General features: G+C 41.0%; 1 long non-coding RNA gene and 10 other non-coding genes across 11 annotated transcripts; 2 read left to right on the forward strand and 9 right to left on the reverse strand.

Annotated features, from left to right (window-relative positions):
* Positions 1–15,158: 15,158 nt before the first annotated feature.
* Positions 15,159–15,230, reverse strand: trnaa-ugc (transfer RNA alanine (anticodon UGC)). The gene has a single exon. It is a non-coding gene; the product is annotated as a tRNA-Ala (tRNA).
* Positions 15,231–15,326: 96 nt separating this feature from the next.
* On the reverse strand, positions 15,327–15,398 carry trnaa-cgc (transfer RNA alanine (anticodon CGC)). The gene has a single exon. It is a non-coding gene; the product is annotated as a tRNA-Ala (tRNA).
* A 422-nt stretch (positions 15,399–15,820) lies between these two features.
* trnat-cgu (transfer RNA threonine (anticodon CGU)) lies at positions 15,821–15,892 on the reverse strand. The gene has a single exon. It is a non-coding gene; the product is annotated as a tRNA-Thr (tRNA).
* Positions 15,893–19,593: 3,701 nt separating this feature from the next.
* Positions 19,594–19,665, reverse strand: trnat-ugu (transfer RNA threonine (anticodon UGU)). Its single transcript has one exon. It is a non-coding gene; the product is annotated as a tRNA-Thr (tRNA).
* A 95-nt stretch (positions 19,666–19,760) lies between these two features.
* trnaa-cgc (transfer RNA alanine (anticodon CGC)) lies at positions 19,761–19,832 on the reverse strand. Its single transcript has one exon. It is a non-coding gene; the product is annotated as a tRNA-Ala (tRNA).
* A 6,926-nt stretch (positions 19,833–26,758) lies between these two features.
* Positions 26,759–26,830, reverse strand: trnat-cgu (transfer RNA threonine (anticodon CGU)). The gene has a single exon. It is a non-coding gene; the product is annotated as a tRNA-Thr (tRNA).
* Positions 26,831–27,016: 186 nt separating this feature from the next.
* trnaa-ugc (transfer RNA alanine (anticodon UGC)) lies at positions 27,017–27,088 on the reverse strand. Its single transcript has one exon. It is a non-coding gene; the product is annotated as a tRNA-Ala (tRNA).
* Positions 27,089–31,295: 4,207 nt separating this feature from the next.
* Positions 31,296–31,367, reverse strand: trnaa-ugc (transfer RNA alanine (anticodon UGC)). Its single transcript has one exon. It is a non-coding gene; the product is annotated as a tRNA-Ala (tRNA).
* Positions 31,368–35,127: 3,760 nt separating this feature from the next.
* trnai-aau (transfer RNA isoleucine (anticodon AAU)) lies at positions 35,128–35,201 on the forward strand. Its single transcript has one exon. It is a non-coding gene; the product is annotated as a tRNA-Ile (tRNA).
* A 2,445-nt stretch (positions 35,202–37,646) lies between these two features.
* On the forward strand, positions 37,647–37,718 carry trnaq-cug (transfer RNA glutamine (anticodon CUG)). Its single transcript has one exon. It is a non-coding gene; the product is annotated as a tRNA-Gln (tRNA).
* Positions 37,719–50,569: 12,851 nt separating this feature from the next.
* Positions 50,570–51,163, reverse strand: LOC134326561 (uncharacterized). The gene is made up of 3 exons (XR_010014531.1): positions 51,080–51,163; positions 50,899–50,997; positions 50,570–50,743 (listed from the first exon to the last, which is right to left on the reverse strand). It is a non-coding gene; the product is annotated as an uncharacterized LOC134326561 (long non-coding RNA).
* Between the last annotated feature and the right edge of the window lie 20,926 nt (positions 51,164–72,089).

Consider the following 72,089-nt stretch of genomic DNA (forward strand, 5'->3'; position numbering starts at 1 on the left):
AGCGCAACCGGACTTAATATACAGTCAGCCAACAGCAATCCATTAAAATCTGCCTCAAGACTTCAATATGATTCACAGAAACCCTGAAAAGATGTTAATAAATAAATCACTATAAGCAGGTCCGCCGTTAGCGTTAGCATTAGCACGCGCGAATTAGCGTTAGCATTTTTAAACAAATAAAGCATGCACAACAATAAAACTTGAATATTATTCAACTAAAGAGCTATATTAAACAATATAATAAGATAAACATCATGATTAGCATGCAATTAGACATATGGAAAAAGACGCCATTGAAACACAATGTGCCTTCACGATGTATCGCGTAATCCCCGGTGCGTCATATCCGGTTTCACCTGATAAACTCATTGCATTAAGTAGTTCCAAGAAAATAAAGCAACTAAGTAAAGTTGAGTCCATGAATGGTTCATTTATTTGAGTTAAATAAACACAATGCAATCATGTTTAAATCTAAAATGTAATTGATTTGTGTCACATGTTAGGATTTTTGGAACATAACATCATTATTAAACATAAAATTCAATATGGGAAGTTTTACGGCATTTTCCAAGTTTTACGACATGCATGCCGCATGGTCTATTGTTCAAAATGGCGGCTGCCATGATCTCTTGGCAGAGGGCGGAGCCTAGGCCTCTTTAGCACATTTCATTGGCTCCAACAGCAGCGGCGGAGGAGGAGCCTAGACTAGTTTAAAAAAGGACGGCGGGCTCAGAGGAGCCCTCTTTCTTACGTGGTTGTTTTCTATACTGCAGGAGAAAGGAGCGTCGGTCGGCTTAGCTCTGATATATATTCACAGATCATTTTTACACTTAATAAAGTGTTTTAAAGAGTACTTTCTGGACTTCCCGACTGCTTTCTTCAGGACCTTTTGAACAAAAGATTTATCCTAACAAATGGTAGCCAGAGGATGGTTCAAGAGACCTGAAATAGCAGCAAAATCGATTCAGCTGATCAAGGTAAGACCTGGAATTCTGAAAATCTTTTGTACTCAGTACAAGGCGCGCGCCTACTTAAGGTAAACAGACGTTCTCTGTATATATATTAGCTGCATTTATTATTTAGCGTACTGAGTGTGAAAGTGAATCTCGGAATCCGTAAGTGTCTGATTAAATTACTAAAGTATCATTAGATAGTTTAAAACTGTGAATATATGTTGGAGCTAAAAATGTATGTTTCCTGATTGCTGAGTTCGAACCAAACCGGTTAAAATAAATGGTAAAGGGCGCCATGTGTTCGGCAGCGGCTGGGCCCGGGACACAATTGAAGGGAAAGGACGCTTGTCTGTTTTGGTAACGAAGCGAACCTAGTTCGAGTGTAATAAATTCTAACGAATCTGTCTGTTTGGGCAACGGGATTCGGTTAATTCGATTGTTACAAATCTTAGAAGGAGAGCCTGTCGGTTCTAGTAGCGGGGCTTGAATAATAAGATTGTAATAAAAACGGGCTTGTCTGTTTGGGCAACGGAGCGCCGTTTAATCTTGAAAGAATCTTTTGGTTCTGGGAACGGGATTCGATCTATAAGATTATGCTAAATTCGGGCTCGTCTGTTTTGGCAACGGGGCTCGAGTAATTTGTTTATTCTAAATTCTAAATTCGGTTCGATAAATAGTACATCAGGAGTTTGCTTGTCAGTGTTTCTGTGTGTATTTGTATGTAACCTTTTGTTTGTCCGCCATCTTGCACACGTGTGCTTTTCTGTCTATCCGCCATTTTAGCTCTGGGAGCACCACGTGGTTTCTTTTGTTCGTCGGTGCCATTTTGGTTCTGGGAGCGCAGTGTGTTCTTTTGTTCGTCCGCCATTTTGGCTCTTTCTGTCCACCATTTTGGCTCTGGAAGAGCTGCGCGTGCTTTTCTGTCTATCCGCCATTTTGGCTCTATGTGCGTTATGTTTGTCCAACGGCCGTTTTGTCTTTGTATGCCTGGATTGGGTAAATGCTGCAGTTAATTTTATAATCTAATTTAATTTTATAATCTTAAGATAACTGAGTTAAGATGAAGTATTTATGGTACCTTATTAAGTGTGTTTTAAGGTAGATAGCGTTCTCAAACTTTAAGGTTCTTAAACCAGGAAAGGGGGTACTTAGAGTGGAATTCATCCATGTGTGACATAGGACATTTTCACACATAATTAAGGAAAATCTCCTTAATCAGAGTTGTTATAGTGAATAAGATTAAAATTATGTGAGTAACACAGCGCTTGTTAGTCGTGATAGGAGATTTGCTGGGTGTATTTGTGCATGTATTATTGAGAGATTGCTATATTGTTTCTTTGTTTAATGTATGGGGTAGTGCTGGACAGTGATTTGATGTCGATGTATGTCGCGATGGAAAATGTTTCAATAACGGTGATATGATTTTTGGGCAAATTCGATCGGTGCGCATGCGTCGGTGAATGATGACGTACGCCGCATACACGAATCCAGTGCTTAGTGTTACCGCTCTGATCACACTGGTTACAGTAACAAAGTAGTTTTTAAAGCACATTTCACAGACTGTAATTTTGCTTTTGCTTAAGTATGTTTTGTATTAGCAATTGTTACATTTTGAATAGCATCTGTTACCGAGAAAAAAAAAAAAAAAAACGCTAAAGAAATCGCGACTGGAAAACTAATTCAGTGAGTTTTGCGACAGAGAATCGAGTCTTTTGTCTCGGTTCCTTATGAAGAGCCGCGTATTTACATGGCGACTCCCGGAAGAGTTGGTTCCTTTGTTTCGGTTAGAAGAGCCGATTCATGGATTCGAATCATTTTGCGACACATCACTAGTGGTTATACAGTTTGAAAAAGTTTTATGTTATTTGAAATGACACTTTACACATCCCTAACTGTTTTAAATGTTGCATCAACATGTTTCTTCTATTGCATTTGAATTGAAGACTACGGCTGTGAGTAAGTAGTGAATTGGAGGAATCCCACCAGGAAGCCCTGGACGACCCTCAAGAGGCAGAGCTAAAGTGACGTTACGAGTGACTAACATCATCGGCGACTCCCCACCTCTGAGTAAGACCATTTCCTCCTCAGGTGAATAACTTGGTGTGTATTGCCTTTTAGCTTGACACTTTATTCAGTCCATCACACTTGTGTTTTACTTTAACTGCTCTGATAGCAAAATATAACAGTAGTGTAACCTAAAATGGGAGATCTAACAGCAGGACAATTGCAGCAGGTAGTTATTAATAGGATTAAAGACACCACTCCAGTAAAAGGTAGAGACAAGGAAGGGGAGAAATATAAAAAATTATTTCGTAGTTGGGTAACTAGGGGATTGTATCCAATTTCAAGTGAGTCTGTTCCTCCAGCTGCACAAAGATTAAAAATTTTGGAATACCAGCAGGGAGAAGTTGGGGTACAACAGGAGAAATTAGATCAAGGAGGGCTACTGAAGTCATTAGCATACAGGCGACAGTTGATAAAACTGCAAGACCAATTAGCTAGAACTAAGGTATGTTTGCAACATATGAAAATTGTAATAAGCAAAGCAGATAGAGAAATGAACAAAGGACTTCAGACTTCAGACGTTGACGCACCTCAGCCTAAGTTACCAGTCCCTGATCCATCAGTTTTGAATTCTGGTGCAGTGCCCCTACCTAAGGCCCCTCCTCCATATGAAAATGCAAATAATACAGTGTATCACAAAAGTGAGTACACCCCTCACATTTCTGCAGATATTTAAGTATATCTTTTCATGGGACAACACTGACAAAATGACACTTTGACACAATGAAAAGTAGTCTGTGTGCAGCTTATATAACAGTGTAAATTTATTCTTCCCTCAAAATAACTCAATATACAGCCATTAATGTCTAAACCACCGGCAACAAAAGTGAGTACACCCCTAAGTGAAAGTTCCTGAAGTGTCAATATTTTGTGTGGCCACCATTATTTCCCAGAACTGCCTTAACTCTCCTGGGCATGGAGTTTACCAGAGCTTCACAGGTTGTCACTGGAATGCTTTTCCACTCCTCCATGACGACATCACGGAGCTGGCGGATATTCGAGACTTTGCGCTCCTCCACCTTCCGCTTGAGGATGCCCCAAAGATGTTCTATTGGGTTTAGGTCTGGAGACATGCTTGGCCAGTCCATCACCTTTACCCTCAGCCTCTTCTATAAAGCAGTGGTCGTCTTAGAGGTGTGTTTGGGGTCATTATCATGCTGGAACACTGCCCTGCGACCCAGTTTCCGGAGGGAGGGGATCATGCTCTGCTTCAGTATTTCACAGTACATATTGGAGTTCATGTGTCCCTCAATGAAATGTAACTCCCCAACACCTGCTGCACTCATGCAGCCCCAGACCATGGCATTCCCACCACCATGCTTGACTGTAGGCATGACACACTTATCTTTGTACTTCTCACCTGATTGCCGCCACACATGCTTGAGACCATCTGAACCAAACAAATTAATCTTGGTCTCATCAGACCATAGGACATGGTTCCAGTAATCCATGTCCTTTGTTGACATGTCCTTCAGCAAACTGTTTGTGGGCTTTCTTGTGTAGAGACTTCAGAAGAGGCTTCCTTCTGGGGTGACAGCCATGCAGACCAATTTGATGTAGTGTGCGGCGTATGGTCTGAGCACTGACAGGCTGACGCCCCACCTTTTCAATCTCTGCAGCAATGCTGACAGCACTCCTGCGCCTATCTTTCAAAGACAGCAGTTGGATGTGACGCTGAGCACGTGCACTCAGCTTCTTTGGACGACCAACGCGAGGTCTGTTCTGAGTGGACCCTGCTCTTTTAAAACGCTGGATGATCTTGGCCACTGTGCTGCAGCTCAGTTTCAGGGTGTTGGCAATCTTCATGTAGCGCAACAATTTGTCTTTTAAGATCCTCAGAGAGTTCTTTGCCATGAGGTGCCATGTTGGAACTTTCAGTGACCAGTATGAGAGAGTGTGAGAGCTGTACTACTAAATTGAACACACCTGCTCCCTATGCACACCTGAGACCTAGTAACACTAACAAATCACATGACATTTTGGAGGGAAAATGACAAGCAGTGCTCAATTTGGACATTTAGGGGTGTAGTCTCTTAGGGGTGTACTCACTTTTGTTGCCGGTGGTTTAGACATTAATGGCTGTATATTGAGTTATTTTGAGGGAAGAATAAATTTACACTGTTATATAAGCTGCACACAGACTACTTTTCATTGTGTCAAAGTGTCATTTTGTCAGTGTTGTCCCATGAAAAGATATACTTAAATAACTGCAGAAATGTGAGGGGTGTACTCACTTTTGTGATACACTGTATGTTGAAAGCTCTCCAGCAGATGTCGCTGAGGGATGGGGAGCATTCAGATCCCACTAAGCAGGATGTTGTTTCACCCACACATCACCGTCCGGAAGTCCAAGAGACTACTATGGTAGTGACCGGAGGGCAGTTAAGTGTACACTTGACCATGTTGGACGACTTAAACGCCGAAATGATTAACCTAAGGAAAAACCACAAACAAACCGTAGATAAAATGACTGATTTGCAGCAGTCACCAGCTGGCACAAAACGACAGAGACCGGAAAATAACACGGTAAGATTCCCCGAACAGGTACCTACACACTCACCTCAAGGCAATCGTAGTGATTGTGGTGAGTCGGAACAAGATAGTGTAGGCTCTGACCAGACCAGATCCTCTTTTCGAGCTCTCCCAACCATATCCCCCACATCCAAGCCACCTGGACCCCCTGAACAGATAACAGTGACTGGTTATCATTTGACATCAACTGATCCCCACCCAATGACATACCCCCAGGTAAACCAGCAGGACTGTCACCCCACCACATTGACCATCACACGGACTCACCCGGTAGCCATACCCACTGCAACACGTAAATCCCCTAGTACAGACTATAGGGCGCTTCCCATGACTGTTACTCCACCACCTGCGAACCCCATTGATTCGTCAATCTCGGAACACCTAGAAGACGATTATATGTTAGACAAAATGCATCGACAGCCCATCAATCACCCTGACGACGGACTCAGACTAAGAAGCGGGAAACACCTGCAACTCCCACTGATCGAAACTGCCTCCGGAGGTCAGATTTTTGTCCCATGGTCTCACCGTGATATGCAATCATTAGTGAATAGTTTACCTCCCCTAATTAAAGGGGCCCAACCTTGGATAGAGGAGTTTGAACAAGTAACCGCAGCTGACAATTTATGTATGGGCGACCTTAGAGCCATAATGCTGAGGATGGATTACAAGGAACCCTTTGGGCGAATAGAAACACAGCTAGGAACTACTGCATTGTCCTCTCGTACCCCTTTTTCACGCCATAGAGGAGATGTCTGGGATGCATTACGCAGCATGTACCCCACACAAAAGAACCTATAGGCGTTAGAGGGCATGGCCATGAATAAGGGTGAAGAGGGAGGTGAATTCTTGAGGCGAGCTCAGAAAACCTGGAGACAGTGCACGGGAGAGCGACATGACCACAATTCAGTAAACTCATTGTTATTTAAGACGCAAGTTGTCAAAGCACTCCCAACTGCTATACAGGACAAACTAGACGATGTAGTAGGACTGTTAAATAAACCAGAGGACGAGTGGACAGCGATTGTGATGCATTGCATCACCAAACATAATAAAAAGGAGTCAGAGCAGGTGGACGTACTACAACATATGCAACAACGCCTGATTAAGTTAGAGCTGGCAGAAATGGATAACAAAAGTAAAAAGAAGCAATTGGTGGTAAGTGAGACGTTTACTAACAATAATGTACAGCCGACCCAAACCGCAACTCCCGCCCAGCCATTAACATCGCAGAGGCCACAGCAGTACATACAGCAATCTGCCCCTGTCCAATACCAGCACCAGTACCAGCCACAATATTGTCCCAACCCTCCTGTACAGCAATGGGCAACCCCACATAATAGGCGAAGTTATGAAGGTCCACGTAGGCCACATTCTCAGTACAAACGACCAGATAGGACAGGATGTTTTACCTGTGGTGAATCAAACCACTGGGCAAGACATTGTCCTTACCCCAGCCAGCCTGCGGGGACACCGCAACCGCGGTTTACACAGGGACCTACACCACAAGCACATCCCGAAATTCCAAATCAATCCCTAGCACCCGCCTACCAGCCCCAGGGCTCTGGAAACTCCGGAGGCCCTTACTGATGCTGCCCAGTGTCCTCCACAGGTCGTGACATTTTCCCAGAACCAATTGTCACCTGTGGTGTAGGTGGTGAGCAATTTGACTTTTTGATTGACACTGGAGCTACAGCTTCGGTCATCACTGGTAAGCCCAATTGGATTCCTCCGCTTACGTCAAACACAATCACCACCGTTGGATACTCGGGAACAACGCAGACCCAATACTTCACCACCCCAATGGTTCTGGAAATTGGAAAACTACGACTAACCCATTCTTTTTTATATTCCCCAAATTGTCCTATTTGTCTGTTGGGTAGAGATGTATTGTGCAAGTTGTCGGCCACTGTCTATTGTACCCCACAAGGTACAAAGTTAGTTTTACCAGGTCAGGAGCCTCCTCCAGAGGCCAGAATTTGTATAATGCAGCCTGTTTCTGAGCCAAAACCTCAGTCCTGCGACATCTATTGGGCTAGATTGACCGCACCCGACAAACAAGGTAACACATCCAATTTAATGTATGTATTTAACATGTGGAAACCCTGGTTGGTGGCCCAAGCCTGCTTGGTTCCCCCACAAGACCCATACCATTGTACCTTGTACTACACCAGAGACCCTGATGACCTTTACGATGACTTATGGAAACAAAACATGGAAGGATTAAATAACCAATTGTGTAGTGTAGCCATTTTCTTAGGACCAGAGGGAGTAGCAGCAGCGGTGCAGCTAAACCAGGAGCAGAAAGAATACTTCAGAATGGATCCGGACATCTCGCAGGCACCACATGTCTCCTTGATGTTGGCTAAAGGTTTTGAAGCTAGATCCCTTGGTCCTATGGTACGTCTTGCACAGACCCTGACATATACACCGACGGACATTCCATACCTGTCACGAACTCAGGACAGTAAGTATTGGAAAATTGACTGTAAGTGTGTGGACAATGTACTTTATGAACAGGTTTCCCTCCCACGTCACCATGGACGAGAACACACAGATCACCACCTGACTGATCAAATGCTAAGGACTGTCGCTACTTCTTTATGGACCACCTCCAAAATAGACGTAGGGCACGTAAAACATCATGTCGCCCCTATTTCTCTGAAACCTGAGGCGGAGGTCGTGTATAAAAGACAATACCCACTCTCCGCTGAGGCCGAGACTGGCATTGCTCCTACTATACAAGGCCTATTGGATACCGGGGTCTTAGTCCCAACCCGATCAAAATGGAACACACCCATACTTCCAGTTAAAAAGCCGGACAAGGACGAATACAGGATGGTACATGACTTGAGACTGATCAATCAGGTGACTGTCACTGAAAACATACCTGTCCCAGACCCCTACAGATCACTACAGAACTTGACCCCTGAACACAAGTTCTTCACAGTTATTGACTTAGCCAACGCTTTCTTCTGCATACCAGTACCATCACATTTAGCAAACATTTTTGCTTTCACATATCGGGGACAACAATACACCTACACTAGATTACCACAAGGTTACAAGGACAGTCCCGGTATTTTTAACAAGTGTCTGAAACAAGATCTTTCCCAGCTGCTGACTGACCAATTGCTGGACACTGACACAGCACTAATTCAGTATGTAGACGATCTACTTATTGCCTGCACTGACTCACGCACCTGCCTGACAGACACCCAGACGGTCCTTTGTAGGCTAGCACAAGCAGGATATAAAGTCAACAAATCCAAATTACAAGTTTGTCGACCCGTTGTCACCTTCTTAGGTCGTTGCATTTCTCCAAAGGGACACACATTGACTATGAAAGCTGTACAAACGATCCGAGCCTTCCCTAAACCTAAAACAGTCAGCCAGATGTTATCTTTTTTAGGTCTGACAGGCTATAGTAGAAATTACATCCCAAATTACACAGGCTTAACCTCACCACTGAGGGCTGAAGTGACCAGATTGGGTCAACGTAACCTCACTGCTCTAATTGAGTGGAGTACCAGCCTGGAAGCCAGTTTTGTAGAAGTAAAACAAGCACTCGCACTTGCAGAGCATCTGCAGTCCCCTGACTACACTAAACCTTTTTATCTGGATGTCTCTGAAAAAGAGGGCATTGTAAATGCTGTTCTTTTTCAGAGAGGGGGGAGCAATGGGGAAAGACAAATTCTCCAATACCATAGCTCAAAATTGGATCCCGTAGTACAGGGACAACCACAATGTACTAAACATTTGGCAGCATTAGCCACAGCAGTGGATAAAACAGCCCACATAGTAATGTGTCATCCTTTGGTAATCAACACATCGCATGGGGTGGTAGCATTCTTGACCTCAGCTGCGTTTACACTATCTAATGCTAGGCGTTCAAAGATTAGTGACACCCTGCTTCAGCCAAGTATCACCTTTGCACCTGCAAAAACTGTTAATATGACTAGCACACTTCCTGGTAGAGTAGACGAAGATGAGTTACACATCTGTGAATTAGTAGCTAGTAAAGCGCTAAGGGTTAGAGAGGAATTGAGCACCGAACCCCTAGGAGAAAGGGACATGGACCTGTACTGCGACGGATGCTGCTACAAGAGCAACGAGGGGTTGGTAGCCTCATATGCGGTGGTAAGTGAAAAACAGGGACAGTTTGAGACCTTAGAGGATGGAATCATACCACAACCGGCTTCCGCCCAACTGGCAGAAATCACTGCTGTAACTAAGGCACTGAAGCTGTCAGCTGGTAAAAGGGTTAACATCTACACTGATTCAGCATATGCACACTCAGCCATACATGTATATGGACCTCAGTGGCTCCGACGTGGCCTAGTCACCTCACAGGGCACCCCTATTAAACACATGACTGAGTTACAGGAACTGTTAACAGCAGTACACCTACCAAAGCATGTAGCCATAATAAAGTGTAAGGGACATTCCAATTTGAAAACCAAGGTAGCCCAGGGAAACAATGCAGCCGACTTAGCGGCTAAAGCAGCTGGGGGTTATGTAAGACAGCTGGTAGCACTGACGACACTGAGTCTGCCGGAACTTACAGACACTCATCTTAGACAGATGCAAGAGAGGGCAGGAGCGTATGAAAAGAATAGTTGGTTACAGAAAGGGGCGAAAGAGGTGGACGGAATCTGGAGAAATCACGAAGGTAAGATAGTGGCACCAGGAGCGGTACTAAAGCTACTCTTAATCGAAGCCCATGGTCCCACCCATGTAGGGACAAAAACCATGCTGCACCACCTTAGGGCCAATTGGTGGCATCCAAAGCTAGCAGACATGGTTCCGTTGCATGTGAGGGAATGCGGGGCGTGCCAGGAAAATAATCCGAAACCGACCTACAGATTACCTATCGGAAACTTTCCAGTACCAGACGCACCTTTTAAGGAAATTTGTATTGATTACACTGACATGGGTCCAGACAGAGTGTTGAAGGGTTATCGTTACCTACTGGTAATGATCGACAGATACACAAGGTGGGTGGAAGCCATACCGGCCAGGCGTGAAGATGCCAAAACTGTAGTGAAATGGCTTAAGACCGAATTGATTCCGAGGTATGGTGTACCTACCACAATCAGGTCGGATAATGGGACCCACTTCAGCAACAGGCAACTACAAGAAGTAGAAAAAGCCCTGGGAATAACCCATAAATTTGGCTCAGTGTATCATCCGAGTTCGCAGGGTATTGTAGAAAGAGCCAATCAAACAATCAAGACCAAATTGGCCAAAGCCTGCTATAAATCCAAGATGACTTGGGTTGAAGCATTGCCATTAGTGCTCATGTCCATGAGGAGCTCCCCTAGGGGGGACTCTCATTACTCACCTCACCAGCTGCTGACTGGTCGACCCATGTCAGGTCCGCCACGAGATAGAGCAGTAGGCAAAATGTTAGATTTGTGGGACGAAGAGTTGGACAATTACATGGAAGCTCTAACTAAGTTTGTTGTCAGTATCTCTCCCCAGAAACCGAAAGAAGGAGAGGAACGTGTACCATTGCTGTCTGAGGTGGAACCAGGACAGTGGGTCAGGATCAAGGTGCACAAAAGGAAGTGGGATCAGCCGAGGTGGACCGGACCTTGGGAAGTGACTGAAGCCACTTCACATGCAGTCAGAGTAAGAGGCAAGAAAGGTAACAACTGGTATCATCTGAGCCACTGCGTCCGTGCTGAACCTCCGACCAGAACCCTCGCAGGGACTGGACAGGATCTGCAGGCGCCCATCCTTGAGAGTGATTCCTGATTCTGCTTAAGGTAGGACAGACTGGTACGGAGAAGGGGAAAAGTGGTAGGCAAACCAAGGTGGGGAGTATAACACAAATTGAGATTTGACCTTAGATACGGGAGTAGCCCAGTAATAACCATGAGGTGTTTAACTTTCAGAGGACTGTGTCACCTGCTGGGACTTTTTAAATTGTGCGACTTTGCGAGTATAACTGCTCCGGGGTCGAGACCAAAAAGATCCCTTGAGCAAAACCATAGAATCCCCACCAAGTGCTTCGAGATTGAGATAGATTACAACCGATCCACCAATGTGGTGTTTGATGTGTGCAGAGTAGTGGATTGTGGTGAAGAAAATAGGTGGAGTGGTCATCATATTTATGGCTGCGCCTCCTATCCCTCACCAGAACCCTACTGTCCCACTTGGGGATCAGTGTTCACTCATTCGAACCCAAATTATAAAATTCATTATGACCCAACGGTCCGTTTATCAAGGGGGCATGCATTAGGTTTGGACGACAAGCCCCGAGCCTATCTCGGCACAAAACTTCAGTTGCGAGGAAAGACAGTTCTCCTAACCCTACCCAAGCTATCTAGCTTTGGGTGGGGTCCCCAACTTAATTACTATTTTACCTTAGGAGTAGATGTACAAGGCGAGGACCCATTGGGCATAGTGTGTGTAAAACCGAAGACAACCATAGTTACGAACAATATAACTGGCAAGATAGAGGAACTAAGGGAAGGTAGTCAGGGGCCACAGCTGGTTGCCATAGCGCCAACAGGAACAATGACCTGGCGCGATCAGTTGGCGGTGGAAACTGGAGATGAGGAGCCTAACATGTGGTTAGAATGGGTCAGATTTACAATAAAGAGCATAGATGTTAAAGATTGTTTTGTATGTGCAGCTGCAAAACCTAATTTGGCCACTCATCCAGTAATTTCAGGTAATTGGACATGCCTAATCTCATTGTTCAATGAGATTGCGCCAGTAGGGTGTGGGGACTTATCCATGACCCACCCAGTAACTCAGGAACCAACCCCAACTAACATCAAAGCCTATAAAGGCAATTACACCTGTTTCAGGAGCAACAAACCAGGACCGATAAACAGGGGACATTTTTCAGAAGGTTGGTGTAAGGAAACCATTATCCTGGATAGTGATGGGAATTATACAGGCAGCCAGCTGAATGCACAAAAATTCAGTAGGGCGGATTTAGTATGGTTGTGTGGAGATATGAGAATCCGGCGAAGATTGCATGGGAATTGGTCTGGGGAGTGTGCGTTGGTCTTTCTGATTATGCCTTTCAGAATTTACAAGCAGCACGGAGTGGAGGATGCCGCGGACGTCCTGACCAATCACCACAGCCATCGAAGAGACACCCGAGAGGTCAAACCTGGCGGATCCTTCGACAAGACCGTGTGGATTGATGGTATAGGGGTCCCAAGGGGGGTCCCAGATGAATTTAAGGCTAGGAACCAGATTGCTGCAGGGCTTGAAAGTGCACTCTTTTGGTGGGTAACTATCAATAAGAATGTAGACTGGATAAACTATCTCTATTACAATCAGCAGAGATTTGTTCATTTCAGTGTTCAGGCCATTGAGGGACTGAGAGACCAGCTAGACCAGACTTCACTTATGACCTTACAGAATAGAATGGCATTAGACATGTTGTTAGCAGAGAAAGGTGGAGTTTGCCAGATTGTGGGGTCATCGTGTTGCACCTTCATCCCTAATAATACTGCACCCGATGGTAGTGTGACACGAGCTTTGGAAGGATTGAGGGCTTTGTCACGAGAATGGAAGGAAAATTCAGGGATAAACAATGAATGGGTTAAGTGGCTAGAAGGGATATTTGGACCATGGGAGGGAGTTATTGCGAGTTTGGTGATGTCAGCATGCGTGGGAACGGCAATTTTAGTGGTATGTGGTTGTTGTGTCCCGTGTATCAGGGTGTTAATGGGAAGAATTGTATTAGATATAGTGAGTAGAGGAAGCAGAGGGGGGCAGGATCCACCAGTTATCCAGATGGTGTTGGCTGATTTGTCGAGATATCATGTAGATGATGATGAGGAGGATACCCTTGAAGGTGGGCCGGAAGACCCACTTCGAGCAGTATAAGTGCTACTAACTCTGCTTAATTAAAGGTAAAACCGACCAGACAAGATGAGGAGAGAGGACCAGCACTACTGATCACACACCGTGATGAAGGAAGGAGACTTGGAAGGACTGGCAGAGGCAGACACTGAGGGGACTGGAAGACCCACTCCAAGGGACAGAAGTGCCACTAACTGGACCTGCCTACAGGGAACAAAAACACAGCAAAAACGCCCAGTGAAACCAACCATGCGGAAGAAGAGTCCAGAGGAGCCACCGGAACAAGAAGAAGAGAAAGGATTTGGTTAGACTAGGAGGGAAAAGCATAAACATATAGTTCGCAGACACATAGTCCATCTTTGAAAACACTAGTTAAGTACAACACTCATAGTTTAGCTACAAAACGCAAGCGGTTAGCTCAGGATTGTGTATGATGTGTATATGTTTGGTACTCTGCTATTTTTAGAAAAGATATTCTCGGTGTTTCATCGTTTAAGTGTTTGTGCCGCTGCGGAAACAGGTAAGACCGACAGGGTAGAATCCATGGGACAGTAGGAGCCATGCAGAAAAACAGGAGCTATGGGCCCCTTCTGAATATCTGCAGCTCCGTCCGGTGGAGGACAACCTGAACGGACTTCCTGTGGAAGCTACGCACCCATTGTTTTATTTTTTCTTCTCTTTTTGATTTCCTATTTTTAAATTACTTTATTTTGATTTCCTGTTTTTATTATTTTTGTTGTTTGTTTGTTTGTTTGTTTGTTTGTTTGTTTTAGGGTTAGGAGCTGTTGCGATAGGTACGGTTCCTTTAGTTTAACTGGTAGTTTTTTTATTTTTTAGATACCTTTTATTGTAAAAATTCAGCCCAGTGGCCATGTAGTCAGAAGGGGTTAAATTGGGGGTTGCTGACGGCTATCCTATCTCCTGGAATCTAGAAACACCTAACCTATAGTTAAAAGTTGTTGTGAAAGCATTAAGATGCTTTCAAGGGCGGTTTGTTAGGATTTTTGGAACATAACATCATTATTAAACATAAAATTCAATATGGGAAGTTTTACGGCATTTTCCAAGTTTTACGACATGCATGCCGCATGGTCTATTGTTCAAAATGGCGGCTGCCATGATCTCTTGGCAGAGGGCGGAGCCTAGGCCTCTTTAGCACATTTCATTGGCTACAACAGCAGCGGCGGAGGAGGAGCCTAGACTAGTTTAAAAAAGGACGGCGGGCTCAGAGGAGCCCTCTTTCTTACGTGGTTGTTTTCTATACTGCAGGAGAAAGGAGCGTCGGTCGGCTTAGCTCTGATATATATTCACAGATCATTTTTACACTTAATAAAGTGTTTTAAAGAGTACTTTCTGGACTTCCCGACTGCTTTCTTCAGGACCTTTTGAACAAAAGATTTATCCTAACACACACCAGCACATATTATTTATGCAAAACCAATAGGCACTCAAAACCCTTTTTTTGAGTGTGTAACTGGTAGGTTAGAGCATCATTTTATATCTGTGGTGCTCTGGTTAGAATGTGCACCCAACATGTTGCACAGATGGACTGTAATACCTCTTTCTGTTTATTGGGGAATGTGGGGATGGGTAAATTATGCTTGATTTAAATATTATAAATGTGAGAATAAATGCACAGCAAAGGAAGGTCACACACTGAAAAATGTCCCTGTGCGCGAGTAAGCACTGGAATGTGTGCTTGAAAGTGCTGATTCTTAAAGCTATCGGGTGTGGAAGCAAACTTGCAGTTTGTTTCAAGTGAGTGAAACAACAAGCTGGAGATGCAGGAGATTGAACCCTGGACCTCATACATGCAAAGCATGCGCTCTACCACTGAGCTACATCCCCTTTTCTGACACAGCAGGATTGCTGTGGCTCTATAGCTCTATTGTAGAGAATAAGACCGACAGGCAAGACATGGTCCTTAATTAAAAAATTTTGGAATGGAGATGCTGGGGCATGAACCCAGAACCTCATACATGCGAAGCATGCGCTCTACCACTGAGCTACTTCCCCCACTTGCACTTCCCCCACTTGCACTTCCCCGGTTGGCTCCAAAAGACATTAAACACTCAGTTAACAAGCTCCATCATGTCATGCAAGCCAATAGAAAGTCCAATCCAAAATTAATCTAACTCCTGTACCTTTGCTCAGTCAGCTGGGTGAAGTTTAAAACAAGCTTGTGATTGAGTCTGACTAAGTACCTGGATATTTCAAGGGATTGTGACACTCTGGAGCTCATACAGGCACGACATGCAGTACCTCTAAGCTGCCATCCCTATGTAGAGGAAATGTGCTGGTGTGGAAGCACAGCATTAATGTGGTAAATAAGACCTGCAAGGGAAATTAGGAAAAGAGTTGTGTTTCTTAAATTAGCCTAGAGGGAATGTGAACTAGAGCATATTGGTCATGTTTTAAAATGAGAGCATGCATGTTAAAGGCACAAACGGGGATTGAACCCGTGATCTTCGGTTTACGAGACCGACGCCTTACCACTTGGCCACCGCAGCTCTCTAAGTAGCTGGCAGAAAGTTGAAAAAACGTTCTTGTGCAAAAGTAACACCTGGAAGCTGAGCACATTCTTAAAGTCCAAAAGCAACAAGCAGAACGGCAGCGATTATTCTTAAACTCATCGGCTTTAGAAGCACACTTGAAGCTTTTTTCTAGCAGAGTGAAATAAGCCACAGGAGAGGCAGTGGATTGAACTCTGGGCCTCATACATGCAAAGCAAGCGCTCTACCACTGAGCCACATCCCCCAGAACTGGCGCCAATGCAACAGGTACAGGACTCTTTGCAAAAACAAAAAGAGACCCATGACCAGGTATCTTTAGCATCTAGCAGGCAGAGGATTGCAAATTTAAAGGCACACTTGCAGAGTAATCTGTGGTAGCTGTTAAGAATTGGCTCTGCAAGCCAGTTGACTCCAAAACACATTAAACACTCAGTTAACAAGCTGCACCGTGTCAATAAAGCAAATGGAAAGGCTGGCCAAAAAGGACCAAACCCCTGGCCAATGTTCCTTCTAAGCTGCGCGCGTGCGCAATTGCTCACTGCTGACATGGTCTCTGCGCACAAAAAAATGCAACGGCGCACAAAAAAAAAACAAAAATAACGCGTTCCCACGCCTTAATAACGCGTCAGATTAGTTTTCTTTGTGTATCTTTTTTAGTTTGTTTGGCATTCTTTGTTTCGTTTTAGGCGCATACCTTAATAAGCGATTCAGATCACGCTTTCTTAAGTTCACTCTGTAGTGTAGTGGTTAGAGTGTCGGTCCCTTGAGCTAGCTGATGTGAGGGGTTCGAAACTGTACGTTTTATTTTTTTTCATTATCAAATTGCGGTTACCGCTAATGTCATTTTGTCCTTTCTGTTTTCCTTTTTTCAACACACCCACAGTTCCTTTATATACAGTGTATCACAAAAGTGAGTACACCCCTCACATTTCTGCAGATATTTAAGTATATCTTTTCATGGGACAACACTGACAAAATGACACTTTGACACAATGAAAAGTAGTCTGTGTGCAGCTTATATAACAGTGTAAATTTATTCTTCCCTCAAAATAACTCAATATACAGCCATTAATGTCTAAACCACCGGCAACAAAAGTGAGTACACCCCTAAGAGACTACACCCCTAAATGTCCAAATTGAGCACTGCTTGTCATTTTCCCTCCAAAATGTCATGTGATTTGTTAGTGTTACTAGGTCTCAGGTGTGCATAGGGAGCAGGTGTGTTCAATTTAGTAGTACAGCGCTCACACTCTCTCATACTGGTCACTGAAAGTTCCAACATGGCACCTCATGGCAAAGAACTCTCTGAGGATCTTAAAAGACGAATTGTTGCGCTACATGAAGATGGCCAAGGCTACAAGAAGATTGCCAACACCCTGAAACTGAGCTGCAGCACAGTGGCCAAGATCATCCAGCGTTTTAAAAGAGCAGGGTCCACTCAGAACAGACCTCGCGTTGGTCATCCAAAGAAGCTGAGTGCACGTGCTCAGCATCACATCCAACTGCTGTCTTTGAAAGATAGGCGCAGGAGTGCTGTCAGCATTGCTGCAGAGATTGAAAAGGTGGGGGGTCAGCCTGTCAGTGCTCAGACCATACGCCGCACACTACATTAAATTGGTCTGCATGGCTGTCACCCCAGAAGGAAGCCTCTTCTGAAGTCTCTACACAAGAAAGCCCGCAAACAGTTTGCTGAAGACATGTCAACAAAGGACATGGATTACTGGAACCATGTCCTATGGTCTGATGAGACCAAGATTAATTTGTTTGGTTCAGATGGTCTCAAGCATGTGTGGCGGCAATCAGGTGAGGAGTACAAAGATAAGTGTGTCATGCCTACAGTCAAGCATGGTGGTGGGAATGCCATGGTCTGGGGCTGCATGAGTGCAGCAGGTGTTGGGGAGTTACATTTCATTGAAGGACACATGAACTCCAATATGTACTGTGAAATACTGAGCAGAGCATGATCCCCTCCCTCCGGAAACTGGGTCGCAGGGCAGTGTTCCAGCATGATAATGACCCCAAACACACCTCTAAGACGACCACTGCTTTATTGAAGAGGCTGAGGGTAAAGGTGATGGACTGGCCAAGCATGTCTCCAGACCTAAACCCAATAGAACATCTTTGGGGCATCCTCAAGCGGAAGGTGGAGGAGCGCAAAGTCTCGAATATCCGCCAGCTCCGTGATGTCGTCATGGAGGAGTGGAAAAGCATTCCAGTGGCAACCTGTGAAGCTCTGGTAAACTCCATGCCCAGGAGAGTTAAGGCAGTTCTGGGAAATAATGGTGGCCACACAAAATATTGACACTTCAGGAACTTTCACTAAGGGGTGTACTCACTTTTGTTGCCAGTGGTTTAGACATTAATGGCTGTATATTGAGTTATTTTGAGGGAAGAATAAATTTACACTGTTATATAAGCTGCACACAGACTACTTTTCATTGTGTCAAAGTGTCATTTTGTCAGTGTTGTCCCATGAAAAGATATACTTAAATATCTGCAGAAATGTGAGGGGTGTACTCACTTTTGTGATACACTGTATGTTTATATAAATATATACGAATTTCTTCAGTTCTGAATTGCTCTTCTGTTCTTCTGTTGTTTATTTATATTAACGAATTGTTGAAACCTTTTAACAGTTCAGAGTCACAAACAATATAAACACCTTATAGAGTACAGGGTAGAGCATTGCTCCCGGTTCGATCCCGGTTCGATGTTCGCTTACTGCAACTTTTTTCCTATCTGCTTTTGGGTCTCACCAGACTGTTACTAAACATCTGCACAGCAGGAGCTTCACACACTGGAAGTCAGTGCCTTATAATAAAAATATTCATTGTGTTTTCAAAATTGGAGTTTATAGTTGGCTTGGTTTGGTCTGCAGTTCATGTTTTGCCATATTTAAAATTAAATATTTATTTACTTCCAATAGCGTTAACATACTACCCAGGTCATGAACAAGATTTTTGTAATTTTGTATTGTAAGTGGGCTAAAGCACTTCATGAAAAGTATTCTAACAGAAATGCAAATGCTGAAATTTGATTATTTTATTAAACCATGTAACTTGGATAGATGCGATGCTGGCGTGACCACAGTGCACACATCTGATGTTGCTCACAGTGGTCCAAGGGACCGCTCAGGGAGTTTGTGTGTTTGCTCAGACACATGAAAAATTAGAGGGAACATTGCCCCTGGCCCTTTTGCCCAATTAGTTAGGTAAAGATTAAAACTGATTTGTGAATGGGTCTGGAACAACTACCCGGATATTTGAACGGTTTAATCTAAGCTACAATCCCTGTGTAGCAGTAAGATGCTGCTGTGGAATTACAGCTTTGATGTGTTAGGTAAGTTCTCTTGTGCTGTCCTATAGCCGTTGATCTTTTTAGCCAGGTGAAGTTTACAAAAGAAAACACTTGTGATTGTGTGTTTAACGACCAAGTGTTTGTTTCAAGGAGCATTTTGTCTGTGACTTCAAAAACAAAGCACGAATAAGACACACTCTGGGAATGAGCCGTGAGCTTTGGTTTCCTAGAGCGACGCCTTAGCCCAAGGCCATGGTAGCACAGCAAAGAAAGGTCACACACTGAAAAATGTCCCTGTGCACGAGTAAACACTGGAATGTGTGCTTGAAAGTGCTCATTCTTAAAGCTATCGGGTGTGGAAGCAAACTTGAAGTTTGTTTAAAGTGAGTGAAACAACAAGCTGGAGATGCAGGAGATTGAACCCTGGACCTCATAAACACAAAGCATGCGCTCTACCACTGAGCTACATCCCCTTTTCTGATTCAGCAGGATTGCTGTGGCTCTATAGCTCTATTGTAGAGAATAAGAACGGCAGGCAAGACATGGTCCCTAATTAAAAGCTTCTGAATGGAGATGTTGGGGTTTGAACCAAGGACCTCAAACATGCGAAGCATGCGCTCTACCACTGAGCTACATCCCCAACTTGTGCTTCCCAGTGTAAACCTCCAGTGGTGTATAAAGTACCGGAAGGCCATACTTGAGTAAAAGTACAAGTATCTTACCAGAAATTTACTTAGATACAAGTAAAAGTCACCTTTTAAAATATTACTTGAGTAAAAGTCTAAAAGTATCTGATGTTTAATGTACTTAAGTATTAAAAGTATTTTGATATTAAATGTACTTAAGTATTAAAAGTAGAAGTAAAAGTAAATGCTGTTAGTATAAACTGAAGCGGTCATTTAGAAAAATATAAGATTGTTCTTTTAAGCCTGTAAACCAACTTAACAAGCTTTTTTTCCTTGCTTCCATCTGAACATGATCTGTGCCAATTTGTGATTATAATCAGCTGTTCACATCACCTATTTGAAATCACGTGATTATTTAGTTGTTTTTAACCTTATTACGAGGACTAAATTGCCCTGTTCCAACTTTTTTTAGAATGTGTTGTAGCTTAAAATGCACGTATGTGTATGTTAAGAATGAAGTTGACCAGACAAAACATGAAATATTTTGGGTTCATAAAAGATGGAATAAGAGTCGATGTAAATGTAAAAAACACTGCATCTATTTTATTTGCATTTTCTATACTGTTCCATTTTTTTTATTTGGGTAGTACATTCAAGTTATAGATACTGTATATATCCCAATAACCTAAAACAACTGAATTTTGGCAGAATTAATTTAAAAGCAAAAGCAAGTTTAACTAAACGTGTGGCACTTTTAACCCTTTAATGATCTGCTCAACCATTAGTATAATCTAAATAGCTGGGTAAAATAAGCTGTATTTAAATAATCTTGGGCTGTATCTACTCCCTGATTGGCGTGTGTTAAACGTAAAAAATATTGGTATTCTTACTTTAAGAAAACGCCATTTCTTTTTTTAAGATTTATACTTTATTGATTTTCTTCTCTCCGTTTCACAATACAAAACAAAGCAAATACTTCTGCAGATACATGACATATATACCGAAGAGTGAAAATTTAAATAAAAAAAAAAAAAATAAATAAATAAATAAATAAAAATAAATAAATAAAAACTGTCAACATAGAAAGAGTAAAACATCAAACGAAAAACACAGTCAGGTATCCTCATAAACTCACAAAAAAAAAAAAAAAAAAAAAAAAAAACTTATCATTTTAGAAAAACCTTAACATTTTTAATGCCATTCCTCATAGGTTGAAATACAATAAAATGAATAACTCCCCACTACATACATTTAATTATCTGATTCTATCTCTTCCTCTTCTTCTAAATAACTTAAATATCTTCCCCATTTTTTAGTAAATCCGTCCATCCTCTGCCAGAGCCTGAATGACATTCTCTCATAAGCTGCCACTTTTGCCAGTTAATTTTGCCATTCATGTGTAGATGGGATACCTGGTAATTTCCATTTCCTAAGAATTATTTGTCTTCCAATCATAATACAGGTATGGATCCAGTTGGCCAGAGATTCTGGCCACTGTATCAAAACTGTTTAGCCATATACTGGATGACAGATTTAGATATGGGTTGTTTTTGACTATATGACTCACCCTTTTCCAAATCTGTTGCATATTCACAAGAATGGGGTGTGATCTACCCTGTTCAGGTAGTCTAACAGATAGACAGTGAAGGAGAGGCAGTGGAGCTACCACTGACTGTTCAATACCATACCATGGTGGAGCTCTTTCAGGAGGTAGTGACCAGTGGGCTAAATGCCGCAGACCAAAAGCATAATAATAATATAGAAGTTTTGGAAGCCCAAGTCCCCCATCTCCAACCAGTTGCTGTAATTTCCCCAAATGTTGTGCATATTGTGTCAAATTGTTTGAAATATTTTAATGGGAATTCCAATGGTAAAGCTTGTAATAAGTAATTAATCTTAGGAACACTATTCAATTTAAGTGTGTTAACCTTGCCTGCAAAGGATAGATTTAAAGTTGACCATCTGCTTGTGTCAGATGCAATATTTTTCAATAGGGGATCTAGATTTTCTTTAACAATATCTTTAATATGCGGGGGGAACAATATACCTAAGTAACGTATCCCCTGTTTTGGCCATTGAAAATTTCCTGCCTGAAAAAGTGAAGCAGGACAATATTGTGTTAATGCGAGAGCTTCTGATTTTGCCCAGTTTATCTTGAAACCAGATACTTTAGAGAAAGAGTCAATATTATTAAGAACCGCCGGGACCGATTTCTCAGGTTCAGTAACAAATAACAAAATATCATCTGCATATAGCATTAACTTATGTATTCCACCTCCTAACATAACTCCTGGAAAATTTTGGTCCCTGCGTATTGTTATAGCCAAGGGTTCCAAAGCTAGACAAAACAATAATGGTGAGGGCGGTGAACCCTGGCGAGTTTCTCTACCAAGTTTGAAGTATTCTGAGCTAATACCATTTGTCCACACTGCTACTTCTGATGAATTATATAGCAGTTTGATCCAGTTAACAAAAGTTTTGCCAAATCTGAAAGTCTCAAGGGTAATAAATAGGTATTCCCATTCAACACGGTCAAACGCTTTTTCTGCGTCTAACGATATGGCTGCAGTAGGAGTATTATTATTGGATACCGCCCACATAATATTAATAAGACGTCTTATATTATCCGATGAGCTTCGGTTACGAATAAATCCCACCTGATCATTGTGTACTACAGAGGGGATCACCTCCTCAAGTCTGTTTGCAAACACCTTTGACAAAATCTTAATATCTAATGGAATTAATGAGATTGGACGATAATTTTTGCAATCACAAGGATCTTTACCTTTTTTCAAGATTAGTGTAATTAGTGCCTGTGAGATAGTAGGAGGTAACTGCCCCACCTCATACGCCTCATTGAACATATTGTGTAGTAGTGGAGTTAATTCATCAACATAGCATTTAAACAGTTCTGCTGTAAGCCCGTCCGGACCGGGTGTTTTGCCAGTGGGTAATTTGCGTATTACATTTGCAATCTCCTCACCCGTAATAGGGGAATCTATAAAATTTTTTTGCTCTTCTGTTAATTTGGGTAATTTTAAATCCTCCAAATATGCACGGATTTCCTCAACCTGAATATTTGTTTCTGACGTATATAACCTTTCATAAAACTCTCTAAAAGCCTTGTTAATTTCTAATGGTTCCACTTGGAGGATACCAGAAGAGTCCTGTATAGCAGGGATAATAGCTGTTGATTCTCTTTCTTTTATATAACTAGCAAGTAGTTTCCCTGCTTTGTCACCTGACTCAAAATATTTCTGTCTTAATCGGAACAACCCAAATTCTGCCTTTTGAGACAATATATTATTGTATTTATACTTCAATTGGGTCAGCATTCTCCTTTCAGGTAATGATACATTAGTTTTTGCTTTTGTTTCTAAGGCTTTTATTTCTTGTTCTAATTGTACAGTTTTGTCTCTCTGTTTTTTTCTTATATGATGCATGTTGGATGACATAGCCCCTAATTACTGCCTTAAGTGTTTCCCAGACCACCCCATCCGATGGCTTTGATGGAACATTGATCTCAATGAATGTACTTATATGTGTTCTTAAGTTTTCCCTAAATTTTTCATCCTGGAGTAAGGAAGAGTTAAGTATAAACCTAAATGATCGCTTTCTTTTGATATAAGGCTTTATATTAAGGTCAACATTCGCATGATCAGCGATTATAATATTTCCAATTGAGCAATTCAATATGGAGGGGAGAAGAAGTTTAGATACCAAAAACATATCGATTCTTGAGTATGTTCCATGAACTGCTGAGAAGAATGTATAATCCCTGCCTACCGGGTTTTCAATTCGCCATATGTCAACCAGGCCTAGCATAGCACACATATCTCTCATTGTTAATAGAGCTCTAGATGTTTTTAGCCCCCTCAGTTCACTGCGGTCTAACACTGGATCCATAACTAAATTGAAGTCTCCTGCCAATATTACTAGATAGTTTCCCAAACTAAGTATCTTATGCTCCAAATCCGAAAAAAAGTCGGGATTGTCTATGTTTGGTGCATATATATTTGCCAATATCATTTGTTGTCCCTGTACTTCTGCCAATAATAAAATCATTCTGCCATTTTCATCCTTAACCACTTTCAAATGTTTAAACTGTAAGTTTTTATTAATCAAAATGATCACCCCTTTGCTTTTACTATTTCCCACACTACTATATACTTGACCCACACAATCATTGCATAATTTTTTAGACTCTTCCACTGATAAATGTGTTTCTTGTAAAAAGATCACATCATATTTTTTGGGTTTTAGGTAAGATAATATTTTTTTCCTTTTTATTGGATGTCCTAAACCCTTAACATTCCATGTAGTGAAGGAGATTCTACCAGATTTAGCTGTTACCATAGCCATTACATAGTATCTGCAAATCTATCAACAGAGCCACGTGAGGAACGGCACAATCAGTCGAGTTTAAAGTAAACAAAAACACAAATGCAAAAAGATAACATATAACATCGTGTACATGCGCAATGCGCATCAAAACCGAACAAAAACCATCTACAGGGTCCATGAAACACCGACTACGGATCGCCCCACGAAGAGCCACTCACACGTCGCCATTATCTATAAACTTTTTGTCAGAACAAAAATAGACATTCCACTGAAGTTTACAACAGTAAACCTATCCGCATTTCCCGAATACTTCCTGATACGCTTTTAGTGCAAAATTCTAACATCGAGAGCAGAGAATTTCTTTACACAAACCACTCACCCGATCTGGTTCTAATTTACATGCATACTTATCCATAATTATTTGTTCATTTTGCGGATATATTCCAAAGCGTCTTTGGGATTATTGAAACGTTTATATCCACCGGCAACTTGAATCCTCAGAACCGCCGGATACATCATGGCGAATTGGATCTTTCGCTCTTTGAGCAATTTCTTGCACTCTTTAAATTGGTCTCGCTTCAGTTGTGTGTCTCTTGCGAAATCAGGGAAAATCATGATACGTTTATCATTCCAGTACAGCTCACCTTTCTCTCTTGCGAGCCGTAAGATGTAGTCTCTGTCCCCCGATCTCAGAAAACGGGCCAGGATGGTACGCGGTCTTTCACCTGGATTTGGACGTGGTATTGGGGCTCTATGTGCGCGCTCGATTTCCAACTGCCGCTCATTAGTGTCAATGCACAACATTTTCGGTATCGTTTCTTGTAAAAACTGCGTAGTATTTCCTTTTTCAATTCCTTCAGGAAACCCAACCAACCGAATGTTATTGCGTCTGCTGCGTTTTTTCTCGCAGAGAGCTTCTAATTCTGATCTAGCTGCTGGTGGGTTAATTGCGGCCTGATCATTTATCTCGCGATTTGTATCTTCAAGAAATTCCAGTCTTTTTTCCACGTCCGTTATCCTGGTTATTAGAGCTGATAATTTTCCCTCAATCGAAACAGTAGTCTTTTTAACCTCTGCCAAACCTTCAAGTGCACTCGCCATTTGTTTCAGAGTCTCATATATTTTGGCGATATCCTGGGCCATATCGGTCTGTTCATCCTCATATTCGCTCTCGTCATCTTGATTAGTCTTTGCTTCAGGGCCTTGCGAGCGTAATTGCCTCTTACATTCACCAAATGTATTAATTTTTGGTTGTTTTGACATCTTTAAATTATAATTCACTGTTGTGTGCAAAAAGAATTACTTCTGACAGTTTTCGGATAGTTTCAAAAGGATAAAAATAATGACGCGTCACGGAGCTCCCCGCTACACAGCTTTCACCTTCATCGCGTCACGTGACTCCCTCAGAAAACACCATTTCTAACTTATGTGTCAACCTGAAGCAGCAGCTGAAAAATCATCCATAAAATTTTGAAAGTTGAGTTCTTGTTGAGAGCATTAAAGGGTTAAAGACGTGCTGCATGTTCCTCAGCACCATGAAGGTTTCCTCTGTCAGTGTAATACAGAAGTTATCTGAGGAAATATTTGTCTGTAGGTGAGTTTGTCTGCACTGAATTAATTACAAACTAATGTAGTGAAACGTTTTATTTGTGGTTCGAATGTAATCGGTAGCTAGATATCTGAAAATGTTAATGCTAATAATAATAATAATAAAAACAATGGTGCTGTGGCTTTACTTTGTTAATCATTCCTAACTTACATCAGTGTGTTAGACGGGGAGATTCTGAAATGACGATTATTCTGTATCTTTGAGTGAACGATGCGCTTTTACAAAACGTTTGCATCTGCGCATTAATGTGTTTAACCACTGATGTAATTTACAAGCGCAGAATTCGCCAAACCTGCTGCAGTCTGTCACACATCTCACATTGTTTAGCTAAAAAATTCTTGTCGTTTTATTCTGTAGTAACGAGTAACGAATTCGCATACAGCAAATGTATCGGAGTAAAAGTACACAATTTCTTTAGGAAATGTAGTGGAGTAAAAGTGAAAGTTGCCGAATTTTTTTATACTCCAGTAAAGTACTGTAACGAAGTATTATTGCTTCGTTACTATACACCACTGTAAACCTCCAACGGGTACGAGAGTCTTTGCAAAAAGAGAAGCAGAACCAGGAGCAGGAATCTCTAGCCTCTGTCAAGTGAGGGATTGCAGATTTAACAGCACACTTGCATAGTCTTCTGTGGTAGCGGTTAAGAACTGGCTCTCTGAACCGGTTGGCTCCAAAAGACATTAAACACTCGGTTAACAAGCTCCATCATGTCATGCAAGCCAATAGAAAGTCCAATCCAAAATTAATCTAACTCCTGTACCTTTGCTCAGTCAGCTGTGTGAAGTTTAAAACTGGCTTGTGATTGAGTCTGACTAAGTACCTGGATATTTCAAGTGATTGTGACACTCTGGAGCTCATACAGGCACGACATGCAGTACCTCTAAGCTGCCATCCCTATGTAGAGTTGTGTTTCTTAAATTAGCCTAGGGGGAATGTGAACTAGAGCATATTGGTCATGTTTTAAAATGAGAGCATGCATGTTAAAGGCACAAAGGGGGATTGAACCCGTGATCTTCGGTTTACGAGACCGACGCCTTACCACTTGACCATCGCGCCTCTCTAGGTAACTGGCAGAAAGTTGAAAAAACGTTTTTGTGCAAAAGTAACAACTGGAAGCTGAGCACATTCTTAAAGTTCAAGAGCAACAAGCTGAACACCAGCTTGATAGTGATCGTTCTTAAAGCCATCGATTTTAGAAGCCCACTTGAAGCTTTTTTCTAGCAGAGTGAAACAACAAGCTACTGGAGATGCAGGGGATTGAATCCTGGGCCTCATACATGCAAAGCATGTGCTCTACCACTGAGCTACATCCCCCGGAACTGGCGCCAATGCAACAGGTACAGGACTCTTTGCAAAAACAAAAAGAGACCCATGACCAGGTATCTTTAGCCTCTAGCAGGCAGGGGATTGAAAATTTAAAGGCACACTTGCAGAGTAATCTGTGGTAGCTGTTAAGAATTGGCTCTGCAAGCCAGTTGGCTCCAAAAACCATTAAACACTCAGTTAACAAGCTGCACCGTGTCAATAAAGCAAATGGAAAGGCTGGCCAAAAATGACCAAACCCCTGGCCCTTTTGCCCAATTAGTTAGGTAAAGATTAAAACTGATTTGTGAATGGGTCTGGAACAACTACCCAGATATTTGAACGGTTTAATCTAAGCTACAATCCCTGTGTAGCAGTAAGATGCTGCTGTGGAATTACAGCTTTGATGTGTTAGGTAAGGTCTCTTGTGCTGTCCTATAGCCGTTGATCTTTTTAGCCAGGTGAAGTTTACAAAAGAAAACACTTGTGATTGGGTCTTTAACGGCCAAGTGTTTGTTTCAAGGAGCGTTTTGTCTGTGACTTTAAAAACAAAGCACGAATAAGACACACTCTGGGAATGAGCCGTGAGCTTTGGTTTCCTAGAGCGACGCCTTAGCCCAAGGCCATGGCAGCACAGCAAAGAAAGGTCACACACTGAAAAATGTCCCTGTGCACGAGTGTGGAAGCAAACTTGAAGTTTGTTTGAAGTGAGTGAAACAACAAGCTGGAGACACAGGGGATTGAACCCTGGACCTCAAACATGCAAAGCATGCTCTCCACCACTGAGCTACATCCCCTTTTCTGACACTTCAGGATTTCTGTGGCTCTATAGCTCTATTGTAGAGAATAAGAACGCCAGGCAAGACATGGTCCCTAATTAAAAGCTTCTGAATGGAGATGCAACCCAGGACCTCATACATGCGAAGCACACGCTCTACCACTGAGCTACATCCCCGACTTATGCTCTCCTGGATAAACCTCCAACGAGTACGAGAGTCTTTGCAAAAAGAGAAGCAGAACCAGGAGCAGGAATCTCTAGCCCAGGGGTCACCAACAAGGTGCCCACGGGCACCTGGTCGCCCGCAGGGACCACGTGAGTCGCCCGCAGGGCATGTTCCAAAATAGCACTAGTGACTGGAGCTCCGTCTAAACCAGACCTGGGCATTGAGACATCCCTAACCGGCCCGCATGAGGTTCGAGGCAATTAAAAATCAGACGTAAATAAATGTACATCAAACACGCAATATAACAGGATTGTTTTTGATGGGAGCGCTATGTCTTTAAATATCTGTAAGTTTCGTTTTATGTGTGCGAGTGTATCGGGCTTCACCGTGATGCGAACAGAACTGAGTGTGACTGACGGTGAAGTTTTTAACAAGACATGAACTTCTGAAGTATTTATTTACTGAAGTCAGGTGTAACGCTGGTTAAGGATCAGAATTTAGGCTCGAAATTGCGGTACTAAACAGAGAAATACAAGAACATGAACGATGCGGAGCGTCACACCTGAAGCTTCACTAACTAAACTGCAAAAGCAACAAATACTTTTTATAAGATTTAACACATACAGAACTGAAGCAGTCAGCACCAGCTTTGTGATTTCCAACATCCAACAATAACAAAGGACTGAAAAACAAATGTGGTAATTAGACTCAAAACAAAATAGTTTAAAAACCTGCACATTTGTTCACATTTGTTTTTTTTTATTTTTTATTTTTTGCTTTTTATTTGTTTAAAAAGTAAAATAATGTTGATGTTTTTTCTCTGCCTACTTCTAATTTTCTGATTGTAACATCTAAACATTAACAGCTTATTAGAACTGCACAATTTACTGCTTCTCATAAAGAGCAGTAGTAGTCTAGTGCTTAAGGTACTGGACTAGTAAATACAAGGTCGCTGGTTCAAGCTCCTCCACTGCCAGGTTGCTGCTTTTGGGCCCTTGAGCAAGGCCCTTAACCCTCAATTGCTTAGACTGTATAGTGTAACTGTAATTTAAGTCGCTTTGGATAAAGACGTCGACGCTAAATGCTGAAAATGTAATGTAAATGTAAATAAAGAGATAAAATTAATATTGAGCAGAAATAAGTTCACCTTATTGGTCCGGCCCTCCATAACAGTAACAGTTTCTTATGTGGCCCCTTGGAAAATTTAACTGCCCACCCCTGGTCTAAACATTTTATTTGTGTTGCTGCTCTTTTTGAATCAATAACACTTGCATTGATGTAGATTTAAAAATGACAAAATACTGAATATAACATTTAAAAAACAATAATGTTTGATGTTTATATGAGCGCTGATATGGTCTGGGTGCGGAGTTTTAAAACGTGCGCATAACGCTGAGACAAGCGAGCTACGCATGCGCAGCTGCGATACGGAGCAAGATGCGGGTTTTACCATGAAAAAATAATAACAAAAAAAACAGAAAAGCGAAAAAAAACTTAATATTTTCACAATGATTGGGAGGAATGTGGAGAGACACTTCAGTACGTGTTACAAAAACTTCCCTGTACATCGCAGATTTTGTTTAAAATAGTACATAACTGATAATAAACATGATTTGTTCTAAAATGTTGCAAAGTTAAGTACAGTAAGAGATAAGTACAAACAGGACAGTATTTGACTGCAGTAAAGTTAGTTTAATATTCAACATTTGACATTCGATCATTTTGATCTTTATAAATGGTTGAAAAAACACCTAACACTCACTTTATTTATGATTTCTTACACAGATAAAAGTAGGCAACATACTACAAAAACTATTTTATGGTAATTTTAGGATTACATTGTATTTATTTACAGAAAGGTTATAATGAAACCGTTTATCAAGCTCCCACTTCATCTAACGAGTTAGGGAGATGAAACACTTGCGTCATCAAACTAACAGAGAAACATAGGAGACGTTTACTCTGCACTTATTACAGAGAGATAAATACATTAAAGTCTTGTAATTATTTGATTAATTAATGTCAAACTATTTTTATACAAACACATTAAATACTACAAACCATATTTTTTCAAAATAACGTTTGTATTTATTTTCCATTAATTTTAAAGTATCAATAAAGTATGAAAAGGTTTGTCAAAAATTTTATAATGGAGATGAATAAATCTATAAAGATCTCAATAATTTTTATTTAGCATTTTTATATACAATCAATCTTCCTCACCTACTACAAACCTTGTTTTAAAATTAATTTTTATATTTATTTTATAATAATTGTATTGTGCAAATAAAAAAATCTATTAAAATCTTGTATAATTTCATGAATTAATGTCTAACTATTTTTTATATACAAAATTAACGTCCCTTACCTCCTACAAACCTTGTTTTTAAAAAAATCCTTTTATATTTATTTTATATTAAAATATAATAAAGATCAGTAAATCCATAATAAGTGTGATGATAATTTGTAAAAAAAAAAATTGTGTGATTTTGATCAAAATGCTACATATGTGCTCATTCATACAAAACTGTCAAGAAAGATATTTACAAAAATATCAAAGATGTGATAGCTCTGACAGATTTAGATTATTAGAGATAAATAATGTTACATGTTGAAATATGTTTCCTACCATGGTAAATCGTTGTTAATAATTATTCTGATGAATCATTAACATCAACATATGATCAGACAGTCTCTTCATATATATGAAAATTGATAATAATAATAATAATAATAATAATAATATAATTAAAGGTGAATCATGCAACTTTATGTTATTCAGGAAGTTTGTATCACCAAGTAGCCCTTCGCATTATTCAGTAGCCTTTAAGTAGCTCTCGGTCTCGAAAAGGTTGGTGACCCCTGCTCTAGCCTCTGTCAAGTGAGGGATTGCAGATTTAACAGAACACTTGCATAGTCTTCTGTGGTAGCGGTTAAGAACTGGCTCTCTCAACCGGTTGGCTCCAAAATACATTAAACACTCGGTTAACAAGCTCCATCATGTCATGCAAGCCAATAGAAAGTCCCATGCAAAATTCATCTAACTCCTGTACCTTTGCTCAGTCAGCTGGGTGAAGTTTAAAATGGGCTTGTGATTGAGTCTGACTAAGTACCTGGATATTTCAAGGGTAAAAGTAACAACTGGAAGCTGAGCACCTTCTAAAAGTTCAAGAGTAACAAGCAGAACGCCAGCTTGATAGTGACTGTTCTTAAAGCCATCGGCTTGATAAGCACACTTGAAGCTTTTTTTCTAGCAGAGTGAAACAGCAAGCTACTGGAGATGCAGGGGATTGAACTCTGGGCCTTATACATGCAAAGCATGCGCTCTACCGCTGAGCTACATTCCCCCGGAACTGGTGCCAGTGCAACAGGTACAGGACTCTTTGCAAAAACAAAAAGAGACCCATGACCAGGTATCTTTAGCCTCTAGCAGGCAGGGGATTGAAAATTTAAAGGCACACTTGCAGAGTAATCTGTGGTAGCTGTTAAGAATTGACTCTGCAAGCCAGTTGGCTCCAAAACACATTAAACACTCAGTTAACAAGCTGCACCGTGTCAATAAAGCAAATGGAAAGGCTGGCCAAAAGTGACCAAACCCCTGGCCCTTTTGCCCAATTAGTTAGGTAAAGATTAAAACTGATTTGTGAATGGGTCTGGAAAAACTACCCGAACTGAAAAATGTCCCTGTGCACGAGTAAGCACTGGAATGTGTGCTTGAAAGTGCTAATTCTTAAAGCTATCGGGTGTGGAAGCAAACTTGAAGTTTGTTGCAAGTGAGTGAAACAACAAGCTGGAGATGCAGGGGATTGAACCTTGGACCTCACACATGCAAAGCACACGCTCTACTACTGAGCTACATCCCTGACTTGTGCTTCCCAGGGTAAGCCTCCAGTGGTGTATAAAGTACCTGAAGGCCATACTTGAGTAAAAGTACAAGTATCTTACCAGAAATTTACTTAGATAGAAGTAAAAGTCACCTTTTAAAATATTACTTGAGTAAAAGTCTAAAAGTATCTGATGTTTAATGTACTTAAGTATTAAAAGTAATTTGATATTAAATGTACTTAAGTATTAGAAGTAGAAGTAAAAGTAAATGCTGTTAGTATAAACTGAAGCGGTCATTTAGAAAAATATAAGATTGTTCTTTTAAGCCTGTAAACCACCTTAACAAGCTTTTTTCTTCCTTCCATCTGAACATGATCTGTGCCAATTCATGATTATAATCAGCTGTTCACATCACCTATTTGAAATCACGTCATTATTTAGTTTTTTTTTAACCTTATTACGAGGACTAAATTGCCCTGTTCCAACTTTTTTTAGAATGTGTTGAAATGACAGTATCAATTTAATAGAGAAAAAAAGCTGTGGATACCTGCACATATCACACATTGGGCGTTTGCTTGGAGGAACCTCCCATTCCCATGAAACTGCCCCCTGCAGGTGCTGCATTTAACCTTGTACATAGATAAATAACACCAAAGAAAAAACAAAAGTAACATTAAATGAGTAATTTTTATGTGACTGAATTATATACAGTTGCAATCAGAAATTTAACCCCCTCACCCCAAAAAACATAGACAGTAAATGACAAACTTCATTAAACAAAAAAAACTATTTACTGATACAATATCCAGTGATTCCCCCTCTAGGTGAGCAGTCATAACTCTTTGTAGTTATGTAGTCTGTCATTCTTGAAAACAAATAAATAAAAGAAAATTATGTGTTTTATAAAATTTGAACCTGGTCATGTTTTGTTGAGATCACGTTGTTAATCATACCTTCATAAAGTATGTGCCCCCTGGCCTTTTGGGTCTGTGTACCTTTGGTAATTCGTTTTTCACTTTAAATCCCAAAGTTGAAAAACAAGAAAACGGGGCGTTATTCGTTTTTCGTTTTAAGATCAAAAATCAAAAATCAAATAACAAATAAACAGAAATTGAAAAATGGCTCGTATTTTAATTTTCCTAAATCAAAATTTTTTATCAGTTCAACCAGAAATAAAAGTGCGAGCGCGTGCACGTGCTGATGTGCGTATACATGCTTCATATAAAGTGTAAATCAGGTACAAGTGTTGAGAAGACGGTGCAAAAAGTCATAATAACGTTACACCTCGTTCTGACTTTTGTGTCTGCCGTACTTTTTCCTGCCCTTGTAATTCACACAGGAACTATTTATCCTAAAGAAATAGGGGGCTATTCTAAGAAAAAAGAATGCTGCATTATTTTTTACATTATTATTATTATTACCGTATAGGACTCAATTCTGTAATACAGGCATAACTGATCGTACATGTCACATAGTGGTGGTAAATTCGGTTCATTTTATGGACTCGGGTTAGTCTGAGTCACTCAGTGATGTGATTTGGTTCACTTGAGTATTGGTTTTTGAAACGAAAAACAAAAAACGACCAGTTTTCTTGTTTTTCAACTTTGGGATTTGAGATGAAAAACGAATTACCAAAGGTACACGGACCACAGTAGCTGAACTTCCTAAAACCCAGAATCTACACGTACAAATCCTACATTCATTCCACAAAGTTCACAAACTACATGATGTAATGAGTGAAAACTTGATGTTTGGAGCTCCTCTGGTGTGCAGGCTGGTACTGTGTATCAGCACTACTTGCTGTGTGCAGGACCTGAGTCGTATCTGCTCCAGTCACTGGTTGGTGGCATTAAGCTCAGTCATGAACTTTAAGAAATATATAGTTTAGATAGTTCACACCAGGGCTGGACTGGGAACAAAATTCAGCCCTGGACTTTTTTCTTGACCAGCCCACTACAAGCACATTGCGCCACACATATCACCCCCTAATCAAATGTTAGATGATTGATATTAATAGTTTTCATCTATCTTACCACTAAAGTTAATAACTCACTATATTAAAAATTAAAATAATAAAAAAATAACTACAAACAAATATATATATTTCCAACACTTTCCTTTGGGATTAATAGTTCTATCCATCTATCACACACATACAATTTACAATTTCTTAAATGGTTCTATTGGATTTCCCCATCCTGTCTCATTAAACCACAAGAAATAAAATTAAACCTTTCTTTCATTAAACCTTTAACACTGGTAAATATGCTTTTTTCACACTTTTATTTACACGTGATTCACGTTTGTTCCAAATTAGTGCATTGCTCCGATGAGCAAAGAAATAAATACTTTATATGTTGACAAGGAAAATTAACCATGTGAGCTATGCACATAATCACTCAAAAAAATGTCCTGAACAACTGCATTTTCCTTTTCTGTATTATAGAGGACAAGATAGTGTTTACTTTTTCTGAGGAGCAGAGACTAATGGTACCATCTCAAATTATATCCACCGCCCTATGTAGTGCACTATGTTGGACATGATATCATAGAACTTTCACAAGAATCGTCCTTAAAACGGCTGGTTTAAAGCCCCTGATATCCAACAGTAGCTTAGATAACTACTTATTAATCATTCAGCGACTGTTAAAAGAAATGTTTTGTACTGTTAGGAAGTACCCTAAGTAGGGCATAGGCGACATTTGAGATGGGCCCACAGTCTCTTCTTAAACGGCTTTACTAACGAAGCAGAGTCACTGAACACTAACTTTTCCTTTTCTGCTCTTTGGCTATGCTGTAGTTCCACACTGCCAAACAGGTTGTCCAGTTTCCTGCACTTTCTGCATCTGCTTGCAGCTTTTTCTGTTTTTTAATCACGGGCTATTTACGGACCTCCTTTACGCTTTTTCGACCCTTTCTCTATCTCGCACTCATTCATAGCTTTTGTACCGGTGCTTGTGATTGCGGTTTATCCTGGGGGAGGGACATTTCTGTGATTGGCCAATTGACATGCAGTGAGGATACTGTGGTGGGCCAATGCACACTTCAGGATTATTATTCAGGAATATTAAAACAGAATTAATTTTTTACTCTCTCCGCGGCCCACATACAGAGCGGCCCACCGGGAAAACTCCCGACCCTCCCGATGGCCAGTCCATCCCTGGTTCACACATATAAGAACCCACAAAACCTCTTAGATGTGTACTATTAAAGTCCGTTTCAGCTGGTTGAATGGAGTTAGTGTAGAATTGTGTACAAAGATCTAAAGAGAACAGATGAACTGGCCGGTTAGCTCAGTTGGTTAGAGCGTGGTGCTAATAACGCCAAGGTTGCGGGTTCGATCCCCGTACGGGCCACACCCACTTTTGGACTTTAACAAACAAGCAGGGCCGGCACTAGGGGGGGGCTGAGGGGAGCATTGCCCCCCCAAATTGTGTCTTTGCCCCCCCAAGCACAATGCAAGCAACGGCTATTTTTCAAATTATCTCTGAACCAATTACAAAAATGCATTTTGTTTTACAGCGTGAAGATATTTCCTTGCTTATTCCTGATTGGCTCTTTGAGTCATATAAAAATCGGCAGACTGCCCCAAACAGTTCAGTTCGGCAGTATATGTTCTGTTAGTGTGAGCGAGAGGCAGGTATACTGGTAAACACTCTTCTGAGTTTAAACTGACTTCCACATGGTAATATTTGCTTAACTGTGGTTTTTCGTTGCTTTAATGTTACTTACCTCTTACATAGGTGTTGCTTAAATTATTTTATTAGCCGTTAGCGGTTAGGCTAACTTGGTTCTCCTAACACAGGCTTAAGTTTATTGATGTCTTTCTGTGTGCATTTTTCATTTAATAAATATACATTGTAGAAACACTTATAATGCATCATTTTTTTATCTCAAAAAAAATCAACTGACCGTGTGAGTGTCGCACCCGAGGGCTCCTCCACACCATGTCAAACACCACCAGCGTTAGCTGACTTACCAGATACTTTACCAGATTTTTTACCATTAAAGTGCAGTAGATAGGAAAATTTTCCTTATTTTATGTACTTTCATATTTTTTTCTTTTTCAAAATAGAAATGTGACGAATATCCCCCCCCCCCCTTTTTTTTTTACAGAATTAGTATTCTTTTGTTTTCTTTATATTTTAATTTCCCAATAATATAAATATTCTCACTCATTCCTATTTCCACGTTTGAATATTCTCAGTCTGTGTGTAGGTACATTTGTCAGCTTTGACTTAAATTTGTATTAAAGCCTTTCAAGAAATAGAGTTGTTCTATTAGTAATGGCAATTTAATTAAGGGGGCGTATTAAAATGAAATACAATTAGATAATCTTTTTTCTCCATTTACATAATCAACATGTATTTTTTAATCATTGGGTTTTAAGTTTAAGTTCGAAAACATGCATTTTTATTTCTTTACCTCATACATCACTTTAAGCCAGTATCAATAGCTTGGCTGTCATCATTCATGCACAAATCAAGCCTTGAATATATTTCTGGCTTCAAAAACATGACTATCAACATGCCCCCTCATTAGGTTTTACTGCCCCCCCAAGCAAAGCAGTCCAGAACCGGGGCTGCAAACAAGTGATCCTTCTCTAACTAGCAGGTATTATTGACCTGGACTTCAAACGTTGTCTCTGACAAGTGTGAGATCTTCTTACTGCCCCTCTCATTCAGGTCAGAAACATGCCATTATTTCAGTTTGCCAAACTTAATGACCCTTCTGTAAATGGTTTAATGTGCACACTGCTGCTACTGGCTTGTTTTTCTTTTCTACAATGTAAGTTCAGACCTTCAGGTTCATGTTATTTGAGATCTCTACATAGATTTCTTCCTCATGTACAGAAAGACGCAGTTCAGTTTGAGAAGCTCACAGCGGGAGAGCGAGTGAGTCTGCGCGTTCAAATGAATCAAATGAGTCGATTCTTTAATCCGGTTCTTTAAGTCGAACGACAGGAATAGACTCGAAAGAGTCGATTCACTAAGTTGATAGTAGTCAGCAATGAGCCGTTAGAAGCTGAGGGAGTCGATTCTTTTTGATGAAGTCAACTTTTTATGTTATACAAAATACTTAAAAGAGTCGGATCACTATCGTTAGCTGTCATTTAAAAATACAGAGACAAACCATCTAATCTAATACAAAATAGAATAAATAATGTACAGTATAACAGTTTAATGATGCACCATACATACAGTGAAGCAAAATGCAAAACCCCTAAACTTGTAAAAAGCTTCATTTAAATAATAATAAAATGTCAAAAATACATCAAATCACCTAAATATTATCTACATAACACATACAGCAAAAACATGTGAATGTGGAAGCATATGTGTGTGTATTGTGTATGTGTGTGTGTGTGTGCAAAAATTATTTGGACACCTTACATGAGCTTGTTGGACATCTAATTTAAAAAAACAAACAGTATTAAAAATCAAGTGACTTCTGTGTGATCATTAGTGACTTGTGATCTGCTGAACAGGTGCACAAACATCAAATCATCTGCTTCAGAGCGACAGGGAGGGACGGGCCAACTGTGTCCTGAACTTAATGCAATTTTCCAACAGTGGAACGTTTTGTTGTGATTTTGATACTTGGGTGGCAATGTTTAACTAAAATTACTTTTATTTAGTGTTTATTCTAAATTACCTCAGTTTTGTCAACTGATTTCAGTCAATTATATCAATCACGTAAGTTTAAATCACTTGAGATGTAAAATTAAAGTCTGAAGTTGTGGTTTTGCTTTATTTACTCAGCAAATGGCGAATCATTACGTTTATTTTTTATGGTGTCAGAGTTCCATGGTGTAATGGTTAGCACTCTGGACTCTGAATCCAGCGATCCGAGTTCAAATCTCGGTGGGACCTTAATGCTTTTATTTGGGGCCCGGTGTGAGGTCCAAGATTGAGAAACATTAGCAGTTTCAGGATGGTAGCATTCAACGCATGTGCAGTACAACAGAGCATCACAATTGCTTGTGCTAGTTTAGAGTCACCTTAACCGAACCCATGGCCTTGGTGTTATTAGCACCACGCTCTAACCAACTGAGCTAACCACCCAGTTCATCTATTCTCTGTAAATCTTTGTACATAATTCTACTCTAAACTTTAAATCAATTTAAAATTTTTAGCAGGAGAAATAACTCAAAGCATGCACAAATTGAGACGTGTCCTGAGTAGGGTGGCCAGATGTCCGGTTTTAGGCCAGACAGTCCGGCTTTTCAGCTGCCAGTCCTCCATTCACGCAACGCTAGGACGGACACTTAAAAATCCTCCTTTTGGAGTGAACTGGTTTCATTTTTGATCAATATTATTTACCATTGGCTCAGGTACATGTCAGAACAAATGCTTTGTATTTCATTGGTTTAATAGCCTCATTTGACTCCTTATAGAGCTACCACTGGCCAATCGGAGAAGGTCCGCCCTCTAAATTCTAGTCTGTGATTGGGTGGTTGAATTTCGCCCGCCCTCTCTGTCCTGTAAACACCGCTACCTGAGTCTATCACTCAGCTTTCATGATCAGGAACGCGGTGAAAATGCCAAATAGTAAACTTTTGGAGGCAGCGAGAAACTGACTTAAATATAAAAAGTAGACACAACATTTAGTGAGTAAAACAGTAATTTGATATAGAATTCTTGCTTAAATTGGTCAAAAACTCTGTTATATGGGTTCTGGATTCATTCTGTATGTTGCAGTATCATGTCCCCCTGTTCCTAATATGACGTCCGTCTTTTTGGTGTAATGTCCGGCTTTTTGGGGTGTAATGTCCTCCTTTTTGTTACTCTGAATCTGGCCACCCTAGTCCTGAGGCAGCTGAGGTAACTACCTGATTACAGTTTTACCTCACTCACTTTTAATTACTTCATTTTCTTTATTCTTTTACACTATCATAAATTGTTTTACACTAACACACCATGTCAGTGTCACTGCAGTGCTGAGAATGATCCACCACCTAAATAATACCTGCTTTGTTTTTCAATGTGACCATTGACTAGGTGGACTACAGTCAGTAATTGTAGAACTAAATTGTGAACTGAAAAGAGATCTGAACACAGTGGTGTAGTGTGAACTTGGTATTGGTGGTTAAGGTACTGGGATAGCAATCAAAAGGTTGCTGGTTCAAGCCACACCATTGGTGGATTGTCACTGTTGGGTCCCTGAGTGAAGCCCTTAACCCTTAATTACTAGAACTGTGATAAGTGTAAGTAAACATTGCAGTAGTAAATTGGTTTCTTTGCCATGTACAGCTTCTGGACACATTTATTTCTGAATCTAATATACCACCCGACTGTACCAGCGATGATTTTTTAAAATTCTTTAATGACAAGATAAAAAAATTACGACTTCTGAGTCAAAGTGTGTCACTTGCCAATGTTAAGTATGGACTCACTCCAAGCAGCATTGGTGATAATAGTAACGAGTTAATCCAACTAAATTCCTTTAATCCAATCTCCCAAAATGAACTAACTATGTTGATTAAATCATCAAAGTCATCATCGTGTATACTTGATCCTGTTCCAACTCGTTTACTTAAAGATTTACTCCCAGCTATTGTAGAGCCCCTGCTTACATTAATCAATGCATCCCTTAGCCTTGGGTATGTACCTAAATTGTTTAAAAGTGCTGTTATTAAACCCCTGATTAAAAAACCTAATCTTGATCCACATGTTTTATCTAATTATAGGCCAATTTCAAACCTTCCTTTTGTCTCTAAGATATTAGAAAAAGTAGTTTCCAAACAATTATGCTCTTATTTGAATGAAAATTGTATTCATGAAAAATTTCAATCAGGATTTAGACCCAACCATAGTACCGAAACCGCATTAATTAGAGTAGTTAACGAGTTGTTAATGTCTTCTGATAATGGATGTGTCTCTTTTCTTGTTCTATTAGATCTTAGTGCAGCGTTTGATACGGTCGATCATAACATTTTACTGAAGAGGCTAGAAAATACAGCAGGTGTTAAAGGACTCGCTCTCTCTTGGTTTAAATCATATCTGACTGACCGCTCTCAATTCGTTTATGTAAATAATAAATGCTCGGAAACTACAAAAGTAAAGTGTGGTGTTCCACAGGGGTCGGTACTGGGACCCCTATTATTTACACTCTATATGCTTCCACTAGGTGAAATTATTCATAAACATGGCATAAAATTTCACTGCTATGCAGATGACACTCAGCTGTATATATCAGCCAAACCAAATGATACTGACACAATCAGTAAGATAGAAGATTGTGTAAACGACATAAAAAACTGGATGTCGTGTAATTTTCTTTTACTTAATTCAGATAAAACAGAGGTTTTACTTGTTGGCTCTAAAGCTGCAAGAGACAAGTTGTCTAACCTGGTGCTAAACCTAAACACTTTCTCTGTTACTTCCAGCCCAGATGTAAAAAACTTAAGTGTCACACTAGATTCAGATCTTTCCTTTGATACACACATTAATAATATTACTAGAGTTGCTTTCTATCATTTGCGTAATATCTCTAAAATAAGAAATATACTATCTGCTAATGACGCCGAAAAACTGATCCATGCGTTTATAACTTCTCGGTTAGATTATTGTAATGCTCTTCTAATTGGATGCTCTGGTAGATCCATAAACAAACTCCAGTTAGTTCAAAATGCAGCAGCTCGAGTGCTAACTAGAACTAGAAAATTTGATCATATTACTCCTGTTCTATCATCTCTACACTGGCTGCCAGTTAAATTCCGCATTGAATACAAAATACTTTTACTAACCTATAAAGCGCTACATGGTCTGGCTCCACAGTATCTGAGTGAACTTATTAATCACTACAACCCAGCGCGCCCACTTCGTTCACAAGATGCAGGGTTACTTATAGTTCCTAAAATTAAAAAGACCACAGCTGGTGGAAGAGCATTTTCTTACAAAGCTCCACAACTTTGGAATAATCTTCCTGCCTCTGTTCGGGATTCGGACACAGTCTCAATGTTTAAGTCTAGACTGAAAACATATTTATTTTCTCAAGCTTTTGAGTAATATAGACAAAGGCGCAGAGCTTGGGGGTTCTTGGTCATAGAAACTTGTGGTGATCAGGGATGTTGGGTTGCTGTCGTTCTGCCTCTCTTATCCGATCACTCAGGTTTGATGACGGTGGGGAGATGGGCGCTGATGTCCTGTGAAAGCCTTCATGACCTTGTTACCTGCTTGCTCTCCCTTTTAGTTATGCTGTAATAATTAGGGCTGCCGGAGTCTAAAACTCTCTGTAAAACTGTTTTACTCAACTAGCATTGTACATTATTAACTACATTCTTTGTTGTTTTACTCCAAGGGCATTCTGGTGGGAACCTGTTTACACGCCAAGGTTAAGGATTAAAGTCGAGACTGCCGTGGCGACGACACTGTTCCTGCCGGATGTGACGGGTCTGGAGTAATTTCCACCAAGAATGACAAGAAATCACTACAGACTTTATTGAAGATTATTTATCTATTTATTACCAGTTATAACTTTTAGTTCATTTAATTCTGTGTTTATATGCTTTGTGTAAATTATGTATTTATTTAAAGTTTCCTCCAGACCACCCAAGAAGGATGGGCCCTGCTGAGTCTGGTTCCTCTCAAGGTTTCTTCCTGTAATTTTCAGGGAGTTTTTCCTTGCCACAGTCGCCCTCGGCTTGCTCAACAGGGGGTTTTTGTATCTATTGGTCATGGATTTTGTAAAGTTGCTTTGTGACAATGTCTATTGTAAAAAGCGCTATATAAATAAAGTTGACTTGACTTGACTTGACTATTTCCTCTGTATTGTGTCCACATTCCAGTTCCTAGTTTGTTCCCAAATCTCACAACTCAGATTCCCTCAAAATAAAGAGCAGCATGGAGAGCAACTGTATCTTTAATCTTCTATAAACCTTCCACTCTTATTCTGCCTCTGTCCCAACTTTTTATAGCAATCAGTGAAATAAAGACGAATAAAGACGCCAGAGAATGTGCCAATCAGAGTTTCATCTTTTTATTACATTTTTACAGAACATTTTTACACATCTGGATCTGGTCCACAAAGTCATCCGGGCGTTGTCTTGCTATAAAGACGGCGTCTTAATGGCAGCACGTCTCTCTGAGATCCCGATACGTTTCCACATTAGTGGTGTCTTTACATGTCGCCCATGTCTTGGGTCCTGATGCACCTGTGAACTGTTAACACACATTAACAACATGTCAACCACCAGACCTGCATCCCTAACACTTAAATAAAGGTTCCAGTCAAGGTTAGCCTTTAGATGTCATCTGTTTCCAGCCTTTCATGAAACCGTCGAAGGCTCCGCCATAAAAGCGTCTCCAGTGCAGCAGCCAGGGCTTCAGGTTCTGCATACAAAGACTCGTCCAGAGTGAAGATTTCATCCAGGAAGCTCAGCATCTCAGTCTGAGAGAAGAGAAACAACATCAGGGGGCTGTTAATAAATAACAGATTACTAGTTCAAAATCATTTGTGGTGAAAAAAAACACACACCTGAAGATGGAATAAATAACGCTCTGTCTCCTGACGTTCAATCCATCTGGGTGTAACGCACGAATAGATGAGAGCAATCAGCCGGTCCAGAAAGAGCCTTCGTCTCCGGTACTGCTTCAACTAAATGTAACCAGACAAGGGCTTCGTTGGTTACGAGTGCCGTGTTAGTTCTGTTAGCCACCGTAGTCATGGTGATGCGCCGTTTCCTCCCCCCTCCCTTTTCTCACGCATCCGGTATGGTATTGTGAGCCTTACCAGCCACCATAGGGGGAGCATGGCGTTGTCCCCCCCCCTCCCCTCGCTGAAGCGCCAGGTGAATACAATCAGAGGTGCGCATTAGCTTTAGTATATACATGCACGCTGTGCTGAGTGTAGGGTTCGCTTCATTCTGCTGCGGTCTGTTGGGACTTGGGTGACAGTCATCGCATGGTGTGTTGGTGTACCGGTCTATGCAGGTTTCTCCCCTCCACTCATTTTGGTGTTTGTGGTGCATTAGCACAGAGATCTCAGAAACTGCTTAAACATTATAGCCGCTTGTGGTGGCTTTAATGCGGTTTATTGCTCCTGTAATCGGGTTGTGCCGGGACAGCGTCCACCAGCAGGTGTTCCTGTGGATTGGTGCAACAGCTGATAGGGTGTGAGCTTAGGTATAGCAGCAGTTAAAGGTTTCGTGTGAGCGTCGCCATTGACTGGTCCAGGTGGCGCCTACCGATTATAACGTGCAGACCTGGAAGCAGCTACCCTTCACCTTTTGTTCCTTAATAATAAACATTTTAATATCTGCATAGTGACATTGGAAATATTATTATTATTTCTTTTGTTGCTACTTTTGGGGAATAGTATTGGCTGTGTGGTGTCTTATGATTTTAGTGGTCGGTGTAATTTTGAATGTCTAATGTTGTCTCTTTTTCTCATAGGACATCGGGATGTTCCTTTCCTGTCTGTTCACTCTCGGTGTGGCACCTTATTTGTTGTGGTGTGAGTTCACGTGCACTGCGCTATTGACTTGGTGTGTGGGTGTGTGAGTGTGTTGATAGCGAAGACTTTAGAATATAGACCAGTCTAGGCCACCTTTTTAATTGGATGCCCATAGCCAGGGTTAGTTCCTTGGAGCTCCTGTTCCTTAATTATATTCTTTTTGCTTCTTTTTTTTGTTCTGTGCTCATTTTAAATAGTATTAATAAACAAGTGGTTTTATAGATGTTTTTGTGAATAAATCTTCCTACTTACCTCAATCCATGTCTCTGAATATATTTCAAGCTTACCTTTATATTCTTGGGGTGGAATCCCCCAAGTGGCGTTGTCGGGTTCTACATTACCACCACAGGTCACATTTGTGGCGTTTGTCGGCAGGATTGAATTACAGAGACGTGTCCTTGAGGTTTTTGGTAGGATTTTTTTTTTTTTTTCTTAGTGCTTTTTTTTGGTCGTTTAAGCAAAACAGCAGTTGGCTCATTAGGGTCTTGGCGTGCAATTGGGTGCTGGTGTGGAGTACTGTTTAGCTAAGTAGGAGAACGTTTTTTTCGATTCTAAGTATGGCAAGTGAGCTCCAAGAGCTGAGAGATCTTGTGCGCCAACTGAAGGCAGATAATGAACGTCTTTTACAGGAACAAGCTGCAGTACAATCAGGAGAAGGCCCCAGTAATGTTAGTTTAGACCCTCTAGAACCAGCAGGTATTCGTGCACCTCCAGAGAGGTTGCTATATATCCCTTGGGAACGCAAGTGTCCAGTGTTTAGGGGTAGGACTGGTATTAGCATTGAGGAGTGGGTTGATGAAGTACATGCCAGCATCCGTGCCCGTCATTTAGGCCCCCTTGACCAGGCTTATTTTATGTTGGACCATTTGGAGGGTGAAGCTAAAGATGAAATAAAGTATAGACCAAGAGTAGATAGGGAAGATCCACAGAAGATTTTATCTATCCTTAGGGAGTTGTATGGGTGTTCTAAATCATATGTTGCTTTGCAGGAGAGCTTCTTTAGCCGTAAGCAGTTAGAAGGAGAGTCTCTGCATGAATATTCACATGCTCTTTTAGCTTTAATGGAGAGAATTCAGTATTGTGCCCCTAACGTGGTGTCTAACCCTGATGTGCTTGTTCGTGACCAGTTTGTGGAACATGTAAATGATTCTGCTCTTCTCAGAGAGCTGAAGCGGCTAGTCCGGCTGACACCAACACTCTCCATGCTGCAGGTGCGCACTGACGCTATTCGGTGGGAGCAGTAGGGTAGGCCGAGTGACCATAGTAAAGGTAGGAGCTACTCTGTCCCTTCTATGTGTGCATTGCAATTGTCGAGACAGCCACCTGGCCCGCAGCCTTCTTTAGCTAACCCTAGCTCGTCCGAGATGGCAGAATTAAAGGTGATGCTTGTTAAACAGCAGGAACAGATAAATCAGTTGACACAGAGTATTGCTACTCTACAAGCTCCCTCCCATTCTAATAGGTTGATACGGGCTAATGCAATTTGTAGGCGATGCTAGCAATCGGGGCATTATGCTCGTGAGTGTGATAATGAGCGAGTTTCTGGGTGCCCTGGTGGTGTAATGCGTCCGCCCCGGGGTCCTTCTAACTCTCAGCCAGCGGAAAACTAGCTCCCTCCAGTGTGCAGAGCCACACATTGGGAGGGGACCAAATAGGCTCTATGCTACCTAGTCCAGTGCGTCACTCTCAGGTAACATCCTTAATAGGCCAGTGTCCGAACGTAGCAGTTCGGTTGGGGGGTGTAGTAGTTGATTGTTTGCTAGACACTGGGTCGATGGTGTCTACCATCAGGGAAAGTTTTTTTCAGCAGCATTTTCAGGGTAAGCTGCAGTCGTGTCGGTGGTTACAGCTGCGTGCTGCTAATGGGTTGGAGATTCCCTATGTGGGTTATGTGGAGTTACAGGTTGAGGTGCTTGGCAAACGTATTCCAGATCGTGGGTGGTTGGTTGTAAAGGATCCACCAGGTTCTGCTGGTTCAGTGGCAGTACCAGGCGTGCTGGGTATGAATGTTATTCGTGAGTGTTATCACGAACTGTTTGGCCAGCATGGCTCCTCATTATTCAGTCTTCCCCCAGTAGTATATGCGTCACCACCTTGGCAACAGGCTTTGCAATATTGCCATCAGACCTCTGGGGGGTCCGTTACAAAGCCAGTCAGAGTAGCAAGAGTGAGGGGCCGTAGGTCCATATTCATTCCAGCAGGCACTCTGCAAATGGTTGCTGCTACATGCTGTAGCCAGTTAGGTGAGGCCTCTGAAGGTGTTTTGTTTGAACCCTTTGAAAATTCTTCTTCTTTACCAGATGGCCTGTTGATCTCTACCTCCTTGGTTAAGGTAATTCGGGGAACAGTATATGTCCCAGTGGTGAATGTGGGGCAGGCGAGGGTAGCCTTGCACCCCCGTTGTCCTCTGGGTTTGCTGTCCCAAGCCCAAGTTGTGAGTTTGCCTGCGGGAGTCACCGAAGTGGTGAGTGAATCTTCTGCTGTGGTAGCCCGAACTCAGGTTCAAGCAGCAGAAGTCAGCCCTGTTTTAGAGCAGATTGAGGGTATAGATTTGTCCAGTCTTTCTTCGGAAGGGCAGATTAGGGTGAAGTCTGTGTTGCGGAAGTATGCTTCTGTCTTTTCTGCGTTTGAAGGGGATCTTGGTTGTACCGGGCTACTTTCTCATGACATCCCTTTGCTCGATGATGCACCAGTGAGGCAACGTTACCGACGTATTCCCCCATCTGACTATGATGCAGTGAAGACGCACATTAGGCAGTTGCTTGATAGTCAGGTTATCCGGGAAAGTTGTAGCCCCTACGCCTCACCCATTGTGTTGGTAAGGAAGAAAAATGGCAACCTCCGTATGTGTGTTGATTATCGTCAGCTTAATAATAGAACCAGGAAGGATGCATTTCCCCTTCCTCGTATTGAGGAGACCTTGGATGCCTTGTCAGGGGCTCAGTGGTTTACCACTATGGACTTGGCCAGTGGGTATAACCAGATTCCGGTGACTGAGCGGGATCGTCCCAAAACAGCCTTTTGTACACCATTTGGCCTCTTTGAGTTCAATCGTATGCCGTTCGGTTTGTGTAATGCCCCAAGTACGTTCCAAAGGCTCATGGAACGAATGTTTGGTGACCAGAATTGTCAGTCCCTGTTGTTGTATCTGGATGATATTATCATCTTTTCTTCTGACATTGACCAGCAGATGGGACGTCTGGAGCTTGTGCTGGGTCGACTGCAGCAAGAAGGCTTGAAGGCAAATCTGGAGAAATGTTGTTTTTTTCAACAACAAGTTCGGTACTTGGGCCATCTCGTATCGAATCAGGGTGTGTCTACAGACCCTGAAAAAGTATCTGCTGTGGCTAATTGGCCACGTCCAACTTCGGTCTCTGAGTTGCGTTCCTTTCTTGGCTTCGCTAGTTATTACCGCCGGTTTATCCAAGGATTTTCAAAATTGGCCGGCCCATTGCACCATCTAGTAGCTGAGGTGGGTGGGACAAAGATCCGGAAAGGCCAAGGGCGGCCTCTAGTGGATGTTTGGTCCCCAGCATGTGAGTCTAGCTTTCAAGAGCTAAAATCAAGGCTGGTGAATGCTCCAACTCTGGCCTTTGCTAACTTCTCCCTCCCCTTTATCTTAGAAGTGGATGCTAGTCACCAGGGGTTGGGAGCAGTGTTGTCTCAGGAGCAGGATGGCAGAGTTCGTCCGATTGCTTATGCTAGCCGTAGCCTGAACCCTAACGAGAAAATGTATAGTTCGATGAAGCTCGAGTTCCTGGGTCTGAAATGGGCCATGACTGAAAAGTTTAGGGAATACCTTTGGGGCCAGCAGTGTGTGGTGTGGACAGATAACAATCCTTTGAGCCATTTGGATACTGCCAAGTTGGGTGCCACTGAGCAACGGTGGGTGGCTCAGTTGTCTGCATTCCATTATACCGTTCGGTATCGGCCAGGGCGAACAAATAAAAATGCTGACTCATTGTCTCGGCAGTGTTTATCGGTTCCAGTGGTGCCTTTGGAACCAGCCACAGGTGGGTTACCCTTGCCCTTTACCCTCCAACAGCAGGCCAGGGGAAGAGTTGAGGCACAATCAGTGGCTCAGTACTCTACCTTCGTTTTTCCTGCCCGTACCTCTGCTGATTTGAGGAGATTACAAGAAGCTGATTTGGGGATCGGTGCGTTTCTCCCCTTCTGGCAGGAGCAGAGGTTGCCCAGCCGGTTAGTCAGGGAAGGGCTACCTGCTCGAACGCAAGGTCTTTTGCGTCAGTGGGAGAGAATAGTTGCTGTGGAGGGACTGTGTGTATCGTGGGATCCTCAAACCAGCAGGGGGAGAAGAGGTTTTGCAGCTGTTACTTCCTGAGAGTTTACAGGAGGAAGTTTTACATCAACTTCATGACAACCATGGCCACCAAGGCGTAGAGCGTACCACTGGATTGGTAAGAGAAAGATGTTACTGGCCAGGGATGGCTAGTGATATTAAACTATGGTGTCAGAAATGTGAGAGATGTACTCTTGCCAAACCCCCACAGGTAAGGCCCCGGGCTCCTTTAGGGCATCTGTTGGCTTCAAGGCCAAATGAGGTAGTGGCCATTGATTTCTCTTTTTTAGAACCTGCTAGAGATGGCACTGAACAGGTTTTGGTGTTAACTGATGTTTTCTCCAAGTTTACTTTAGCAGTACCTACTCGTGATCAGAGGGCATCCACGGTGGCAGGTGTGCTGATTAAAGACTGGTTTTATCGGTATGGGGTTCCAGCTCGGTTGCATTCTGATTGTGGTCGGAGTTTCGAGAGTGCTTTGGTGCACCAACTCTGTGATCTGTATGGGGTCCAGAAGACTCACACTACCCCCTACCACCCCCAAGGTAATGGCCAATGCGAGAGGTTTAACCGCACTATGCATAACTTGTTGCGTACCTTGTCCCATGAACAGAAAACCCGTTGGCCTGATTATTTGCCTCAGCTTGTGTACAGCTATAACTCTGCTGTCCATCAGTCCACAGGGGAATCTCCTCACTTTTTGATGTTTGGGCAGGAACCCCAGCTCCCAGTAGATTTTCTGCTAGGTAGAGTGCAGGTGGAGGGTGGAGTAATCTGTGATTGGGTTCAGGAGCATCAGCGGCGCCTTCAAGTGGCTTTTGAAGGGGCGAGGGAGAGACTGCAAGCTGCAGCCCAACGTAGGAAGGAACGTCATGACCAGCTTGTGAAGCCCAACTCATTGGAAGTGGGACAGTTGGTTTATTTGCGGGATAACTCGGTCCGGGGGCGTAATAAGATCCAGGATGCCTGGAGTGCGGTTGTTCATAAGGTAGTGAGGGCACCTGAACCTGGTGGGGTAGTATATTCAGTGTCCCCATTGCAAGACCTGGATCGAGTGCAACAAGTACATCGAGTAATGTTGAAGCCAGTCCCTCAGGGTAAACCTGTAGAGGTTCCTCAGGTGGTGAACCCAGGTCTAGTGGGGGAGTGTGACCACCGGTGGGGAGAAGACCCAGGGCAGTGGGTTGTAGTGGGTACTGCTCGGGATCCACCTAGGCTTCTTCAGCCTTCTCACACTGATGCAGCTGTAGGGAACCCTATGGAGGTAAGCCCACCGGCCGGTGTGGGAGTTGGCACTGTAGGGCCCATTGAGTCCCTAACAGAAGCATGCAGCCCTCAGTTGGAGGGCCGGCGACGGACACCTCGGGTCAATGCTGGCCAGCACCGAAATCGTTATCATTTACCAGTGTCAGTGGGAGGTAATGGGACTGCATCGTTTCCGGTACCTGGTTCGAGTAATTGGACACAGGTATATTTTAGACCATGGGATTAGTTGTGTTCTGATGGGATTGGTCTGTCTGCGGGACGCCGACACAAAGTGTGGGGTTAGAATGTAACCAGGCAAGGGCTTCGTTGGTTACGAGTGCCGTTTTAGTTCTGTTAGCCACCGTAGTCATGGTGATGCGCCGTTTCCTCCCCCCTCCCTTTTCTCACGCATCCGGTATGGTATTGTGAGCCTTACCAGCCACCATAGGGGGAGCATGGCGTTGTCTCCCCCCCTCCCCTCGCTGAAGCGCCAGGTGAATACAATCAGAGGTGCGCATTAGCTTTAGTATATACATGCACGCTGTGCTGAGTGTAGGGTTCGCTTCATTCTGCTGCGGTCTGTTGGGACTTGGGTGACAGTCATCGCATGGTGTGTTGGTGTACCGGTCTATGCAGGTTTCTCCCCTCCACTCATTTTGGTGTTTGTGGTGCATTAGCACAGAGATCTCAGAAACTGCTTAAACATTATAGCCGCTTGTGGTGGCTTTAATGCGGTTTATTGCTCCTGTAATCGAGTTGTGCCGGGACAGCGTCCACCAGCAGGTGTTCCAGTGGATTGGTGCAACAGCTGATAGGGTGTGAGCTTAGGTATAGCAGCAGTTAAAGGTTTCGTGTGAGCGTCGCCATTGACTGGTCCAGGTGGCGCCTACCGATTATAACGTGCAGACCTGGAAGCAGCTACCCTTCACCTTTTATTCCTTTAATAATAAACATTTTAATATCTGCATAGTGACATTGGAGCCGCTGCTGTTTTGCTGGGTGTTGTTACTTTTATTTGTTTGATTTGATGACAGCTTTATTTATGCTGTGTATTGTTTATTTGATTATTATTGTATTTAATTTTGTAGTGACCTTGGGTTCCATGTGAAGAATCTTTTAAGTAAATCTTCTTGTCTGAGGTTTATTATTATTATTATTATTATTTCTTTTGTTGCTACTTTTGGGGAATAGTATTGGCTGTGTGGTGTCTTATGATTTTAGTGGTCGGTGTAATTTTGAATGTCTAATGTTGTCTCTTTTTCTCATAGGACATCGGGATGTTCCTTTCCTGTCTGTTCACTCTCGGTGTGGCACCTTATTTGTTGTGGTGTGAGTTCACGTGCACTGCGCTATTGACTTGGTGTGTGGGTGTGTGAGTGTGTTGATAGCGAAGACTTTAGAATATAGACCAGTCTAGGCCACCTTTTTAATTGGATGCCCATAGCCAGGGTTAGTTCCTTGGAGCTCCTGTTCCTTAATTATATTCTTTTTGCTTCTTTTTTTTGTTCTGTGCTCATTTTAAATAGTATTAATAAACAAGTGGTTTTATAGATGTTTTTGTGAATAAATCTTCCTACTTACCTCAATCCATGTCTCTGAATATATTTCAAGCTTACCTGAGTGCTTAAGTGTTTATTTATATTTATATTTATATTCTTGGGGTGGAATCCCCCAAGTGGCGTTGTCGGGTTCTACATTACCACCACAGGTCACATAAACAATGTAAGAAAAACCACATAGGTGTGTTTGACTACACTTGTAGTGCAGCACAGATTAATTCTAGACTCTATAGAGCACAGACTCTCTTACTGAGATGATCTGATGCACCCTTGCTCTTCCCAGAATTCCCAGCAGCACCAGCTCAAAGACGATGTCCATAAAGTTGACGTGCTGGATCTGCAAGTAGAAGGAAAATAGATTTTCTTTTAGAATGGTCAGACTGTGGTTCTGACTGATGCCGTAGTCGCTATGGGTAACCGCATGAGTGGCATCCAGCAGTCGACACATATATCAGTAAATATGGTGCCAGTTTCAGACTGAGTCAAACTCACCCCGATCTGCGCCAGCTCCACTTCGGCCCACATCCGATTAGTCTGATTCTCCAGCATCTGTATCAGCCGGTCGTACCTTCGCTGGAAGACGCGCAGATCCTAGGAGAGAAACGCTCAAGACGTTGTTAAATCATTCATACATCGCTTGAATTATTTGATACATGTTTTGCTGTCGTGTTACCCTCTTTTTGCAGCCACCAGTACGAGTAAAGTCATTCTTCCCACCACACAGATGTAACTGTAGTTCGGAGGGTGACTGAAAACTATCTAAAGGAACCGAAACAGAGATATTAAAGTAAATAAGGAAGTAAGAGATGCTGGGAGTGAGGGAAAATTGACTTACATTAAAGGCTTGACGCAGTGCTGCTAGTTTATGGGTGAAGTTTTTGATTCCCTTCATTCTGCAGTAGTGACTGTGTAAACAGGAGTGTATCGTTTATTTATTAATAAATAATGTCATTAAAATAAGTTCATATTGCTCTAAAACTGCTGCAGTACTCACAATAAAGCAGGAACATTCCTTATTTCTATATGGCCGCTCTCAATATCCACCTGTAATATTAGATATTTAGTGCTTATTACAGTGCCACAGATCCTGAATTACTCTCAGGTAATAACACCATGTTTAGTTTTACCTCAGGGCTGGTGGGGAGCCCTGGGTTCTGGATTGTACAGCACGACTTCTGAGCCACAGGGAACCGTAACGACACAACGATTGTCACTAATGAGAACGCCTTGGCTTGACCAAAAAGTGTCTTCAGCCTGTAGAACATCATTTCATTCAATCATCAATTAATCATCAATATAATGCAATAACAAAATCAGTTCTGTATGAAGCTCACCTGAACACCCCAGGATGATACAGTGGCATGGCGTTTAGTGAACATGTAAGATGCTACCCGAGCCAGACGTCCGTCAATGTGCTAAAAAGACAAAGTGATTAAAACACGTCCAGTCATGTTTAATAGACCTTCCAGATTTATAGTGTTGGATATTTTACCACAGCAAGTGTCACCCTGTGTGCTGAGCAGAAGCATTGAAGACCCTGTAAGAAGAGAATCACACGAGTCTTCACACAAGAACAGGACCGTAAGGTGTGTAATGAACACGACTGGAGGAGCTTCTACCTCATCTGTGGCTTTATAGAAGTCGTTGGTGAGAACCCACCACGACTGTGACACCGCCCCACGTATCTGCAGTGTGTAGTGCCGTCTGACACGGATCATCTGTGGAATACGAGTACACAAGTTAAGACTCTCTACACACATTATTATTTTTAGATAAACAAAGAGATAAACAGAGATGAATGGGGATACCGCAGTATGTCTGTCGTGCCATCGGCTATAAGACAAACGCAGTGTTAAGTGTGAAGGCTGAACTTCTCTGTGGTGTTGAGGATTGATCTGATTTTCCAAAAAACAAACAAGAGCAAAATTGAATCCAACAGTGGGAGTCAGAATGACTGAAATGTTTTAGTTCAGATTATTTACCTGGTACGCGTCTGAGATCTGTTCATCTGTGTGAACCACCATCAGTGTGGGAGTCTAAAACATCTGAAGAGATATAAAGTACACACACATTTCCTTTATTTACATTCAAATTTTAAATGATTAAAAATATTAATGAGCTCATCTAATCAATTCACGTGTAAAAATAATTATAGCTTTTAATTTAATTTCTCACAATATTGAACTTTTTTCAACCAGGGTTTGGGTGATAATAATAATAAATAATAATAAATAGATCTGATAGATCAAAACCTTATTGGTAAAATTGCATTGTTTACTGTTAATAATAATAATAATGACAAAAACAATTATTATTAATAATAATAATTTATAATAAATAATAATAATTCATTTTTATGACTAAAATAAGAAGAAATCCGGGATTAAAATAAGAAGAAATCAGAGACTAAAATAATAGCTAATACATCGAAACTTTCTGGGTAAAATTGCATTTTGGTACTGACATTGGCTTGTTCTCTTTATATTATAACTAATATGGGGACAGTGATAGCCTTGTGGGTAAAACTTTGGGCTATCAACCGGAAGATTGGTTGTTCAAATCCAAATGAGCAAGGCCCTCCACCCTGTCTGTTCCAGGGGCGCCGTACAATGGCTGACCCTGCGCTTTGACCCCAACTTCCAAACAAGCTGGGATATGCGAAGAAAGAATTTCATTGTACTGTACACCTGTATATGTATATATGACAAATAAAGTATATATGTTAATAACAATAATACAGGATTCCAGATTGAGCAGGATTTCGTTCTAATCTGACCTGGTATAAAGCCCAGATTATTATAAAGATAATTTGTATAAATGGTATTTAATGTAAATAATTAATTTAATATAAATAAGAACATGAGAATTAATCATAATGATCAATAAAATCACTACAGTCAAAATAGCAACTAAATACTAAGTAAATGAATAGAGTATTATTAGAAGCTGTTTTATTACTTGTGTGCGTGTTTCCACCTCCGTAACCTTCAGGACCAGGATCAGTCTGGACCCCCGCATCCTCCTTCACCTCCCCCCGCCGCCCACCAGTGAACCTCTTATACAGATAATAAGCTCCTGCGGTGGCGGTTGCGGCTCCGGCCACGAACAGCAGGGGGCGCAGGTTCACCTCGCTCAGTCCTGCAGAGAGATGCGACAGGAAAGCCTTCATGTTGTGAAATACTGCAGTAAAAGATGGTTTTATCTGAGAGAAAGGAAAACGCTGTGAACGCTGTGAGGGTCAGAACACAAGTGACCCGCCGCCCGTCTCACCCCCACCTTATAGAACGCTGGACTGTGACGTCACACAGCTGCTGCTTTAATGGGAATCAAATGAGACCAGCACAACTGTTTATTTATAGCAATATTACTAGTGATACTTCTGCTATTAATATTTATTATTATTATTTATTTAGTATTTATGCAATAAAACAAGAATCTGTGATTTATTATTTCTTTTTTATTTAACTGAAGATAAGGCGATGACTTTTAACATTCTGGTCATCCACTTTATTGTATTTTGTAAATATAAACACATTTGAAATGTGATTTTGATCCCTGTACACCATGGGGGGGGGGCAATCTGGGCCACAAACCGGTGATGGTATTTTGATCCTCACAGCCATGGGCATGAATTCCCGCATACACACTCCAAAGTCATATTAATGCCAGCAGCGTTGTTGTTTTTTTTTTCTTTTCGGAGTCGAACAGCACTAACGGGTCGTGTTCCTAATCACAAGAGACCTATAAAATCCCAACAACACTGCTGCACCTGCTACACTCATTTATACACAGAGCACTTTACAGCATCAGATGTGGTAGTCAGTAATTGTATACCCCCAGTGTTTACGTATGGTGGGTTTAGCTTATAATCAAATAATGCAGGTACCAGATAGGTGTTCCTAATAAAGTGCTCGATAAGTGTAGAATGTCTGAAAATATACTGGACCTATAAAATTAAATAAATAACAACAAAAATAATAATAATTCATCAGATCACGGGTTCTAGCCAAACAAAATATTTAGATGTTTATTAAACGGCATTAACACAGACACCACACACATGTTCAGGAACAAAATCAGGTGCTAGAAGCTCAGCATCTCACTCTGAGAGAGAAAAAGAAGAAATGACAGGTTACTGGCAAACAGGTTTATTCCAGATCATTTGTGGTGTAAGCACCTGTAGATGGAATAAATATCACTCAGTGTACTGCCGTTCAGTCCATCTGGGTGTAACACACGAATAGATGAGAGCAAACAGCCGGTCCAGAAAGAGCCTTCGTCTCCGGTACTGCGTCAACTAAACAACATAGGTGTGTTTGACTAAACTTGTAGTGCAGCACAGATTCATTCTAGACTCTTTGAAGTACAGACTCTCTTACTGAGGTAATCTAAGAGGCTCTGGCTCTTCCCAGAATTCCCAGCAGCACCAACAAAGACAATGTCCATAAAGTTGACATGCTGGATCTGTGAGTAGAAGGAAAATAGATTTTCTATTAGAATGGTAGGACTGTGGTTCTGACTGATGCTTAGCTGCTCAAACAATCTCCTTGGCGTAGTCGCTATGGGTAACCGCATGAGTGGCATCCAGCAGTCGACACATATAGTAGTAAATATGGTGCCAGTTTCAGACTGAGTCAAACTCCCCCCGATCTGCACCAGCTCCACTTCAGCCCACATCCGATTAGTCTGATTCTCCAGCATCTGTATCAGCCGGTCGTACCTTCAGTGGAAGACGTGCAGATCATAGGAGGGTCGGTCGTGTTACCCTCTTTTTTGCAGCCACCAGTACGAGTAAAGTCATTCTTCCCACCACACAGATGTAACTGTAGTTCGGAGGGTGACTGAAATTGATCTAAAGGAACCGAAATAGAGATAATAAAGTAAATAAGTAAGTAAGAGATGCTGGGAGTGAGGGAATGGACGCACCTATGGAGGGAAAATTGACTTACATCGAAGGCTCGACGCAGTGCTGCTAGTTTATGGGTGAAGTTTTTGATTCCCTTTATTCTGCAGTAGTGACTGTGTAAACAGGAGTGTATAGTTTATTTATTAATAAATAACGTCATTAAAATAAGTTCATATTGCTCTAAAACTGCTGCAGTACTCACAATAAAGCAGGAACATTCCTTATTTCTATATGGCCGCTCTCCACATCCACCTGTAATATTAGATATTTAGTGCTTATTACAGTGCCACAGATCCTGAATTACTCTCAGGTAATAACACTGTGTTTAGTTTTACCTCAGGGCCGGTCTGAGGTCTGGAAGTTTCCTCTGGCTGGTGGGAAAGCCTGGGTTCTGGATTGTACTTCTGAGCCACAGGTCACCATCGAGCTCAGGTCAGTGTAAACAGATTATATCACCTGTAAACAGGGTGAAATAAATGAGACACGAGGAGTCACAGCTTCACAAATGCCTCTCAAGTCTTTATTAAACAGTCCCTTCTAACATAATCTCTGCACTAGTACATTTTCCCCAAATGTATTGTAGTTCAAAGCTTTTTGCATTGTGTTAAGTAACATTAACACATCAGATTTTACAATAACATACACTATGCAGTTTCACACATCTTGACACTCAATATAGTCTGTGTTTGTCCCTTTTACAAACTCTTACTATTGTCTCATACGTTATGTAACGAAAACACTCACTTTGATGTGATGGTAAATTAACACAAGCTTATGACCATTCCTGGTTAAACATTATTTCATAGATACAGAGAAAATTATTAAAGGGTAACGAATAATATTTTACTTTAAATTCTAAGCTAAAATAGTAACCATACAAAATGGCTTGCTTTCAACATTACCAACTAACATTAGAAAGATGTATTTAGTTACTCTGAACAAAGTCATATTCAAATAAGTATAGATTCAACAGTATAATTTTATAAACAGTACAAAAAATAGTGCATTGTGTTATTATTCGCTTATAGTGATATGCATCCACACGTGCAACGCGTGTCGGCCTCTCAACACTTCACACTATTTGCAAAGATTATAAACTTATTTTGGATTCATTTATACATCCACTTGCAAATATAATCATTTACAAGTTAATGTAAGTGTTATCCCATTTCTCACCTGTAAACAGGGTGAAATAAATGAGACACGAGGAGTCGCAGCTTGTCTTCACAAATGCCTCTCAAGTCTGAGAGACAGAGCGACAAACAGCAGCAAACCATGATGCTCCCCCCCTAATGGACATTCCTAGTCACAACAGTTAAAACTGTCTTAAAAGAAGTTTATACTCCATACACACATAATCAAACACACATCACATCTAACAAATGTGACCACACTTTGTGTCACACCCTCACCGACAAAAAGAATGACCCCACTGAATAATATACACACATATTTTCAACTTTTCTTTTCCACTGAGTCTTCACCCAATATAACCCTGTACTTTAATAAACAGGTATAATACAAGGATACAATCCATATGTACATAGTGCAGGTGAGTACAGTGTGGGTGTAGTAACTGAAAATAATGGTGCCGCACAGTCCCTTACATAGCTTGAAGGTACAGTCCTGCTCGCCATTATTGGCACCCATGAAGTTTAAGTACATAATGTGGAATATCTCCTGAAAAAAAAAAAAAATCAAGTGTAACAGCTTATTTTCTATAGAGAACTCATGTTTGATACAAAACAGCAAATTATAAACAACATTTACAACAAAAACAATGGGGAGGAAAAAATAGAAAAACCTAAAGCTTGCTGTGGCACTGGTACTGGGTTCCTTTGTCACAATGGTGAAGACAAAGGAGCTGTCTGAGCACATCAGAAGTGCTATTATTAGCAAATGTAACCGGTCCACTTTACAATGTTGACAAGGAACCGGTCACGCCACCTCTGCGTTGTGATTTGTTTGTTTTTAAAAGAGGAAAGAAGACCCACGGACCACTGCTGCCGGTACCAGACATATATTTATTGAATTGATGAGATGAATCTGGATGTGTACATAAAAAAGAAAATCAGTGAGAAACCTCGCCTCGTGCCCACCTTAACACTAGCCTCTCCTCAGTCGCTCTCCAGCCAAACAAATCAAATACAATATTCTAGTAATAAAAACCTGAATAAAATAACATTTTATACACACACACACATATATATATATATATATATATATATATATATATATATTTATATATAATAATTACAAATACAAGAATATAAATAAACATATGCAATAATACTTATATATCATTAACTATATATTAATATTTAAATAATCTATATAATAATCTATTTCTAATACCAGCATTTTATAATTTTATACAGAACACTTCATAAAACATAAAACAGAAACGATTAAAATAACATTACATACCTGGATGTGTACATAAAAAAGAAAATGAGTGAGAAACCTCGCCTCGTGTCCACCGTTACACTAGCCTGTACCCAAAACAAAAATAGAAAAAGCGGGAAAAGGGGGGGTTTAGCACTTCACGAGGCAGCTATAGCAAGCTAATACATCTCACTCTCTAATTTAACAAAATTATATAACACTTATCTTTAACACACATCCATTAAAGAAATAAAAAAAAACATTTCGCTTCATATTTAATAACTTTTAGAACAGTTTACATAGTATTTATTAGTTTAATCTATTTTTTATAACGGAGCTTAGATTCAACCAACCTCTCCTCAGTCGCTCTCCAGCCAGACTGAAGAAAGTCGGCCTGTCACAACCAACTACGTAACGCCCCGCCCCCAAGAGGTAAACCAATCAAAATACATCAACAAAAACCCCACATAAAATACATTACCTAAACACATTTCTGTCATAACAATTAAAACAATATAAATTACAAGGGGTAGAACATGAAGATTTTGAGTGAAAAATATATATATTAAAAAAGTAAATAACACCTGTTACACAAACACAAGACCTCCAAGAGGGTATAAGGCAGGGGTCACCAACCTGGTGCCTGCGGGTACTTGATCGCCCGCAGGGACCACGTAAGTTGCATGTTCTAAAATAGCACTAGTGACTATAGAGCTCAGTCTAAAAAAATTATTTGTGTTGCTGTTCTTTTTTAATCAATAACACATTGATGCATTGATGTATATTTGAAAATGACAAAACTGAATATAACATTTTAAAAACAAAAGTGTTTGATGTTTATATGAGCTCTGATCTTGTCTGAGTTTTATATTTTGCGCATATCGCTGAGACAAGCGAGGTACGCATGCGCAGCTACGCATGCTTAGTGAGATGCAGGTTGTACCCCGAAAAAATAATAATGAAAAAAACACACAAAAAAGCGAAAGAAAACTTAATATTTTCACAATGATTGGGAGGAATGTGGAGAGACGCTTCAGTGCGTGTCACAAAAATGTCCCTGTACGTCAATGTACATCGCAGCTTTTTTTTATATGTATATAAATATTTATAATAATAATAAAATAAATAATAATATAATTAAAGGTGAATCGTGCAACTTTATGTTATTCAGGAAGTTTGTATCAAACAAGTAGCCCTTCGGCTTACTCAGTACCCTTGAAGTAGCTCTCGATCTCGAAAAAAGGTTGGTGACCCTGGTATAAGGCCATCTCCAAAGACCTTGGTATCCCTGTTTCAACAGTGTGCACTGTTATTAAAAAGTTTGCCAAGCATGAAACTGTCAAGAACCTCCCTGGACGTGGAGGGAAGAGGAAAATTGATGAGAGATGTCTTCGAAGGTTGGTGCGAATGGTGGAAAAACCACCATGTCAAACATCCAAAGACCTGAAGGCCAACCTGGAACAGTCTGGGGTCATGGTTTCAACAAGTACCATACGGCGCACACTAAACCAAGCAGGGCTTTATGGACGAAGGCCAAGGAAGAAACCATTGCTGAAGAAAAGACATAAAAAGGAACGACTCATCTTTGCCAAAGAGTACCTGGACAAATCACAATCCTTCTGGGAAAATGTTCTGTGGACAGATGAAACAAAAATAGAGCTTTTTGGCAATGCACTCCAACAGTTTGTTTACAGACGGTGCAATGAAGGGTATAAGGAAAAGAACACCCTACCTACATTTAAGCATGGTGGAGGATCCATAATGCTAATGGGCTGCTGAAATCAAACGGAATTATGAAATCAGAGAATTACCAAGAGATTTTAGAACAAAATGTCCTACCCAGTGTAAGAAAACTTGGTTTGAGTAGAAGATTATGGGTCCTCCAGCAAGACAAAGACCCAAAGTACACATCCAAAGCACGCAGGAATGGTTGAAGAATGGACTGATGAGTCCTGATCTCAATCCCATTGAAAATCTTTGGGGTGAGATGAAATCTGCCATTGGGGAAAAAAACCCCTGCAAACATTTAAGAGCTTGAACAAAATACCAGCTGGGTAGTGCAAGAAGCTTACAGATGGCTACAAGAAACATTTGGAGGCTGTCATCAATGCCAAAGGTGCAACCAAATATTAAGGAGGGGTGTCTTTATTACTGCCCATGCCTTTTATTTCTGTTTCTTTTTTGAAATTACAACATGTAAACAGAAAAAAACAATGTTCTTTGTTATATTACTTTAAAAAATCCTGATGATATAAATTTGGTACATTTCCATTTATTTCTGAAGATACTGTACAGGTTATGCAAAAAATAAAGGGGTGCCAATAATGGTGAGCAGGACTGTATGCATGGCTTACTGTACACCCCCATAACACTGACTCCCGGGTAAACCTGTAATGAAGATTGGCCTAGTGTTCCGTAGGTGAACCACTGCTTCAGTTTTCTCTCTCTAGTGGACCGCATATTTTCAGTGTAAGTGTCAGTAACTATGGGTGTGGATGGTCCTTGCCCACATTCTAGTTCTGTTTCACATTCACTCACTGTCTCTAGTTCAACCTGAACCTGAACGAAAGGTGTGGCTGTCTCTTCCTCCCCGATCAACCCGAACAGCAAGTCTACAGGTAGACGTGGATGGTGATCATAGAGTAGGAGGTAAGGGGAATACCCGGTGGCATCATGCTGGGTACAGTTGTATGCATGAACCACTTGAGACACATGATCGCTCTTTCTCTTTATCACCCAGCTTCCACAACATTTGTAATAGAGTTCGATTGAACCCCTTGACATGATTGCTTTGAGGATGGTACAGGGATGTTCTAGAATGACCTACCCCAGCCAACCGTTGCAGATTTCCAAAAAGTTCATTTTGGTCATGATGCAACTTACAAGGATATCCAAACCTAGGGATGAAATCATTAAAGATTCATTCTGCTGCCGTTTGACCAGACTTGTTTTTTGTTGCATACGCTTGAGCGAATCTTGTGAAGTGATCTACCACCACTAAAATATATTCATACCCTCCACGGCTCTTCTCTAAGTGTAAGTAATCAATACACACAAGTTCAAGAGGTGAACTCGAAGTAACACTACCTAACGGAGCACGGTCACTTCCGTGTAACATACGACTCGACTTCTCTCTTCATGAATGGCCAATAGAATCTTTCTCTCACTAAATGAAGGACTCGCTCTGCACGTTCTGCATCTTCCCACTCTGATGCTGGTACAGAATGGCCCCTAGACCCTCTTCCGATGCATCAGTGTGCAGTGTGAACGGTATGCTGAAGTCAGGATAGGCCAACACTGGAGGTGTCACCAGCAAGCTGATGAGTTGTTCCAGTGTCACTTTGTGCTCACTTGTCCACTCTACAGGGGTCCTAGAGGCTAACTGTGGCCCTTTGGACTTTCTCTTACCTGACTGACCCTGTGAAGGCCTGGTAGAGTGGTCTAGCTATTCGTGAAAAGTCTTGGATATAAGACCGATAATAGCTACCTCAAAAGTTTCCTCACGTCATCAAGGGTCTGTGGTATCTTGTCCTTTAAACAGAGCACAGCATCTAAGTCATTGGGGTCTATCCTTACTCCTTCAGATGACACCAAACGACCTACATACATACTTGACCTCTCATTGAAAGAGATTGCATTTTTCTGGCCTAGGCTTCACTCCATAGAGCTGGAGCACTCTCAGAACTTTACAAACACCTTCCACATGTTGGTCAAAAGACTTAGCATAGGTATCATCCCTGAGTGTCTCCAGCATCTCTTCCATACCCCGCTGGGATGCTGCTGGTGCATTAGAGTTCCCAAATGGGATTTGGACACATTCATATAAGCCCCAGGGTGTAATGAAAGCGGTATAGTGCCTGGATCCCTCTGCAATGAATCCCTGATGATATGCTTTACCTTGGTCAAATATGCTAAACCATGTGTAACCACCCAGAGTGTTAATCAGATTCCCAGTCCGTGGCAGTGGGTGCTGGTTGGAAATTGTCTTCTGGTTGAGGAGTCTGTAGTCTACACAAAGTCGAAGTGTTCCATCCTTCTTGCGGACGCACACAATTGGAGTATGTAGATTTAGACTTAACTTTCCACCCCTTTGCCAAAAGATCCTGAATGTACTCTTTGACTTCTTTAAACAATGGTTTGGGTATTGACTCATACGCCCGCTGTACTGGAATGCTAGCTTTCAGGTTAACAGACAGTTGTAGGCTAGGAATACAGCCCACATCACTGCTGTCTCTAGCAAAAGCAGCTGACTCTTCATACAACATTTCTGCGGCAGGTATATAACCAATAGATCGCTGTCCCATGCGGAGGCTGGGGTCAGAAAGGATGAATGAAACGTCAGCTTGGATTCAACTGCTCAACTCCACAACCAACCAGAGCGTTGGATCCAACCATTCATAAATCGCAGATGACACTCATTCGGGGCCTTTTGTTTATGGCCTGCTAGACGTTGTGTTGCTGCCGAACTGTGTTGGGAAGTGTGTTGTGTATTTAGTGTTTGCTTCCCTAGTTGTGTCTGTCAGTCCTAACTAGAATGATTGTTGTGTATAGCGTGGTGTATAAGTTTGTGTGTGTATATGTAAAAGTATTGTTAATAGTCCTGTAAATATTTACCCCTCTGCTGTGTATTTCTCACTGTAAATATATTGCACAGTATAATAGATAAACTTTCTCATACGGAATTGTTAAGACTCAGTTCCATCTATTTTTTATCAGTTCTTTTTTTTTATTTTTATTACCATTAGTTTAAAAACATTACCATTACGTCTAAAACAATTCAAAATAAAAAAAAATTATAGCCACCGATTCCTACAAGGTGACGCATTATGAACAGTATCCTCTCAACACCAGTACCTCCTACTTTGAATGTTGTGAGAGAAAGATGGATCCTTCTAGAACTCACAAAGTTAAATAGGATAAAACTGTTTTCTATGGTTTGCAGTATATTCTTCACAAATATTTAAAAGGGAAAGTTGTAACTAATGAGAAGATTCAGGAGGCCAAAAACCTGTACCAAGAACACTTTCAAGAGGACGTGTTTAACGAGAAGGGCTGGAACTACATTCTTGAGAAGTACAATGGCCATCTGCCAATTGAGATCAAGGCTGTTCCTATGTCAAAAAAATGATTACATGAGCATACATATTTCTATGGGCCACACATATAAGTCAATATATGTAATTGTTCCAATTTCCAGTTTCATATATAGTTTGCATAAATATGGGTATATATCGGACATATGAAAATTTTAAAATTTACAAAAAATGCCGTTGAGATCACGTTTTAACGACCAAATGTTTTTGATATGATATTCATGGTGTATATTTGATAACAAACTTCATTCTGACAGCAAGGAAAGTGCAACAGATAATGTAAGCCCAAGGTCAAGTCTGTCTAATAAGAGAAGATGGCATTGTTGGCAGCCTGATCTGTTTTACATATATATGTTAAACAGATCATACCTGTACATACAGTATGTGTGTGTGTCATAGACCGTGAAAAACTCAACAACAGTCCAAAAAGGCAGCAGACTGCTTTTTATTAGAGAGCCATTGAAAACCACATTTCAAAGAGTCTAGACTCATTATTATTTTAGTCATACTTTAAGACTTGAAGTTTCAGTCACATTTATCTTAAATAAGTTCTTTTGTTAAGTCCCCATAGATTGACTGTTGTGCTGTTAACAGCATGTCAGATGAACAACTGATGAAATATGTGCCCAGATTTGGAGACCGCATAGCAATAAGGCAGTACTGCAAAAGAGAAGTGACCACATCAGAGGGAATGAGCAGTACCAAGGCAACTGAAAATCTAATAACAAAACTGAAAAAAGCATCATGATAATCGTTCTCAAAAACTGTATGGGAACTCAAATGCTCAAAAAGCAGAGCAGAATTACCAAATAGGATTATTTGAAGACGTTGGTGACGCCTTTGTTCAAGTCAGAGGGAAACAAGGAGGTGGAATCAGGCATCTGAAAGCTGCTACTGCTACAGTGGCAGAGTTTTTAGAGTCTGGGAAACAGCTGTTCTGTCCAAATGGAAAAAACAAATTGGGTGACATAACTGAATTTGAAATCACAATGAGAGACTTTACTGAGGAAGAGCTAGATCCACTGACCACACTGGGTGAACAATATGAATTAAAGAAAGTGAAAATACTAAGACTTTATCTGTCTTGCAAAAGAAAGGACACAACCACCACCACAGCAGAGGAATCACTGGACGAACCATCTACCTCTGTGCAGGGGCGTAGCACCAAATTCTGGACCCTACAAGCAGTGCCCATGGGCCCCCCTCACCCAAGATTTGACTTGACTCACTAGTCATTTTTTTTATTAAAAAAGGGCAAAAAGAAAACAGACTTCAACAAAGTGCTAAACACTCAGACACTATATGTACGCTAGGACACAATTCAATCCATCAATGAACCAATTTATTTACCCAAAGCATTACATTAGTTAGCAACATTTATTGTGATCTTTAAATGATATTAATATTTAAAGGAAAATAAAATTCCAGACTCCTCAAGGGCCCTCCCCTGACTTGGGGCCCTGGTAACTCAGTCCCACTTTTCACCCCACTACATGGCAGCACAAAAACCATTTCAGATTCTGTGCACCTTCAGTGAAGATCAAAGCAAAACTTCACAACGAGAAATCCTGACTTTAATCAATTTTACTGAGGAATAACAGAAAAACTACATCACAACCTACAGCACTTACACCACAACAGCTGGTTTTGCCAAAACAGACAGCTCATCGGTCAGACCATCAGAGAGATATAGGTTTAATTCACTAACATCACAACCAGATTAAGAACTAATTCACAGTTTACAAACAAACACAATTCAGAATAAGAAACAGAAACAGACACAGACTTACCGTCGCTTTTAAACTACTACACAATTACTGAACCCGCTCCATTATGCTTTACACCTCAGGGTATATTATCTGGAAACAGATGCTCTTAGCTTAACTTCCTAAAACCCAGAATCTACACGTACAAATTAATGGTAGGTGAACTATAGGGCACTAGGACCCAGCAGCACTACAATGAACAGAATCTGTTGATGCATGCTCAATAATCCAGGTACACAAATCCACAAAGTTGAATCAGTTCATCTGGACACAAGTTTGTTGTATAGATACGTTTTTTCTTGTATAGAAACGTATCTCTACAACAAACTTGTGTCCAGATGAACTGATTCAACTTTGTGGATACAATGAACAGAGTCACAGTGGGATCTAGCGGTATTGGGACTCTTATTACAGGACGCTGTTTCTGCTGCTTGTTATTAAACTCACCTGTGGATCATTTGAGTGGAGAAAACATGGCGAATTATTGTTGCGTTATTGAGTTTTCTTGCTAGAAAAGAGATTTATGAAGCTTTTTGAGGTTGAAACTGGGTGCTGCATTTGTTTTAGATCTTCTGGACTTGCTCGGTCACGCTATTTCTACTTAATAAAGTTTTAGTGCACATCTAAACCCTGTTTTACGGTACTGATCACATTAGGCTTGTTCGAGATGAACTGCGCCTCGCCTTGGTGGTCAGTGAGAGCTGCCGGTTGCAGTTGGGGGAGGAGGTTAAAAGAAAGCCGTCAAGTCGGACAGTCGCCACCTGCAACCCACCTGAGCTACAGCGGATCTCGCGGCGTTTGCGTTCTTCGTGGCTGATGAAGTGGATGCAGTAGAAATCGCTTTGCTTTTGCGTGAAATCGAACTAAACATTCTTGATCATTGAGCAGGTTAAACCCAGCGTTTGTTTTCCAAATCCATAGTGGTGAATATAGATGACCATAAAGTGTCAAACTAAGTTTCTGTAAAATCTGTAAATACAGTAGATATAGTTTTACTCATCATTCATTTATCTTGTAGAATGGTGAAAAAGAAAAGTTCTAACAAACATGTTATCAAACACATATTTATGTTATTGAATAGATTTAAATATTTGTCTACAACAATTTAAATGAATAGACCTAAACTAAGTAGCCTATTTTTCAAGACTGTCTATTGAAACATTTCACATGAAAACGTGTGAATACATAATTCCAAATATACGGTTTGTTCAAGGTAGAATCAGTGAATTTGATAAACAATGTATATAAAAGTGTTTTAGAAATAATTAGATGGAAATTCTGAAGTGCACTCAATCAGACCTTAATCATTATGGTTGTGTATATGGTAAATAGTGGCTTAAAGTCCAAACTGTCTATACCCTTCTTTAGGCTTGTTCCAAAAATACAACATTTTGTAGAGGATGTTGTCCCCCTCTATAGTCTCTCAGAATTTAGAGGTCATTTCAGACTCTCCAAAGGACAAGTGGAGGTACGATATGATAACCTTTTCTCTCACTTACCATGTAGGATCTTATAAACACCATTGGCCCTGTCTATATGAATCCACAGCAGACAAAATTGCCCTGACAAAGAGTGCCCTAGCCTGTCTATGGACACTGTCGAACCAGGAGTCATATAGGGGTATTTCAGACAATATCACAAAATCCACTCTTGCCAAACATCTCCATGAGTTTTGTACTCTGGTAAATACGCACATGGCACACCACATTTCCTGGCCTTTAGGACAAACCCTGCACAATTCTTTGTTAAACTTTGAAGCAGCTGGATTTCCAAACACTATCTGTGCAGTAGATGGATGCCCCCTGGCATATTTTAACAGGAAACAGTTCTCATTCTCACTGGATTTTGTAACAGTCACCGGCGGTTCACCCACATCAGCGTGGGTCATCCTGGTAGCGGGCATGATGCCAGAGCCTTTCGCCTCACAGAGGTTGCTCTTCTTTTGGAAGAAGATCCCCTGTCCCTGGTCCCACAAGGGATGTATATAATTGGGGATTCAGCCTACCCTCTATTGCCCCAACTGATGAGGCCTTACAGAGACAATGGGCACTTGACAGCTAGGCAGAAGCGCTTTAATAGAAAACTAAACACTGGCCGTGTGGTCATTGAGCATGCCTTCGGTACAGTTTAGGAGACTCCGATGCCTGCACATGAGGAATGTCCAGTCCATCAGCTCAGCAGTGTCTGTTGCATTCTACACAGTGTTTGCTTGGAGCCAGGAGACCATGGTGATGATGTGCAGGATAAAGAGGACGATGAACAGCATTCACTACAACCTCACAACCAAGATGTAATTCATTATAGAGACATAATAAAAAAAATGTTTTTGTGTCATCTTTAACTTCATGCCTTTTGGAGATAATTTTATCTTTAACTTGCTTAACTGTTCACAGTAACAGTAATTTTGACCGCGGTGCCCAAATGTTCGCATGCCACTGTATTTTATAGATGCATTGTTAAACAGTATACTTCAGTATGCTCACCGATGTGCCCAGTATGAGTCACTAATGAATAATGTGGTTAATAAGTACATTGTACAATTGTGTAGAAGTTTGTGCTTCTTCGAGCACTGACAAATCAGTTATTTAGGCATTGATGATGAATAGTGGCTGTGGTTTATTGAAGATGAATCTCTTAACACAATCATCATCTGAACAACACATTTGTTTTGTTCTTCCAGAACAGCTTACCTTCTGGCCTTGGTTCTTGTAAAGAAACATCCACACATTTTTATTTATGTAGCATATTTTAAAATGTTTACAAAGTTTACAGAGAAGAATGAAAAATAAATCAAAGTGTAATAGTGATCGTGGTATTAAAACAGTTAAGATATAAAATATTAAAGCAATTTAGATTGCTTTATATTAATAAAATTAGAAGACAAGAACCATCAGAAGTTCTAGAAAAACATCAAGATAAAAAGATCTGTTACATTAAAGAAATATCAGGTAGCTTACTTGAGTCTTTTCATGACATGGAATGATAATTATGACATATGTTGCAATTTGTACGAAAATAAACTGTCATGCTACTAGAAAGCATGATAGTATTTCGCACATATCAGGTCTTTAAGACAAATAAACTGAGATTCACATTTTAGAATGAAACGAAACAACCGCCAGAGGATTCAGCGGAGCTTCTAACCAATGAGGATTAAGCTTTGTCGTCATCAAGCTGTCTCTCAGGCAGCGCAGCCCGTGGAGAGCAACTGCAGGGACTGGTTCCGCCGCCTGAAGCCGCCCCGCTCTCACGAGATTATAACCAGTCTGTCATCGTGACGCGCCGGTGGCGCCGACGCAAGTCGGACAAAAACAACTAACCGGCATGCCAGGCGGCGATCGGTCTGCGCAGCGCCGGGTTAAGTCGAACAAGCCTACTCTCCACGGGCTGCGCTGCCTGAGACACGGCTTGATGACGACAAAGCTTAATCCTCATTGGTTAGAAGCTCCGCTGAATCCTCTGGCGGTTGTTTCGTTTCATTCTAAAATGTGAATCTCAGTTTATTTGTCTTAAAGACCTGATATGTGCGAAATACTATCATGCTTTCTAGTAGCATGACAGTTTATTTTCGTACAAATTGCAACATATGTCATAATTATCATTCCATATCATGAAAAGACTCAAGTAGGCTACCTGATATTTCTTTAATGTAACATATCTTTTTATCTTGATGTTTTTCTAGAACTTCTGATGGTTCTTGTCTTCTAATTTTATTCATATAAAGCAATCTGAATTGCTTTAATATTTTATATCTTAACTGTTTTAATACCACTATCACTATTACACTTTGATTTATTTTTCATTCTTCTCTGTAAACTTTGTAAACATTTTAAAATATGCTACATAAATAAAGCTGTGTGGATGAGCATGGTGTCATGTTTCTTTACAAGAACCAAGGCCAGAAGATAAGCTGTTCTGGAAGAACAAAACAATCTTGTTCAGAAGATGATTGTGTTAAGAGATTCATCTTCAATAAACCACAGCCACTATTCATCATCAATGCCTAAATAACTGATTTGTCAGTGCTTGAAGAAGCACAAACTTCTACACAATTGTACAATGTACATATTAACCACATTATTCATTAGTGATTCATACTGGGCACATCGGTAAGCATACTGAAGTATACCGTTTTAGTATAACAATGCATCTATAAAATACAGTGGTGTGCGAACATTTGGGCACCCCGGTCACAATTACTGTTACTGTGAACAGTTAAGCAAGTTGAAGATAAAATTATCTCCAAAAGGCATGAAGTTAATGATGACACAAAAACATTTTTTTTTATTTTCATCTTTTACATTTTCAAAATAGCAAAAATATGAAAAGGGCCCTAAGCAAAAGTTTGGGTACCCTGCATGGTTAGTACCTAGTAGCACCCCCTTTGGCAAGTATCAAAGCAGAGTCTTTCAATTCTTGTTTGAGGGATTTTCATCCATTCTTCCTTGCAAAAGTCTTCCAGTTCTGTGAAATTCCTGGGCCATCTTGCATGCACTGCTCTTTTGAGATCCATCTACAGATTTTTAATGATGTTCGGATCAGGGGACTGTGAGGGCCATGGTAAAACTGGGTTATTAAGAAACTGCCATTTCTTAATTACATTTCAAAATGCTTTTTTCCAGTTGTGAACAAGCCATAACCCTAACAGGCTAATTAAGGTCTGAGACCTTGATTAAAGTTATCCGAGTGCTCAAACCTCCTAGGACCCATACTTTTGCAACATACTCCTTTCCTTTTTTTCCACTCTAAAATAGTGAAATAAATAAATAAATAATACACTGATATTGCTTAAAATGTTGAAAAGTGTGTTTCATCTTTAACTTTATGCCTTTTGGAGATCATTTCATCTTCAACTTGCTTAACTGTTTACAGTAACAGTAATTTCGACCAGGGGTGCCCAAACTTTCGCATGCCATGGTAACATCCAATATTTCCCCGTTGCATGTTGTGTTTAGTCATAAAAGGTTAGTTTTTTCTCCCAGCAATTATCAAACTAATTTCATCACTAATGCGGATAATTTATAAATATATTCACTTTTTTTTTAAACTGCAGTCTATACACACCACGGCTGCACAATGGCATTCACTGCTAATTGAAATTTGTTCATTTTGTGTAGGCTAAAGACCACTCACTAAATCTAAAAAGCAATTAATACTTAATGGAGAGATGTGTTTTGAGAGGCAATTTGGCATATTGGCACCAATACAAATTCATTGGAATAACGATCTACACCTTTGGAACAGGTGTGCACTATTTATCCATTAATCCTTTTGGTATATAAGGCCATTGTTTCATGTTACATGTGCTATAATGTCACAACATGGACAACGTCCTCATCAATTTAAAGGACAGCCAAGGGAATATCACCCTATGTGTACCAAAAACTGTTGCAGAAAGGCTGAAGCATGGTGAGTAAACAAAAAATGCATGATACAACTGTAATGGTTTTAGGAATACTTTATTTACTTTGATATACTTTTGCAGATAAAGAGTATTTCGCTAACACAATGACTCAAATAAGAACAGCAGGGAATACAAAAAGCTATGAACCAGGTACACTCTTTATTTATACTAAACAATCACATCAGGTTTTGAATGCTTTTTCTTTGTAGTATTTTTATAAAGTGGTCTTGTTGACTGTCTCTGCAGCCTCTACTGTTGATTCATCCTTCACCCAGAGCTCCACTCCTGCAACCAGGCCCCCACCACCCCTTACACCCACAGTTGTGGTCAAATCCTCAGCAACCTTCACCCAGAGCTCCACTCCTGCAATCAGGCCCCCTCACTCCCTTACACCTATAGTTGTGGTCAAATCCCCACTTACCATCACCCAGAGCTCCACTCCTGCAACCAGGCCCCCTCCCTCCCTTACACCCACAGCTGTGTTTAAATCCCCAGCTACCTTCACCCCGTCCTCCACTCCTGCAACCAGGCCCCCTCCCTCCCTTACACCCACAGTTGTGGTCAAATCCCCAGCTACCTTCACCCAGTCGTCCACTCCAATAAGAGACACCTACCAGCCATCACCTCCAGCCAGACTAGGGTCAGAGCAGCTGTTATCCCCATCCAACCTGTTGGCAAGCCAAGAGTCACAACAGGGTACAGTATTTGATTAAAATAATTATATTTAAAAAAAAAAAAGGAGTTTTCATGACAATACGTGACAATTATGTTTCATAGAACTGACACACAGGACCACACTTCTACTGCTGGACCTTACAAGAACTTATCAACAGCTGTATTTCCGCAATAAAATGGCCTTTTACAAAAAACTACACCAAGAATTTCAACTAAAAGGTTACAATTTGTCAGCTGAAAAAATACGAAAAAAGCTGGGAAACATGCTTACCACATACAAGAGGGCCAAAGACCGACGCCGGGCAACTGGTGAGGCAAAAGTCACCTGGGAATATTACACAGTAAGTATATGATTAATTTTACAGGAAGTCTTAGACACTTATTTTACTACCAACATTTCACTTATGAGCATTCCTTGAGTTGTGTCCAAACCTTATGTCCTGATGTATATTTAAATATAATATAAGTAATAATAAGTATAAAATAATAATATAAGTACTGTATAATATTAGTGGATAAAAATGAATCAAAGCAAGTCACAGCAAAACCTTAAAACATTTACCAACTAATAAACTCTTTTTCTTTAACAGCAAATGGAAGACCTGTTTGGGACATCAGGGTAGTGCACCACCAGGCACTCTCTACTCAACAAGTTTATTCCCAGACAAGACCTCGTCCAACCTGCCCTTATCCACTGAACCGGGCAACAAGCAGGAGAAGGTCAACCAGTCAACCTTCTTTTTATGAGACCTATGAGGCCCATGCAAAAAGAAGGACTGTTGCACTGGAGTCCCTGGTGCGGCCAGACCTGGAAAGGTGGAGGAGGCTGAAAGAGAGGAGGAGAAGAGGCTTTGAAAAAAAAATGTTAACGTACCTTGGACAAATTGTTGAACAATTAAAAGATATTTCAAGACAACAATAAACTATTGTCAAGCTACTGGAAAGCAATGCTCCAACACAATAAATTATTTTGCAGACTAACTGCATTTTTCTTGCAACCTCATAACATAAAATAATGCATTACATTTAAATATTCACCACAAATCTTTGTCCCCACAACAGGTGGTTGGCTGGTCACAATCCAAATTAATGTGACTGCACCTCTGGGGACCACTGGTACTCCGAGATCCCCTGCTGAATTAGCCTGGGTGCTAGTCACCCAGTTTCCATGAGCTGCCACGTGGAGGCACAGCAGGAGTCTTGATGATGGAGAGGCACTTAAAAATTGAATGACCTAAATGTCTATTAGTCTAGCCATAATAGAAGTGTGTAACATCTATGCTACATTTTATGGTGGATAAAAAGTGCTTCACATCACCCTGTGGTATAATTCCCACCAGCTCACAAAAGTAAAAAGAAAAGTGGGGTAAATGAAAAAGAAAAATATGGCGATGAATATTTAGATATGTGAACAAATCATGTCTCTATAATGAACTGCATCTTGGTTGTGAGGT

This window comes from Trichomycterus rosablanca, chromosome 14, assembly GCF_030014385.1.
Source record: "Trichomycterus rosablanca isolate fTriRos1 chromosome 14, fTriRos1.hap1, whole genome shotgun sequence".
Taxonomy (NCBI): Eukaryota; Metazoa; Chordata; class Actinopteri; order Siluriformes; family Trichomycteridae; genus Trichomycterus; species Trichomycterus rosablanca.